Source organism: Oncorhynchus masou, chromosome 6 (genome assembly GCF_036934945.1).
Source record: "Oncorhynchus masou masou isolate Uvic2021 chromosome 6, UVic_Omas_1.1, whole genome shotgun sequence".
Lineage (NCBI taxonomy): Eukaryota > Metazoa > Chordata > Actinopteri > Salmoniformes > Salmonidae > Oncorhynchus > Oncorhynchus masou.
Window position 1 is genome coordinate 62,500,341 of NC_088217.1, and position 72,089 is coordinate 62,572,429.

Here is a 72,089-nt window from a genome sequence, read left to right on the forward strand (position 1 = left end):
GTAGGTTTTAAGGACACTCCTTTTATTGTTGAACCAGCCCTCTGGGTTTCAGGGCGTGGTTAACGCAGCAGTGTCCTTAGTTTTCTTCGGGGGGTGACCCTTCTGACGATGTACCTTCTTTGGTCTCCTTTGAATCATAATCCTCGGGATTCGTATATATTATGCACTTCTTTAGCCGAACAATGCTCTGTCGCTGTTGGCTCTGTACAAACAGAGCGTCCAACAACTCCAACATTTTCAATTCCATTAAATCCCAACTTTTAAAAGGAATAAGCATGCACAACCTAAAATCCCCAGTCAGGCCTCCATCGCAAATATTTTGGTTGCGGATTTCCTAGTTGCTGATATAGAACTCCACGCAGCCACATGGAAGTCCATTCTTTCTTTGTATTTTCACCCTGTGAAATACTTTTCCTGAGGAGTCAGGGGTAACTTCCCAATGGATCTCCTAGCCTGTGAACAAGCTATACCCCTTGGTGATAAGTCTCAGTTCGGGACACAAAACCTGGCGAAAAACCGTCCAGTCTTCAACCCCATAGTCCACCCCTAATGTGTGGTCGGTATATTCTTCTCCTTCGGCTACCGTATAGAGGTTCACTCTACAGGCCGAGTAATCAAACAGATACCCCCATTGCTGTCCATTAGACATCAGCACTTGATCTTTCAGCGCAGTTGCAGGCGGTATCTGGGTTCTATACACAATTAGAAACCGCTTTTTTGGCGCATCGTATATTGCGGCATTATACTGGGCCCTTTCTCTATGTTTCAGCCGCGATCCTGCTTCTGTTGTTACAGTCATCACAGCTTTGCCACTGATCACAAAATCCATGTTTAAAAATCTTGTTTACTGTTCTGGGGTCGCATGCCTTGTTCTGGACTTTTATTTATAATGCGTCTGCCACAGCCAATACCCCAGACATTCCTGCTTCATTAGATAACAACCATAAGGGCAATAAAACTGGGGGTGGGGGGCCATACTCTTTCAAAAGTTCAAACACAGAACCCCCCAACCAGGTCCCTCGACATCAATCAGCATGACAACTTCAATTGATGCAACATAGATATAAAATAACACACCCTCTAACACGTGACCACAGGAACAGGATGTCCTGGCCGGAGGCCCATATTTGGACATGTGTACGTCATGATGGACACAGGGCCATAAATCTAAATTTTGACCCGTGCCGTCTACTTTATTCTCTCTAACAGGTATAAATGATGGGTTATGAATTAACAGGAATAAATGATGGGTTTTGAATTAACAGGTATAAATGATGGGTTATGAACTAACAGGAATAAATGATGGGTTATGAATTAACAGGTATAAATGATGGGCTATGAATTAACAGGTATAAATTATGGGTTATGAATTAACACATCCCCTCCAGGCATTTCAATACTTTCAGGATTTCTTACAGTCCACGTGCAATATGCAACTATGATCCTTGCAATTATTCAAATATTTTGTACATTTCATGAGAGCAACAAGATAATTAATGATATCTGAAGAACCATTTTTTATTTAATGTCTATTAAGAGTATCTTATCAACTTTATTTCAATTGGAGATGTTTCATTATAGAGAACATAACATGACAATACATGACATCTAATTAGCTGAATATGAACAGTCTAAAGGACACAACTCATGTTATTCTGGTTAAACAGTGGGAAACTAGTTGATTAAGGAGTGGGGAGTTTTTTACAGTTAGGAAATAATATGTCATGTTTTACTCGTACCTCAGCCAGCATTGTGAATGGTTAGGAAATAATATGTCATGTTTTACTCATACCTCAGCCAGCATTATGAATGGTTAGGAAATAATATGTCATGTTTTACTCGTACCTCAGCCAGCATTGTGAATGGTTAGGAAATAATATGTCATGTTTTACTCATACCTCAGCCAGCATTGTGAATGGTGTCTGAGGCAGTGATAAACTAAACCATGGCAGTATATCTAATTTCTTAGGTGTTTTTAGTCATGCATGAAAGGTCTGGGGGGGTTCTGTGGTTATTAGTTTCTGACCTTGGAATACATTTCTGGCCATTGGCAGGGTCTGAAACAAACCTAATGTCCACCTGGTACACCGACAGGGTCTGAATCGAAGTCAATGTCCACCTGGCACACTGACATGGTCTGAATCAAACCCAGTGTCCACCTGGCACACCAACAAGGTCTGAATCAAACCCAATGTCCACCTGGAACACTGACAGGGTCTGAATCAAACCCAATGACCACCTGGCATACTGGCAGGGTCTGAATCAAACCCAATGTTAAGGGGAGGGAAGATTGGTCAAGAGAGTGATGATTATTGTTGTTCTACTGCCTAATTGTTATGCAACAACACTGTTTACAAAAGCTTTGTTAAATAACACGTTTTTGTTTGTGTCTCACTGCTTTGCTTTATCTTGGCCAGATCGCAGATCTTTTTTACCACATTAACAATGTCTACACAGTATTTCTGATCAATGTTATGTTATTATAATGGACAAAAACAGTGCTTTCTTTAAAAAAACAAGGACATTTCTAAGTGACCCCAAACTTTTGAACGATAGTATGTAGATGTACAGTGGGGCAAAAAAGTATCTAGTCAGCCACCAATTGTGCAAGTTCTCCCACTTAAAAAGATGAGAGAGGCCTGTAATTTTCATCATAGGTACACTTCAACTATGACTGAAAAAAATGAGGGAAAAAAATCCAGAAAATCACATTGTATGATTTTTAAAAAATTTATTTGCAAATTATGGTGGAAAATAAGTATTTGGTCACCTACAAACAAGTAAGATTTCTGGCTTTCACAGACCTGTAACTTTTTCTTTAAGATGCTCCTCTGTCCTCCACTCGTTACCTGTATTAATGGCACCTGTCCACAACCTCAAACAGTCACACTCCAAACTCCGCTATGGCCAAGACCAAAGAGCTGTCAAAGGACACCAGAAACAAAATTGTAGACCTGCACCAGGCTGGGAAGACTGAATCTGCAATAGGTAAGCAGCTTGGTTTGAAGAAATCAACTGTGGGAGCAATTATTAGGAAATGGAAGACAAACAAGACCACTGATAATTTCCCTCGATCTGGGGCTCCACGCAAGATCTCACCCCGTGGGGTCAAAATGATCACAAGAACGGTGAGCAAAAATCCCAGAACCACACGGGGGGACCTAGTGAGCTGGGAGAGAGCTGGGACCAAAGTAACAAAGCCTACCATCAGTAACACATTACGCCGCCAGGGACTCAAATCCTGCAGTGCCAGACATGTCCCCCTGCTTAAGCCAGTACATGTCCAGGCCCATCTGAAGTTTGCTAGAGGGCATTTGGAAGATCCAGAAGAAGATTGGGAGAATGTCATATGGTCAGATGAAACCAAAATAGAACTTTTTGGTAAAAACTCAGGTCGTCATGTTTGGAGGACAAGGAATGCTGAGTTGCATCCAAAGACTACCATACCTACTGTGAAGCATGGGGGTGGAAACATCATGCTTTGGAGCTGTTTTTCTGCAAAGGGACCAGGACGACTGATCCGGGAAAAGGAAAGAATGAATAGGGCCATGTATCGTGAGATTTTGAGTGAAAACCTCCTTCCATCAGCAAGGGCATTGAAGATGAAACGTGGCTGGGTCTTTCAGCATGACAATGATCCCAAACACACCGCCCGGGCAATGAAGGAGTGGCTTCATAAGAAGCATTTCAAGGTCCTGGAGTGGCCTAGCCAGTCTCCAGATCTCAACCCCATAGAAAATCTTTGGAGGGAGTTGAAAGTCCGTATTGCCCAGCAACAGCCCCAAAACATCACTGCTCTATAGGAGATCTGCATGGAGGAATGGGACAAAATACCAGCAACAGTGTGTGAAAACCATGTGAAAACTTACAGAAAACGTTTGACCTCTGTCATTGCCAACAAAGGGTATATAACAAAGTATTGAGATAAACTTTTATTATTGACTAAATACTTATTTTCCATCATAATTTGCAAATTAATTAATTTTCTGGATTTTTTTTCTCCTTTTTTTCTGTCATAGTTGAAGTGTACCTATGATGAAACTTACAGGCCTCTCTCATCTTTTTAAGTGGGAGAACTTGCACAATTGGTGGCTGACTAAATACTTTTTTGCCCCACTGTATAAATTATGTATTGTTACACCATGTAGGAGGAGCAGTATAGACCTTGTCTGTTCATTATATACATCTACATGATGTGTTGTTACACCATGTAGGAGCAGTATAGACCTAGTCTGTTCATTATATACATCTACATGATGTATTGTTACACCATGTAGGAGCAGTATTGACCTACAGTAGCTAGCTACTTATTTAGATTTAGTATGACTTAAATGAATGTGCCTTAAATGTGCTGTAGTGAACATTTTTTATTCACACATTTAACATCATTTACATTTAAGTCATTTGGCAGACGCTCTTATCCAGAGCGACTTACAAATTGGTGAATTCACCTTATGACATCCAGTGGAACAGCCACTTTACAATAGTGCATCTAAATCATTTAAGGGGGGGGGGGTGAGAAGGATTACTTTATCCTATCCTAGGTATTCCTTAAAGAGGTGGGGTTTCAGGTGTCTCCGGAAGGTGGTGATTGACTCCGCTGTCCTGGCGTCGTGAGGGAGTTTGTTCCACCATTGGGGGGCCAGAGCAGCGAACAGTTTTGACTGGGCTGAGCGGGAACTAATCAATCAACACATTCCTGTCTTTGTATGTCTCAATATAATAGTATTATTTAATTAAATCCATTTAAAATAATCTTTGTCTGAAAATAAAATATGATCCTCAACTGCGTTTACCCTCCAGTCAGCAGACGGCGATGTGCGTCTTTCAGGCGACGCTGCCAGCATGACGTATAATCTAGTGGACGGTTCTTCAGAAACAGCTCGTCAACCACCTCTGTTGCTTGCTAGCCAACAAAGCCGAACGATTCAAGCTATTTATACGCTTTTGGTGGATATTAGCTACTATGTTTTAGACACACTTCTGTTGTATTTACTTGTTAACCTATTTAATGTAATATTACGTTATTTTGTATTAGTCAGCTATAGCAGCTGGCTGGTTAAGTTAGTACTAGTCTTGTCGCTAATGATAAACATCACCGACCATGAGCTCCCTAAACTACTCCCCTCCTGTTAAAGTACAGGAGGTCTGCTGGACGGAGAAAGAAGCTCTGGGGCTGAACATTGTTGTGAAAGAGGAGAAGGAAGAAGAGGATGTTACAGTAAAAGAAGAAGAGAAAGACGTTTTTGGAATGAAGGATGAAGAGGGGGAGATTACTGTCACATTAGAGGATGATGAAGAAGAGAAGACTGGAGAACTGATTAACACCAGTAAATACAGTGAGTACTATCTTATAAAACAGGGGCACAAACTCTGCAGTTGTTGAACTAATGTGTGATTTTTAAAAGGGCGTTCTCCACTTGAATATGTTTTTGTAATGTATGAATTGTTCATGATGTCCTCCAGTGATTTTTCATAATTTCCTGTTGAAAAGTGATATATAAATACAGTAAAGTATAAACACACTAAAGGGAAACAAATAAATGTTTTGAGCAGAATTGTGTTTTTTTTAAACAACTGGAAACAAGAAGGTGTGAGTGATGTCATAGTAAGGTATTCAAGGAGTTGGCTTGATGGGAAGTCGTGAAGTCATCCAATATGCGACTGATTTTCATGTGAATATTCATTATTCTTTTTAAAATCCTTCCTGTTCGGTCAAGTTGGTTGTTGATCATTACTAGAAAGCCATTTTCAAGGCTTACCATAGACTTTCAATACGATTTAAGTCCAAACTGTAACTAGGCCACCCAGGAACATTCAATGTCATCTTGGTAAGCTCCCCCAGTGTAGATTTGGCCTTGTGGTTTTGGTTATTTTCCTGTTAGTACAGTTTTTTGTATTCATATCTCTGAAATGCACTCTACCTACATAACATTTAGTGTTTGCCTTATATTATGCTGGGAAAACCGTTTTCATGGACACAGAAATCCTAAATCATTTCAGAGTTTGCAAAATCCAATGGTTCAAACCGAGAGTCACCTTAACTTTATTGACAACACCCAAATGGATACTGTCATTAATGCGGTTCTTCAATAATTACACACAATATTTAATTATGTAGCTATTTAGTTACAGTCACATGTTCAACTATCATCAGCCGATCCAGGAAATAATTTTCTGAATGACAGTCACATGACAAACATCACGACATGCAACAACAACCAAAGTGCTTCTTCATTCATTACTCTGGTAAAGACAGTTATGCCATGCTCCACGTTGGATCAAACATCCTTAACAAATTGATGTTTATAATGTGTTATTTTCTGCTTGATTTACAGTAGCGTCTCGTTAGTCTGTTTGCGCACAGAGATACTTAACTCATAATGTGTAGAGAATTGTTCCTTGAGGAATAGGCTATTGAACAACACACAGAGCTATTTTCCTTTATTCAGGACATTTAGAATGACAACACATTAAAGAGTAGTCTCGTGGGATTATTCACAAAATTATCTTGTGATCAGGTTATAAAATGTCGTGACAAAGACGTTTTAGATTCCATGTTTCACCTGAAATATTAAATGATTTATAGTCCTTGGTCTATGGTGTTAGGTGAAGTTAGGGGTCCTACAGTAGGTCTATGTTGTTAGGTGAAGTTATGGGTCCTACAGTAGGTCTATGTTATTGCTAGGTGAAGTTATGGGCCAATTTGGCAAACACTTAGTTTACAAACCCTCATTGTCAGGCTGATGGAAAAGCTAGCCAATGACCATTTTACTGGTTGAAGTGTTTTTTAAATATGAAGCAGTTGATTTGAGACAAACACAAACATTACACAAAGCAGGAGATTCAAGCGAGCCTGACAATTAGAATCTGAAAGTAGCGTGAAATGCACTCATATTCAACCTGTAAATGGAGGCTATTTTTGCTGTCAGCCTATGAGACCTCCCGTGAGTTTTCCCCCACGGTGGTGAATTAGTAAATAGCGACACAGAGCTTAAAATTAGTTTCCTTGAGTAGCACTCCTGATCTTGCTCTGATCTTGTGCTGTAATATTCAGAATACATTGTGAAAAACTAAAATCTTTTTTTGCTCTAACCATATATATATGACATCCATAACTTGTGGTTTCCTCATTACCAGATATACTACATCCATAACTAGTGGTTTCCTCATTACCAGATATACTACATCCATAACTAGTAGTTTCCTCATTACCAGATATACTACATCCATAACTAGTAGTTTCCTCATTACCAGATATACAACATCCATAACTAGTAGTTTCCTCATTACCAGATATACAACATCCATAACTAGTAGTTTCCTCATTACCAGATATACAACATCCATAACTAGTGGTTTCCTCATTACCAGATATACTACATCCATAACTAGTGGTTTCCTCATTACCAGATATACTACATCCATAACTTGCGGTTTCCTCATTAGCAGGGAGGAGTTTCTGCAACCAAATTGTGTGTGCTCCTCCCTCGTGCGCCCATTTTTAGCAAACAGAAAGGGGCCAAAATTGGAGACCAAAAGTCATCTGGCACATTGCTTTGAGATTCAGCAACTTTAATAACTTGTTTCTAGCCTCCAATTATCGATTTTACTACTAATGTGAAAACAATACAACATTTTTGCTCACTTGACTGTTTTAAGACATTTGTCAAATAATTTAACAGATGTCAATTGTTGAACAACTTCATGGGTACGCTCTGGGCATCACCTTTTAAATCAAATAAAGAGTGGATTTCTGCTGTTTTGAGCCTTTAACCATCTGTCTAACTTTGTTGTTCACACAGGAGAGAGACAGGACTATCGTGGATCCTCTGGGGATCCTCAACAACATCATGATGCTGACGAGGCAGAGAAGAGTCTCTCCAGATCAGAACACCCCAAGAAACACCTGCAGAGACCCACAGGGAAGAAATCTCACCACTGCTCTGACTGTGGGAAGAGTTATTCAAGATCAGATTCACTTAAACTACATAAGAGAATACACCAGCGAATACACACAGGAGAGAAACCTCACCACTGTTTTGACTGTGGGAAGAGTTACTTAAAATCAGATTCACTTAAACTACACCTGAGAATACACACTGGAGAGAATCTTCACTGCTGCTCAGACTGTGGGAAGAGATTCACCTCTTCAGTAGACCTTAAAATACATCAGAGAATTCACACTGGAGAGAAACCTTTTGGCTGTGATCAATGTGGGAAGAGTTTTACTAAGCCAAGTAACTTGAAATCACACCAGCGAATACACACTGGAGAGAAACCTTATGGCTGTGATCAATGTGGGAAGAGTTTTACTCAGTCAAGCGGCCTGATATCACACCAGATAACACACACAGGAGAGAAACCATACAGCTGTACTCAATGTGGGAAGAGTTTTGCTACATCTGGCTATCTGAAAATACACCAGAGAATACACACAGGAGAGAAACCTTTTAGATGTGATCAATGTGGGAAGAGTTTTGCTACATCTGGCTATCTGAAAATACACCAGAGAATACATACAGGAGAGAAACCTTATAGCTGTAATCTATGTGGGAAGAGTTTTACTCAGTCAAGCAGCCTGAAATCACACCAAAGAATACACAGGAGAGAAATCCCATAGCTGTAATCAATGTGGGAAGAGTTTTACTCAGTCAAACAGCCTGATATCACACCAGCGGACACACACATGAGAGAAACCTTATGGCTATGATCAATGTGACAAGAGATACTCTGATAAAATATATCTAATCAAACATCAGAAAATACATACATGACGGAGTTGTTTCACGATATCAATGAAATATTGTCACAATGTAGAATGTTTTAACATTGTAGTCTGAGTATTTGAATGAATTTCACAATGTAGCACCCTAAATGTTTGCCCCCTGTTCATTTGATTTTAGCATGATATGGATTTTAGCCAAATCCTGGCTCTGAATTGAAAGAGTATTATTTATGTGATTTAACAAAAATGTGCTAACAAAAAAAAAAGAGTTGTGTTACACTTACCACGTTGGTGACCCTCTTGAATCAAAATGCAACACTTCAAAATGTAGCCATCTGTTTACATCTATTACTATTTATGTAAATTAACAAAAAGTGACGAACAAAAAAAGAGCAGGTGTGATGTTGTTTCTATGATGTTGTCGTGTTTTGTTTATAAAATAAAATACAAATATTTTATGACTATTCAATGACTGGATAAATTAATTTCAACATACTTTTCGCCGATTCACATGGATGCAGTATAATACATTTTATTAACATTCCTACATCACTCCAGTATTTCTTTACAACATTCAAATGCTAATTGTCTTTATTCCACGACTGAAGAAGTATGAATCAAATCACCTCATATTTCAAACATTCCGCCTGACAAAGATACATGTTTTATTATTCCATGCCTCACCATTCATTAAGTTAATTATTGCCAATACATATTAACAAAGGGGTGTATATTAGATTTTGATATTTCATATTTACAATTCATGTAACATTTAATTTTACTTTAGTTTTTTGGGTTTCTTGATGGAGAACGTTAGAACAAATATTGGAGTAAAACAAGCTTATATTTTGTGTTGGATGTTGCATCCAATTGTTAATATTTTAATCAATGACATTTCCTTAAAATGCTCAGTCTTTCAGTTAAGTTTCTGTTTGTTGTGTACTAAATATTTCAGTTTATTTTTATTAGTTTTTTTCCTGTGAAGCCATGTCTGAAATGTACTATATAAGTAAAGCTTGATTTGATCATATTGCAAAACAAATGCACCAATCAACAGACTCTTGCTAAACCAATGAACAAATATGTGCAAAGGCATATCTTGGTCCATCTCAGACTGAATTTATACTGTTTTTCATGCTATCTTCTACCTTGTCAATATAGTGCATGGCCCATCTTAGTATGAAAAACAGTATCAATTTAGTATATCTTCCACTATGTCAATATAGTGCATGGTATGTAAGTTTAGTATCACTTTTCAATCAACCCAGTGCATTTGTTGAAAATGAAAAATGTTGAAATGAACAATACATCACAGGATTCAACTACTGAAAACTGAAACAAACAAATGGATCAAACAGATCAATTCCACATTTCAAGCCTGCTGAAGGCGTGGTGGAGTGGTAAAACACCACCCCCAGCTCTACCAGGGGCTTGAGGTGGTCTCCCACAGCTCTGCTTATGTCATGTTCTGTGGCCTTGCTGTTCCATTTCTTGACTGCCCCTGCAACACAGAAAGAAACACATTCAGTCATAGTATATAAAACACGCAAAGTAATGGATATGAAGCATCTATGGCCTCAGTTACACCTGGTACCTAAATGTGACTTCTGTCATCCAATCACTCCAAGCTGCATTAGGTTCAGATCTACCAGGATGGACCTTTGACATAGTCTGGATGCAGTCAGGCCACTCAATATAAAGAGGTGGGGTGAATGAGTGGGGAAAAGTACATTTGACACAAATTACCTTCATAATATCAAAGAACAAATGTGTGTCTGGGGGGGAATTAATTTTCATACAGCCAAAAGGGGTGAGAAATTACACCTATATCAGTGGATGAATTGCACTAATGTAAATAAACATAGATGATGGAACATATTCCCTTTTCTTTACGTGATGAATCGCTAAGGGGAGATAAATATTTACCATCCAAACCATGTGTGACCTCTCACCTCTCTGGCTGTAGAAGTGTTCTTCCTAACCAGTCCCTCAACAGCTCTCTGACTGAGCTCCACCTTCACTGGGTCCTCAGAGGAGAGGAAGGTTAAGGAGGGATGGAAGGATGAATGGATAAGTCAGTCAATAAAGTGTAGAGCTGCTGTCTGACAAAAATCACTATTTTAGTAGTTCATTAAACTAAATTAGGCTTTATGACTGCTGAATACCAACTATCAATCACTTAGATCATATATTTTTAGGTAGAGATACATCCTTGGGACGTCCCTAGCCCGTTGAAGTTGACATTTCAAATGGTTAAGTTAGGGTTTAGGATAGAGTTGTCCCAAGGATCCCAGATATCATTGACCATCATGCATTATTCTGTTTCTTTTACATAGCAGGTGTAAAATAAACATTGGTGTAAAAAGTACCCAATTGTCATACTTGAGTAAAGAAAATATGTTTAAAATGCGCAATGGATTATGGTCATTGCAGTTTAAAAAATAGCATCTAATTAGCCCAATCTGTATGTGTGGTTGTTTGAGAAGAACGTAATTGTCAACACTAACAATCCATTCTAGCACCTCATCAGGCTCTGTAAATTTCTTCCTTTGATGACGTGTTCCTTCTATTCCAGAGGACAGCAGAGGAACTTCATCGATTCCACTCCTTCATCAATACAAGCAGTGAACATCTGAAATTCACCCTCACCTTTGATGCCCATGAAACAAGTTACCCGACGGTTGGACGATACTTTTCTCGTCAATCATCTTAAATACTGGAAATCAACCAATCCTCCATTGTTAACGCAGTGGAAAGGTCAAATGCTTTATTATCTAAAAATGTAAAGTGAGTGGGCGACGGGGATAAATAAAATGGTTAAGTTTAAAAGAGCAAATAAAATATATAAATGTTTTAAGTCCCATTGCGAAGTTACACCTCACAGTTCTATTTTTGGAGTTGTTACATAAAACCAATCAGAATTCAGAAGACAGAGATGGCCGCCTCGCTTCGCGTTCCTAGGAAACTATGCAGTTTTTTGTTTTTTATGTGTTATTTCTTACATTAGTACCTCAGGTCATCTTAGGTTTCATTACATACAGCCGAGAAGAACTACTGTATATAAGATCAGCGTCAACTCACCATCAGTACGACCAAGAATATGTTTTTCGCGACGCGGATCCTGTGTTCTGCCTTACAAACAGGACAACGGAATGGATCGCATGCGGCGACCCCAAAAAACGACTCCGAAAAAGAGGGAAACGTAGCGGTCTTCTGGTTAGACTACGGAGACGGGCACATCGCGCCCCAGTTCCTAGCATTCTTCTTGCCAATGTCCAGTCTATTGACAACAAGGTTGATGAAATCCGAGCAAGGGTAGCATTCCAGAGGGACATCAGAGACTGTAACGTTCTGTGCTTCACGGAAACATGGCTCACTGGAGAGACGCTATCCGATGCGGTGCAGCCAACGGGTTTCTCCACGCATCGCGCCGACAGAAACAAACACCTTTCTGGTAAGAAGAGGGGTGGGGGTGTATGCCTTATGGCTAACGAGGCATGGTGCGATGAAAGAAACATACAGGAACTCAAATCCTTCTGTTCACCTGATTTAGAATTCCTCACAATCAAATATAGACCGCATTACCTACCAAGAGAATTCTCTTCGATTATAATCACAGCCGTATATATCCCCCCCAAGCAGACACATCGATGGCTCTGAACGAACTTTATTTAACTCTTTGCAAACTGGAAACCATTTATCCGGAGGCTGCATTCATCGTTGTTGGGGATTTTAACAAGGCTAATCTGAAAACAAGACTCCCTAAATTTTATCAGCATATCGATTGCGCAACCAGTGGCGGAAAAACCTTGGATCACTGTTACTCTAACTTCCGCGACGCATATAAGGCCCTGCCCCGCCCCCTTTCGGAAAAGCTGACCACAACTCCATTTTGCTGATACCTGCCTACAGACAAAAGCTAAAAAAGAAGCTCCCACGCTGAGGTCTGTCCAACGCTGACTGACTCCACACTCCAAGACTGCTTCCATCACGTGGACTGGGACATGTTTCGTATTGCGTCAAATAACAACATTGACGAATACGCTGATTCGGTGTGCGAGTTCATTAGAACGTGCGTTGAAGATGTCGTTCCCATAGCAACGATTAAAACATTCCCTAACCAGAAACCTTGGATTGATGGCAGCATTAGTGTGAAACTGAAAGCACGAACCACTGCTTTCAATCAGGGCAAGGTGTCTGGCAACATGACTGAATACAAACAATGCAGCTATTCCCTCCGTAAGGCTATCAAACAAGCTAAGCCGTCAGTACAGAGACAAAGTAGAATCCCAATTCAACGGCTCAGACACAAGAAGCATGTGGCAGGGTCTACAGTCAATCACGGACTACAGGAAGAAATCCAGCCCAGTCAAGGACCAGGATGTCTTGCTCCCAGGCAGACTAAATAACTTTTTTGCCCGCTTTGAGGACAATACAGTGCCACTGACACTGCCTGCAACGGAAAAATGCGGTCTCTCCTTCACTGCAGCTGAGGTGAGTAAAACATTTAAACGTGTTAACCCTCGCAAGGCTGCAGGCCCAGACGGCATCCCCAGCCGCGCCCTCAGAGCATGCGCAGACCAGCTGGCTGGTGTGTTTACGGACATATTCAATCAATCCCTATACCAGTCTGCTGTTCCCACATGCTTCAAGAGGGCCACCATCGTTCCTGTTCCCAAGAAAGCTAAGGTAAATGAGCTAAATGACTACCGCCCCGTAGCACTCACTTCCGTCATCATGAAGTGCTTTGAGAGACTAGTCAAGGACCATATCACCTCCACCCTACCTGACTCCCTAGACCCACTCCAATTTGCTTACCGCTCAAATAGGTCCACAGACGATGCAATCTCAACCACACTGCACACTGCCCTAACCCATCTGGACAAGAGGAATACCTATGTGAGAATGCTGTTCATCGACTACAGCTCGGCATTCAACACCATAGTACCCTCCAAGCTCGTCATCAAGCTCGAGACCCTGGGTCTCGACCCCGCCCTGTGCAACTGGGTACTGGACTCCCTGACAGGCCGCCCCCAGGTGGTGAGGGTAGGTAACAACATCTCCTCCCCGCTGATCCTCAACACTGGGGACCCACAAGGGTGCGTTCTGAGCCCTCTCCTGTACTCCCTGTTCACCCACGACTGCGTGGCCACGCACGCCTCCAACTCAATCATCAAGTTTGCGGACGACACAACAGTGGTAGGCTTGATTACCAACAACGACGAGACGGCCTACAGGGAGGAGGTGAGGGCCCTCGGAGTGTGGTGTCAGGAAAATAACCTCACACTCAACGTCAACAAAACTAAGGAGATGATTGTGGACTTCAGGAAACAGCAGAGGGAACACCCCCTATCCACATCGATGGAACAGTAGTGGAGAGAGTAGCAAGTTTTAAGTTCCTCGGCATACACATCACAGACAAACTGAATTGGTCCACTCACACAGACAGCATCGTGAAGAAGGCGCAGCAGCGCCTCTTCAACCTCAGGAGGCTGAAGAAATTCGGCTTGTCACCAAAAGCACTCACAAACTTCTACAGAGGCACAATCGAGAGCATCCTGGCGGGCTGTATCACCGCCTGGTATGGCAACTGCTCCGCCCTCAACCGTAAGGCTCTCCAGAGGGTAGTGAGGTCTGCACAACGCATCATCGGGGGCAAACTACCTGCCCTCCAGGACACCTACACCACCCGATGTTACAGGAAGGCCATAATGATCAAAAAGGACATCTACCACCCGAACCACTGCCTGTTCTCCCCGCTATCATCCAGAAGGCGAGGTCAGTACAGGTGCATCAAAGCTGGGACCGAGAGACTGAAAAACAGCTTCTATCTCAAGGCCATCAGACTGTTAAACAGCCACCACTAACATTGAGTGGCTGCTGCCTACACACTGACACTGACTCAACTCCAGCCACTTTAATAATGGGAATTGATGGGAAATGTTGTAAATATATCACTAGCCACTTTAAACAATGCTACCTTATATAATGTTACTTACCCTACATTATTCATCTCATATGCATACCTATATACTGTACTCTATATCATCGACTGCATCCTTATGTAATACATGTATCACTAGCCACTTTAACTATGCCACTTTGTTTACATATTCATCGCACATGTATATACTGTACTCGATACCATCTACTGTATCTTGCCTATGCTGCTCTGTACCATCACTCACTCATATATCCTTATGTACATATTCTTTATCCCCTTACACTGTGTATAAGACAGTAGATTAGGAATTGTTAGTTAGATTACTTGTTGGTTATTACTGCATTGTCGGAACTAGAAGCACAAGCATTTCGCTACACTCGCATTAACATCTGCTAACCATGTGTATGTGACAAATAAAATTTGATTTGATTTTGATTTGATTTGATAGTCAGGTGTGAAGTAATATGGAGGACCAGCCTATTCCCTATGATGTCAACTACAACAGAAATAACTAAACCAATCATTTGCGCTCATGACTTGAGTGATTAAAGTAAACCAACGTTTTGGAAATACATAACACAATCTAACCAAAAATCAAAGAATGCTAGCTATATGCAGTTATCTTAGCCAGCCAGCTAACATCAGCTATTTAGCCAACTAGCTATTAGCCTAACCAGTGTAGCCAACCAGCACGGTTATGGTCAGCGAGACCAACTACCGGAGACCAGTTAGAACCCAACTAACAGTAAGCCAAGGTGGAAAAAGTTACAAAACTCCTGTAGTCTAATTCACAGAAAACATGCTGAAAATTAGTGATGGGGAAACAAAGCTTCCTGAAGCATTGGCTCTTTCCAGCCAATTGTGTCAAAAAAAGGTTAATTACTCAAGGCTTTGAGCGACACAGAATTTCGAACAGCCACATTGTTATAGATGACATCCCCAACACGTAGCAGCGAAGCCATTGTGTCATATATTAAACCACTGGCCGTGTTCGAGAGCATAAAATCCATGCTGCTGTAATGGATGTGAAACGGCAAGCTTAGTTAGCGTTTCAATCACTGACGTCACTTGCTCTGAGACCTTAAAGTAGTAGTTCCCCTTACTCTGCAAGGGCCGCGGCTTTTGTGGAGCGATGGGTAACGATGCTTCGTGGGTGACTGTTGTTGATGTGTGCAGAGGGTCCCTGGTTCGCGCCCGTGTATCGGCGAGGGGACGGTCAAAAGTTAAACTGTTACACTGCGTTGTGGGTAAACGGTGACTGGCTGACTGATTTATAAATAATAATAAGTAGTTATTTATGATGCAAGGTGATTTGTAAATTAGTCAGTCAGCAGCCACCTGCACTGTCGGCTGTAATGTCGAACGAGCCCAATTTCAAACCAATCAGGTGTTCGACGAAATCATTCTTCAGACATCATTGATCACGTGCTGCTGATAAAGTTACACTGCTTTGAATTATGCCGTTTAGCAACTTCAGTACATGCCTCATAGCTCCAGTCTCAAACTTAACCCCATTCCTTCTGAAGAAGAGGAGGGCTGCTGGATGGAGAAAGAATCTCTCGAGGAAGAGGAGGCTGTTACAACACAAAAACAAGTAGAGGTTGAGGCTGTTACCATGAAAGAAGAAGAGAAAGACGTCTCCATTAAATAAGAGGAAGACTCGTTCAGAGTTAAAGAGGACGACGACGACGTTTCAGTGAAAGAAGAAGAGGAGGGGGAGGTGACTGTCACATCGAACAATGAAGAAGAGGAGAAAACTGGATATCCCAAACGCATCTTAATAACGCTCAACACCCGTTGAATATGTCCAGGTGTCAGTAAACGTAGGCAGGAAAAGCTCAAATTAAATTAAACTGCAGCACAGTTAATCACCAACGCTCTGGATAACATGAAAACAGCCTAACCAGCTCTGCTAGGGCAGTAAAATGGTAAGAGTGAGGTTTTCTCTCATTTGTGAAAGACCAGATGATGGCAGCAGTGGACAAGAATGGTGCCTGGCGTCAGAGGGAAGAAAATAAGAAATACAGGCTCTGGTGGAAGCTGCCACCAGAGCCTGTCAGGATCCTGTGGAGACAGGCCTGGAATGCTGAGCAAGATAAGAATGAGATGAAACATCTATTTCTGGAACAGTGCATGAAAGGGCTGCCGAACCAGGTGCGCACAGAGTGTGAAAAAGAAAGTCTTGAAGCAACTGGCAGAGGATAAGCCAGCAAAACAGTTGCCTCTAGCCAGCACTCCTCAACCTGCACCACAACCTTCTGGAGCCAACACCAGTGACACTGTTACTGCTGTGGTGCAGACTATGGCGGGATTGATGACACCCCAAAGGAATGCGTATGGGGGGCAACCACCTTCTACAGGATGGCCAAGCTACAATCAAGAGAGTTGAGCAGAGGAGTGGCTGAACTAAGTAAAGTACAGATGGAAGGAGGAAATTTGAGCATATACAGCAGGAGTGAAAGTGGATCCTCTGATAATGGAATCAGATGGACTGAGACAAGCCTGACAAATACCCAAGAGGAAGAAGAGGAGCCGGGGAGAGTATGGAATGAACTCCAAGACAAACTCAGAAAGGAGGAGGAAGCAGTGAAAATACTGGAACGGACCCTGAAAGACATGGAATGGATTGAAATAAAGCATAAAGAACAGACTAAGCTGAATCAATGCACACCGACATCAGGGCCAGGTGTACATTTCATAAGGCTTGGTACGCACAGCCAAGGAACAGAGGAATATGAAGATGGTAAAGACACCCCGGGTTGGGCCCCCACAGTGTGAACTTGACCAAAGATTCATCTGTGGCGTATTTGAGGGGGGCCTATGGGATCAACAGTCCGCTCCCGCACACCACACCAGGAGTAAGACCAAACAGGGTGGGGCTAACATGATGCTACTAAGACAACTACCTGGTGGACAAACAGTATACAAACCTTGGGCTCTTAGGGACTTGCAGACTCTAGTAGAAGCTCTGCCGCTACCAGAAGAGTCTGGATGTAGGTTGGTGAAGGCCTTTGAGAGCCTGACTGCAGCGGATGAACTGACAGTAGGAGACATGGTGGCTGTCATGAATAGATGCATGGGGGACCAGGAATGTCATGAACTCATGAATGATGCAGGGATGAGAGGGATGTTTGCCATAAAGAGTCCATTTGATCAATACCGCAATGGGATGTGGACTGCCATCAGGAGGAAATACCCCACTCAACCCAGGTCTCAGTTGATTAAATCATTGACCCTAGAAGAGGACGAAACTGTGCCGGTTTATATGAAAAAAGCCAGGATCCTGTGGAGACAGGCCTGGCTGGAATGCTGAGCAAGATAAGAATGAGATGAAACATCTATTTCTGGAACAGTGCATGAAAGGGCTGCCGAACCAGGTGCGCACAGAGTGTGAAAAAGAAAGTCTTGAAGCAACTGGCAGAGGATAAGCCAGCAAACCAGTTGCCTCTAGCCAGCACTCCTCAACCTGCACCACAACCTTCTGGAGCCAGTGACACTGTTACTGCTGTGGTGCAGACTATGGCGGGATTGATGACACCCCAAAGGAATGCGTATGGGGGGCAACCACCTTCTACAGGATGGCCAAGCTACAATCAAGATCCAGACAGAGGGGCTAACCTCTCCTGTTATAGATGTGGAGGCTATGGTCACTGGGCATGGAATTGTGGGCAGTCATCAGGAGTAGTCCGGAGAAGAGGTAGGGGACCTTTTGGACCCCAAAGGGGGAGTGGCCAATGGGGGACACGCAGGAACTCGGAGAGCTGGCAGGGTCAGAGAGGGGGTTCACAAGGTCAACAATACCAACAACCACAATGGATTGCAGGTTCAGTTTATTTGGAGAAAGATTGAATGAGTTACATGAAACATTGAGTAAATTTAAAACAAATGACTGGGGGGAGTACATTTCCATTTTCCCAGAGACATGATATCTTAAAGGGGTATACTCACATATGAAATATTACGTTTTTATTTTCTGAGTCTTAATTAAATAGGTGAAACCTTTTGATAAAGGAATGTTGTTTAATATAGTAAGAAACACTTATTTGGAGGGGTGGTATGACTTATGACCTCCATTGTAAATTTCCTTTGGTCTGATCAGCCTCATTGGAAAGTCATTTGGATGGAGAATCTAGGGTAATTTGTAATACTGATAATAAGGTAATTTAATTATTTTTTTTATTTCACCTTTATTTAACCAGGTATGCTAGTTGAGAACAAGTTCTCATTTGCAACTGCGACCTGGCCAAGATAAAGCATAGCAGTGTGAACAGACAACACAGAGTTACACATGGAGTAAACAATTAACAAGTCAATAACACAGTAGAAAAAAAAGAGAGTCTATATACATTGTGTGCAAAAGGCATGAGGAGGTAGGCGAATAATTACAATTTTGCAGATTAACACAAAAAGGCAGTGAAATTTACATTATAGTGTCATTATATTTTCTCTGATGAATGTGGTATGAAAATTAGCTAGGATAAGTTTTAATTATGGTAGACTGATGTTAAGTATTTGGGACATATTTTGAGCCAACAGGGCAGGGAAGAAATTGAGATATTTGTGTTTGGTTTTAACACCTGTGTATAGGAGGGTGCCAGTGTAGCTGTGTAATGGGGGAGGGTGTCCGTATGGGGATTACATGATAACCAATTCGGGACAGTTCGGGGATTGGAGAAGAGGGTATTCTTATAGCATAAGGGATCACACAAAGGTGGATAGGTTTTCCATGATATGGGGAAATCCTGGGAGCACTGTTGAACTCTGTAAAGGTGATGAAATCCTACTAACCATTAAGTCCATTAAGCTTTCTGATGCAGGAACCTATACCCTCGGTCTGGAAAGGGATGGGGCTGACACGATGGGTGTGTTCTCTGTAAAGGTGCTGCCGAGGCCACCGCGGTCCCAGACGAACCAGAGCCAGACCCAGACACACTCCTCCACCACTCCAGGCCTGACCCTGCCTCCACCAACTAAGCTACCAAATCCTATCCAGGTAATTAATGTTAAGGTTATCACAGATGGCGACCAATTGGGTACTGAAACTGGGTATGACGGTAGGGAAAAATATGTGGTTGACATACATGCAATATACTGCCAAGACATTACAAAGGAAGGACTGTGTTATTTGTGGCCATACTAGGCCTGTATTGGCTACTCATCCATTTGCCTTGGGGAAGGAGGTAGCTGTATACTGGAAAGTTTTACCATGTTAAACCTAACTCCACCCTTTGTAAGACTCTGTCTCTAGTGTTCCCGGAAGTCCCTCCTCAAAAGGCTCCATGGGGTGTTAAGACGTACGGAGGTAACTACAGTTGTATCACTGGTACAGGTAGGGGTTTTGACTCTGGGCGGTTGCCTGCAGCAGATTGTAATAGTAACATAACCATTAATGCCACCTGGCCAGTGAAAGGCTCGAATCAAACTAAGGGTGTTGCTGATGTATGGTGGATGTGTGGCCCAAACAGGCAGGAACCTGTCCTTAGAGGTAACTGGCAGGGTATGTGTGCTTTAGCCAGTCTGATAATACCACTAACCATTATTGAAGTTACAGCTAATCAGCTCCTGGGATCTACTAGAAAAGCACCTAATGATGTTCATCCGTACTCCAGATATAAGCGTGATACACCTTGGTCTGAGGAAACAGATAATACACATTTCAACCTACTAGGTGTGCCAGTAGATGTTCCTCAGGAATTCCAGGCCCTAAACAGGAATGATGGTTTATGGCATCAACTACCAATTCTTGGCTCCGCTATTGTAGATGCTAAACAGACTTCTTGGATTAATTAAATCTACTATAATCAACAGAGATTTGTTAATTACACCCACACAGCTCTTACTGGTATGGCTGAGCAATTGGAGGCTGCTTCCAGGACCGCCAGGCAGAATAGATTGACTTTAGATATGATCCTGGCCAGTCAGGGAGGGGTTTGCAAAATGTTTGGTGAACAATGTTGTACATTTATACCTAATAATACCAGTCCTGATGGGAGTATATCAAAAGCATTGGTTGGGTTGGACGAGCTTTCGGCAGAAATGAAGGGCATGGCTGGGGTGGAGGAGTCTGGCTGGATGTCTTGGATGGGGGTGTGGCTTGGTGGGTATGCATCAATGGTGGTTACTGGATTTCTGACCCTAATTCTTGTGTTTTTATTATTGATGTGTTGTGCTGCTTGCATCATACCGTGTTTTAAGAAGTCAGGCATGATGCCTTTGTTTGATGCGCCAGTTGGAGATGCTGATACTGAATCCAGCTTTCAGGGGAGGATGGGGCTGACTGAGGTTGACCCCTAGTTTGCTGTGGGTGAGGTCGTGGAATGATAACTTCTTAAATACATAACGTGTACGATATAACCTGTCCTCTCTTATGTGAAGGTTTAGAGTCCCTGGGTGGCAAGGAGCCCACCTGGTACTGTCACGGTTCATGAATCCACTGCCTCCCTCTCTCTTTCTCTCTCTCTCTCTCTCTCTCTCCCTCTCTCTCTCTCTCTCTCCAGTGTTTGTGTGGGCGTGGTTCCCAATCTCGGCCTGATTGTCTGCGCCAGCTGGAACCACTTATCTTCCCTTTATATGTTCTGTTACCAGTGTTTCTTGTTGTCAGATCGTTGTTTCTTCTCTGAGGTTGTGTCGTGTGTCCGTGCTCTTCTCTTGTGTGGATTATCTGCTGTGCTCCTTCCTACTCTTCCGGACACACTCCCCTGGTTTTCTCAGCACGTATCATTGGAAGATGCGCCCGAGTTCCTGGGTCGGATTCCTTCTGAGTACAGTCTGTCTGTCATGTTGCTGCTGTGAACTACATTCATTAAACCATCGTTGCTTGCATCTTGCATCCGCCTCTGTGTTGTAACAGGTACAGGATAGGAGTAGCTGAGAGGACCTGATGGTTTATAATAATGCTTTGCTTTACTCTGTTTTCCATGACCAAAGTTTTATCCTGTACCTAACATGTCAATAAACAATACAGTTTTATCCTATTTTTGGTAAGTGTCAAAAGGGGGAGACAAAAGCAAATATCATTTGTTGATTTTTCTTCTTCTATTTTTCTTTGATGTTTTTCTGTTAAAAAAATATAATAATAAACCTTTTTATTATTTTCAGGAAATGCTATTAACATGTTGGGGCCGCTGAAATAAAGGATAATGAGTTACAACCTTGTGGGTGTCAAAAGGGGGAATCAAAAACTCCAGTTTATATATGTTATTCAACAAAAGGATGTGCAATCACTTCATATATTCACAAAATAAAGGTTTAAAGTTCCTAGGTTCATCAGCAACCTAGTATATCAGATGGTGTGGTTACACCCCTTGGGTGTGTAAAAAGGGGGATTATGAGGATTCTGTGTTATGCAATATAGCCCGTTAGCATATATGTGATTGAATATTATCTGCTGTTGGCTTGTGTGCTTCTACACCTGCATTGCTTGCTGTTTGGGTTTTAGGCTGGGTTTCTGTACAGCGCTTTGAGATATCAGCTGATGTACGAAGGGCTATATAAATACATTTGATTTGATTTGTGGATGTATGTATTATCCAACATAACAATGTCTCAAGTCAGCTCACAGTTTCAGGGCCATGGGCCTTTCTCATGATGGAAAAATACAGAATAACATGAAGACAGGACCTGTGCAATGAGTTGGGGGAGCACATTCAGAACGTAGTGTTGCGAGAACAAACAGTCTTTTGTTAGATAACAGGAGCCAGGTGCCTGATAACTGTATATTCTACACAGCTACAGCGACTGACCGCTGAAGCGCTTAGGCGGCTGGGACCAGCCTCTGCCCCAACAATCAACGATAGGCTGGGTGAGTCTAAACCACGCCCAGTCTCTACTCTGACAGGCCGGCTCGGAAGCAGGAACTACTTCTGTCATCAGAGTATATTATAATATCTTTGTCAGGAACACGTCAGTTCTGTTTGCCCTGCGAGGTGGGACAGAGAGCCCGTATATAGGAAAATTGCATATACCACTTATTGCTTAGCTAATAAAAAATACATAGCATACAATCGGTGACTCATTGTCATATTTATCCTGATACCAGATTCGAATTGACGCAACCCTGACAGAGGGGTGGAACGTCTTCATTCCGTACTCCCTGTAGCATTTCGTCTGAAGTCCTGGAGATCCAGAAATCTATTTGCCGCCTTCACAATGATGTCTAGCTTCTTAGATGTTTTATTCGTTTAATATTAATGCAATTTATCACTGCAGCAGTGAGGGCAATGCAAACACAATTTTGTTGTTCGAAACTCCTCCATGCTAATGCGGAAACTGCTAGTTTTGGACGAAGGCTACTAATAATTTATTAATGCAATTTATCACTTGCTCAATTAACACAACAAAGTCCACCTCTTTCACTATTAGTGTGTTGGGATCCTTCTCCTGCATGGCTTCACTGCAGACTGTGGGACATGAACTACCTTCTCCTCTCTACTCCTTCGGCTATTTTCACTGCCTCCACATAGGACACCTGCTGGATGGGCCCGATCATCCTAGCTACTACGACCTCCTTTATCCATACAGGGCACTCCGGGAACGTGATTCCCATCACAAATACACCATGCTTCATCTGACAACGACATATTTATTCCTTCGACAAACACTTGCCACATGTCCAAACTTTTTTACAATTGAAACACTGCAGCGGCTTCTGTATATCTCACTTACCCAGGTTTTACATGTGATAGGAGAACCACTTCACCGAACCACAGTAAGACCTTCCGTCTATCATTCATTTTAATCAACGTGCGTCTACCTGAAATGTTTAACCTAAACCACACAAAGCTTTCTCCTTTTGCGCTGTTGACACACAATCAGTATCATACCGCTCCTGATCACTTGAACCGATTCCACTTTACCCAATTCATCCTTCACCATCTTTGAGACCGTTAACAGGTCACCCACAAAAACATCCTTGCTGATGATTCCCACTCTGACCCTAAACTGCTGTTCATTACCAACTTTAGCCCTTTTCACTCCACTGTTATTCACCATCGTCCACTCAGTCTCATCAACTGTACTCACGCCAAGATAATCCCTCAATGCTTCCTCCATTGCTCCTCCAGTCATCCCCCGGACTCCCTCGCTCTGTGCTGTGAAAGATGTGAGAGTTTGTGTTCTCAAAGTAGCATCTATATTGTTCTCGTTCCATCTATATTGTTATCGTTCCAGCACATCTGTTGCGTCACCAACTTTTCCCTTTCGTCTGCACTATTTGCTGTCATTTTCCTTCCTGATTTTCCTCTCTTGGATGTCGCCACTATGCTCCTACTCTGTCAGTAATTCCTCCCTGGTTTATTAATTGGTAGTCAAACAAGCCGGTTGGAGCCAATGTTCAAGGGGTATATCAATCTCCCCAGGGTAGCAGTAATACGTTGAGAGATTTGTCCACAAAGGGTTACCCCTCCCATATGTGGCTCATTATTGGGATTCATTGCTGATTCCTACCTGTAGCTCACTATGAAGTGTCTAGTGATACAGGTAAAGGGCCCTGTTGGAGATTGATGGTTGGTAGTGGAGTTGAGTGAACAAGCAGGGTTGGACATGGCCATGTTATTATCTCACACAGTCTCTGTGGTTCATATGAACCCCGTTCCTAGGAATTAGATTTGATTACAAATTGTCCCAGTCTGTTACCACAGAAGGGGCCCGTTTGACCCATTTCCAGCAAGGTTACGAGGCGCTTTGTCATTTCCAGAGTCAGTTTATTTTAGTATAGGACATGTCAAATTACTTTAGCTTCCCTCCAGGCCTGAGGGCACATGCTCACTAGTAGGCTTAAATTAAATATACGGAAAATACGAGTGGCAATATAGTCCGCTATTATCCTCAGTAATTTTCCATCTAGATTGTCAGCCCCCTGTGGCTTGTCATAGTTGATAGACAACAATACCTTTTTTCACCTCTTCCACACTGACTTTACAGAATTCTACATTACAATGCTTTTCTTTCATAATTTGGTCAGATATACTTGGAAGTGTAGTGTCAGCGTTTGCTGCTGGTGTGTCATGCCTAAGTTTTCTAATCTTGCCAATGAAAAAATCATAAAAGTAGTGGGCTTTGTGATGAATGAGCCATCTGATTCAGTTAATTTTTCCCAAAATTGTATGTAAGGTTCTCAAAAGCGTTTTACTTTGTCATTTATCTTTGTTTCATAGTGTCGTTTTTCTTTTTATTCAGTTTGTCACATGATTTCTCAATTTGCAGGACGTTTGCCAATCGGTTGTACAGCCAGACTTATTTGCCATTCCTTTTGCCTCATCCTTCTTAAACATACCATTTTTCAATTCCTCATCAATCCACTGGGATTTAACAGCTTTTACAGTCATTTTCTTAATTGGTGCATGCTTATTAGTAACTGGAATAAGACATTTCATAAATGAGTGCAGCGTCTGGTTGCTTCTCATTACATACCACAGAGCAGCAAATATTCTTTACATCATCAACATAGGAATCACCCGTTTTTATTAAATAATTGAGACACACAAATGACTTGAGGGAATCAGAGATCAAGATAGCATAACCATAAGTAAAAAACCTTTTCCTCCTCCCGCTGCTGCAGGCCTTCGAAAATTCTGAACTTATGCTCCTGAAGTTTCCAGTAATGGGCTACAACAGCAGTCGGCAACCTTTTCCATTTGTAGTGCCAATTTATCTGACCATTTCTACTGATCTGGTGCCAGTTATGATTTTCATAATCACATTTTACTGGAACAGTTTCATTTAATTTATAATAGTAATAATAATTATAAGTCTTTATCTCAAAATCATTATCTGTGATTAAGCTATATTCTATATAAATCAAAATTAAAATGCTACAAATCTAAATAACTTTTATTGCCATTGCCAACTATGTAAAAATAGCCTACATAAAGCAAACAAATAAAAACAGCTAGAAAATATCCAGATAAATTTAAATCACATTGGATGCGCCTGTCTACATAGAACTTGAAACATTATATCAACTATCACCTGACGGTCCGAAACTTGATTTAAAATATTCTGGGCCCTCAGGTTTCCCGTGCCCGTGAGTTTGGGACAGACACAGCTGTAGGATATTTATGTAAGGGATAAGAAGTAATCAGGTATTTTATGACATTTCCACTGGATCAGAGTATTACATTTTTCCTTTTCATGTCGAGTGGTTATCAAGAGTGAGAGCTGGAAATATTTTACAGATACTTTGAGGAACTATTGTCATTCGCCAATTTATTTTAGTAAGACTTTGTTTACTTGCTGTTTGAGGTGAAGAAAAAATTACTTTGAGAAGCTCCACAAATCATTAGTGGTGGTGTGTAAATACTATCAGACATCCCCAAATAGGTGCATCACTCTCTGCATCGCTCTCTGCCCTCTGTTTGCTAAAACGCAATTTGGTTGCAGAAACTCCTCCATGCTAATGCGGAAACTGCTAGTTATACCAATACCATAGATCTACTGTAGGACCCGTAACTTCACCTAACAACATAGACCTACTGTAGGACCCATAACTTCACCTAACATAGACCTACTGTAGGACCCATAACTTTACCTAACAACAACAGAGACCTACAGAAAGGTGCCTATATTGCAGATCAAAAGTTGTCTGGCACACTGCTTAGGATTTCATCAACTTTAAAAACGTATTTCTAGCATACAATCGTCGATGCTACTACTAATGTGAAAACAAGACAAAATATGACTTGTTCTTCACTTGACTGTCTTAAGACAAATGTCAAATAATTTACATTCATTACAGACGTCATTGTTTGTACAACATGATGGCTACGCTGTTGACATCACCTTTTTACTGTGGATTTTTGATGTTGTGAGCCTTAAACCACCTGTCTGACTTTTTGTTCACACAGGAGAGAGACGTGACTATCGTGGATCCTCTGGGGAGCCTCAACAACCTCATGATGCTGATGAGGCAGAGAAGAGTCTCTCCACCTCAAAACACCTCAAGAAACACTAGCAGAGACCCACAGGGAAGAAATCTCATTGCTGCTCTGACTGTGGGAAAGGTTGCAAATCTTCATCAAACTTCATCAGAATAGCTGTGATCTGTAAAATACATCTAGAGAATCCACACAGGAGAGAAACATTATAGCTATGATCAATGTGGGAAGAGATACTCTGATAAAAGAGCTAATCAAACATCAGAAAATACATACATGTAGGAGTTGTTTCATGATATCAATGAAATAATGTCACAATGTAGAATGTTTTAACATTGTAGTAGAAGTATTTTAATGATGTCACAATGTAGTTTTAATGTTTTTTAATGATGTCACAATGTAGAATGTTTTAACATTGTAGTAGGAGTATTTTAATGATGTCACAATGTAGAATGTTTTAACATTGTTGTAGGAGTATTTTAATGATGTCACAATGTAGAATGTTTTAACATTGTAGTAGGAGTATTTTAATGATGTTCTACCTTATCGTTTGCCCTGTTCAATTGATTGCAGCATGATATGGATATTAGCCTCGGGAAAATCCAGGCTCTGAATTGAAAGAGTATTATTTAACAAAAAGTGACTAACAAAAAAAGAGCTGTGTTACACTTACTGTGTTGGTGACCCACTTTAATCAAAATGCAGCACTTCAAAATGTAGCTTGCTGTTTTCGACAAGTTGAAAAAAAAATACATGGAATATGATAATTGTTGCTGATGTTTGTGTATATACACATGGACACAGTATAATAAATTGGTCTATAATCATTTGTATTAACAATCTAACATCACTCCAGTATTTCTTAACAACAATCAAATGCTAATTTTCTTTTTTCCACTACTGAAGAAGCATGACTCAAATGACCTCATATTTAAAACAGTCAGCCTGACAAAAGATACATGTTTTATTATTCCATGCCTCACCATTAAGTTAAGTATTGCCAATAAATATTAACAAAGGGGGGAACATTTGGTTTTGATTTTTATATTTACAATTTATGTAATATTTAGTAATCATAATTATTTATGCCACCAGCTGACCATTTTTGGGTACAATTATATTGACAATGTTGCCCTGCTTTTAGATATAATTATATTGGTGTTGTTACCCTTCTTTTAGAATATCAGGATTCATTCTCCGATGTGCCAACCTCAATGCATGACATTGGGAACTGGGCCCAGATCCAACAACATGCCTATCGACTGAACCCTGAAAAGAGAGAGAAGCTCCACAAGTGAGGTGGAAAATCCTACCGATATTGCATTGTCTCAAGGGTGGGCAGTCAGCAACTTTTGCGTTTAGCCAGTGTTTTTCACAATTTATTTTGTTCCAAGGGGACGAGAGTTCTAGAAAAATGTGGGTGTAAAATATAGCATATATTTGTTGTCTTAAGGGGAAAGGTGTTGCAGGCTTTGGTTTTTCCATTCATGTTTTGAGGTTGGACTTTATCACGTTTCGGTCGTTAGCACGTCTAGCTCGTTAACACGTAAGACGTACTGATTGGTGTCACTACGTTAGTCAGTATGTGTTACACCTGTTCTGGCTTGTCCATCTCGTTAGTGGGAAGGTGTTTCACCTGAGCTGGTCCAGGTTCTATTTAAGAGTGTCTGGCCCCGTGTTCCAGTTGTCTTGATAGATGTGGAGAGTCAACACCTTCAGTCGCTCTATCTTTTTGGTTTACTTCCGCTCTTTTAGTTTGGAGTGGGTTTTTCTTTTGTTTGCCTCTTCTTGGGCATATTTATCGGGCCTCATGGTGGGTGTCTTTTAGATCCCAGTTGTTGTGACGAGTCAACTTTCATTGTACACCCCCATAGTGTCTTTCAGAGCCCATCCTAAAAAAACAAGCTTATATTTTGGGCTGGATATTTTTAATCAATGGCATTTCCTTAGGATGCTTATTAGTCTTTAACTTAATGTTTTTTATCCTCTTATATTTGTGTACTAAATATTTGTTTATTTTCATTGTTTTTTTTCTTCCTGTGAAGCCATTGTGTTGCATCCATGTCTGATATGTGCTGTATAAATAAAGCTTGATTTGATTTGAACATATTGCAAAACAAATTAACCCAGTGACTGACCAATCAACAGACTCTTTGTCTGTCTTAGTATGAAAAACCGTTTCAATCCCACTTTTCCAGCCTTCTGAAGGCGTAGTGGAGTGGTAAACACCACCCCCGGCTCTACTAGGGGCTTGAGGTGGTCTCCCACAGCTCTGATTGTCATGTTCTGTGGCCTTGCTGTTGCATTACTTGACTGCCCCTGCAACACAAAAATAAACACATGTAGTCATATATTAAAACACTCAAAGTAATGGATATGGAGCATCTATGGCCTCAGTTACACCTGGAACCTAAATATGACTTCTGTCATCTGATCACTCTAATCTGCAATAGGTTCAGATCTACCAGGATGGGCCTTTGACATAGTCTGGAAGCATCCAGGCCACTGAATATGCATAAGCAATGTCAAAGATGAGCGGGGAAAAGTACATTTTACACAAGTGACCATAATAAATCAAATCCTATGTCACATACAGATGTTATTGCGGGTGGAGCGAAATGCTTGTGTTCCTAGCTCCAACAGTGCAGTAATATCTAACAATTTCACAACAAATACCTAATACACACAAATCTAAGTAATGGAATAAGAATATATAAATATACGGACGAGCGATGTCAGAGTGGCATAGCCAGATACAGTAGAATAGGATAGAATACAGTATTGTAACAGTTATGACTTGAAGTTATTATTTATAGGGGTGCCAGGTAGGTTGTGCCTACCAGAGAAAACATTGGTTTCTCCTTTTGGTTTGGGAGGGAATGAGTCCCATCTGGTCTGTCAAGTCTACACCAATACAAAGGACTTATTTAAAAGTCAGGATGGAATTACACTTTTCATAAACCCTTAAAACATTGGAACGAACTTGGAAAGAACTTCAAAAACAACTGTATTATTTTGCATGGGTTGTAATTACCAACATAAATTATTACACACACATAACAATATAACAAATAATGAGCTCTGGTTCCTCCAGAAATGTCCTGTTCCTCGGGCCTAAAAGAGTCCATGCTGGTAAAGGAGTTCAGGGAACTCAAGTGACCTTTGTCATGCAATGTTTGTCTGTTCATTCAAGTGTAGCGTAAACCCAGTATTAATCATACAATCAAAATAACAACTATTTTACCACAACTATAAAGCATATCAAATACTAATACTTCCTCACTTTCAGCTAACTACATAAATCATCATGGTCTTCATCACATCAAAAACAAATGAAATACCGTATACAAAAAGGTGGTGGTCAGTCAGACAATCCAATCTGCCAACAGATCTCCAGCAGAGAAAGGCCACTAAGAACAACGGAGAGGTGTAGTCCATGGACGCACAGAGTGGATCCGATCCTGGGTAAACTCTATTAGGCTACAAAATACACTTTTATAGGCAACAAAACAAACGGAATTGAGAAGCTTCGGAACTGAGGGTTGAACACATCCTCATTCACGTCTCAATCACAACCCCCTTTTTGCGCAGCTGATGCTGGCTATTTAATTGGGAATGAAAGGGGAAGCGCACTATTGGAAGGAGAAGCACTGAGAAGGTTCAGAAAAATTCATGTCCGTCACAGTATATATATATATGGGATGAGTAATACATAGACTAAGATACAGTAGAATAGGATATAATACAGTATATACTTATGGTATGATTAATACATAGACTAAGATACAGTAGAGTAGGATAGAACCTAGTCTGTTCATTATATACATCTACATGATGTATTGTTACACCATGTAGAAGCAGTATAGACCAAGTCTGTTCATTATATACATCTACATGATGTATTGTTACACAATGTAGGAGCAGTATAGACCTAGTCTGTTCATTATATACATCTGGATGATGTATTGTTACACCCTGTAGGGGCAGTATAGACCTGTAAGTCGCTCTGGATAAGAGCGTCTGCTAAATGACTTAAATGTAATGTAATGTAATGTAGTCTGTTCATTATATACATCTACATGATGTATTGTTACGCCATATAGCAGCAGTATGGAAGTCAGTGGGGGACAGAATTGTTGACACCCTTGATAAAGATGAGGTAAACGACTCTATAAAATAAAGAATTCATATATTGCGCTATATTGTATGTAAAAAAATAAAGGGAAATTATATCATTTTATACTAATACAATTGTTCAGGTAAAGATATATAGTTTAACCTGTAATTCTCAAAAGGTAGGGGTCTGAAATATTGGCACCCATGTTTTCAATACTCCAGCACCCTCCCCTCAGGAGGATAATGACACTGAAATGTTTTATGAGAAAAGAGAACACATTGGGTGGGATCTTAGACCATTCCTCCATACAGAATCTCTCCAGGTCCTTGATTTATTTTGTCTGCGCTTGTGGACTGCCCTGTTCAATTCAAACCACAGGTTTTCAATGGAGTACAAGTCCGACGACTGAGATGGCCATTGAAAAGGTTGATTTTGTGCCCAATTAGCCATTTCTTCTTTGTGGATGTTGATGTGTCTTGCTGGAAGATCCACTTATGGCCAAGTTTCAGCCTCCAATCAGAGAGGAAACGAGGTTTTGGGCTAAAATATAATGGTCGTGTGTAAAGTTTATTTATTTATTTATACAGTAATTTTTGCTCATCTTATCAAGGGTATCAATAACTAGGGGCTTATTTTGATATCTAGTTATTTGACTGAATCAGGAATACAGATATGGAGTAGATGTAGAGTTTGTTTTGAATTCTCAAAAAAAATCTGACCTAATCAAACAACACTTGTTGCTCTTTGTACGTGTTGATATAATATTCCTATTTAATGGCGAGGAAAAAAACGTTTCCCTAAACTGCTTGATAATATTATAATTCAATGAAGAAAGAAAAATAATTTTCCCCCCTCAACTGAGTTTCCTCCCTCCAGACAGCAGATGGTGATATGTGTCTTTCAGGCGATGTTTCTACTGTGACGTGTAATCTAGTGGACGGAACGCTTCTTCAACAACTGCAGCCACCTCGGTAGCTCGCCAAACAACAACGTCGGAACATTAAAGTACTTTGGGACAATTTCGTGGTTTATTTGCCACTATGATTTAAACATACTTATGTGGAAACAACTAGCTACCCAATTTAATTTAATATTTACGTTGTAAGTCAACGAGCTGGCTGGTTAAGTTAGCACTAGTCGAGTCGCCAATGCTAACTAGCTATTATCCCCGACCATGAGTTCACTAAGCTACTCTCCTCCTGCTGAAGAAGAGGTGGTCTGCTGGACAGAGAAAGAAGCTCTCGTCAATGAGGAGGCGGAGGAGAAAGATGTTTACAATACATAAACAAGTAGAGGGTGAGGCTGTTACAGTGAAAGAAGAGGAAGACGCCTTCAGAGTGAAAGAGGAGGAGGATGTTACTGTAAAAGAAAATAAGGAAGATGCAGTTTTTGGAGTGGAGGATGAAGTGAAAGAAGATGAAGACGTTTTAGGAATGAAGGATGAAGAGGGGGAGATTACTGTCACAGAGGACGAAGAAGAGAAGACTGGAGAACTGATTAACACCAGTAAATACAGTGAGTACTATCTTATAAAACAGGGACATTGATCTGATTAACACCAGTAAATACAGTGAGTACTGTCTTATAAAACAGGGGCACAAACTCTGCAGTTGTTGAACTAATGTGTGTTTTTTAAAAGGGCATTCTACACTTTAATATGTTTTTGTACTGTCGGAATTGTTCATGACGTCCTCCAGTGATTAAAAAAATATTTTCCCGTTGAAAAGTGATATATAAATAAGGTAAAGTATAAACACACTAAAAAAGGGAAAGAAACACATTTTGAGAAAATTGTGTTTTTTGAGAGAACTGCAAACGAGAAGCAATGAGTGATGTCATAGTAAGGCATTCAAGGAGTTGGCTTGATTGGAAGTCGTGATGTCATCCAATAGGAGACTGATCTTCATGTGAATATTCATTATTCTTTTTAAAAACCTTCTTGTTCTGTCAAGTTGGTTGTTGATCATCGCTAGAAAGCCATTTTAAAGCCTTGCTATAGACTTTCATGACAATTTATGTCCAAACTGTAAATAGGCCACTCAGGAACATTCAATGTCATCTTGGTAAACTCCTCCAGTGGATATTTGGCTTTCTGGTTTAGGTTAATGTCCTTTTAGTACAGTTTTTTTTTGCATTCAGATCTCTGAAATGCACTCTAACTACGTAACATTTAGTGCCTCCTTATATTACACTGGAAAAACAGTTTTCGTGGGCACAGAAATCCTAAATCATTTCAGATTATGCAAAATCCAATGGTTCTAACCGAGATTCACCTTAACTTTATTGACAACACCCAAATCGATACTGTCATTAACATGGTTCTTCAATAATTACATATAATACTTAATACTGTAGCTGTTTAGTTACAGTCACATGTTCAACTATCATCAGCTGATCCAGGAAATCATTTTTGAATTACTTAGCTCATAATGTGTAGAGAACTGTTCCTTGATGGATAGGCTATTGTACAACACACAGAGATATTTTCCTTTATTCAGGACATTTAGAATGACAACACATTACTGACTAGCCTAGTGGGATCATGTTTCACCTGAAATATTAAATGATTTATTAAATGATTTATAGTTCTACATCTAGGTTGTTATTAGGTGAAGTTATGGGTCCTACAGTAGGTCTATGTTATTGTTAGGTGAAGTTATGGGGCAATTTGTTAAATACTTAGTGGACAAACCCTCATTGTCCGGCTGATGGCAAAGCTTGCCAAAGAGCATTTTGCTGGTTGAAGTATTTTTTAAGTCTAAAGCAGTTGATTTGCGACAATAACACGAACATATTAAGCAGGACATTCAAACGAGCCTTACAATTATAATCCAAAAGTAATGTGAAATTCACTCATATTTAACCTTGAAATGGAGGCTCTTTTTACTGTCAGCCTATGAGAACTCCCCTGAGTTTTCCCCCACGGTGGTGAATAAGTGAATAGACACCTCAAATAAACAGTGGATTTCTGCTGTTGTGGGCCTTTAACCATCTGACCGACTTTGTCATTCACACAGGAGAGAGACGGGACAATCGTGGATCCTTTGTGGAGCCTCAACAACATGATGCTGACGAGGCAGAGAAAAGTCTCTCCGCATCAGAACAACTCAAGAAATACCAGCAGAGACCTACCAGGAAGAAATCTCACTGCTGCTCTGACTGTGGGAAAATATTAAACTCTTCAGTAAAACTTAAAATACATCAAATAATTCACACTGGAGAGAAACCTTTTGGCTGTACTCAATGTGGGAAGAGTTTTATTCGGCAACAAACTCTGAAATCACACAGAGAATACACACTGGGGAGAAATCTTATAGCTGTGATCAATGTGGGAAGAGTTTTACTCAGCTAAACACCAGCAGACACACACAATTCTACACAAATTACCTTCATAATAGCAAAGAACAAATGTGTGTCTGAGGGGAAAATAACTGTCATACAGCCAAAAGTGGTGAGAAATTACACCAATACCAGTGGAGAATTTTCACTAATGTAAATAAACATAGATGATGGAACATATTCCCTTTTGCTGACGTGATGAACCACTAAGGGAACATAAATATTTACCATAAAAACAATCTGTGACCTCTCACCTCTCTGGCTGTAGAAGTGTTCTTCCTAACCAGTCCCTCAACAGCTCTCTGACTGAGCTCCACCCTCACTGGGTCTTCAGAGGAGAGGAATGCTGAGGAGGGATGGAAGGATGAATGGATCAGTCAGTCAATAATGTGTCGAGCTGCTGTTTATGCAGTCTGACAAAATCACTATTTTAGTAGTTCATTAAAGTAAATAAGGCTTTATGACTGCTGAATACCAACTTTCAATCACTTAGATCATGTATTTTCAGATAGAGATACATCCATGGGACGTCCCTAGCCCATTGAAGTTGACATTTAAAATTGTTACGGTAGGGTTTAGGGTAGGGATGTCCCAAGGATCCTGGATGTGCATTTTTTTTTACATAGCAGGTGATGGGTTCTGACTTCTGAACTTGAAAATATGAAATATCCTTATGTGAAATTGAATGAAACAATATGTATGTTGATGCTAATATGATGTACAATATTCCATGATGTTTCTATATGATAACAATAGCGTAATATATTTAATATGCCATATAGCGTTTCAATAATTACTTTAAATTAACTTAATCATTATGATTCAACATCAGTTCACCGTCTCACCTCATACTGCATTGGAGCAGCAGCAGCTGACTGCCCGCTTCAACGTCAGTTCACAGTCTCACCTCATACTGTATTGGAGCAGCAGCAGCTGACTGCCCGGTTCAACGTCAGTTCACAGTCTCACCTCATACTGTATTGGAGCAGCAGCAGCTGACTGCCCGGTTCAACATCAGTTTACCGTCTCACCTCATACTGTATTGGAGCAGCAGCAGCTGACTTGATCGTTGATGCTAATCATCGTGTTATGAATCTGAGAATAAATAGATCCGACTACAACTGCAAAAATGAAGGGTTCAACTGGAGTTGTTCTCAGATTCCCTAAAAACCGCAGGGTTCCTTGGCCAATGAAAAACAGCCCCAAAAGGTTCTTCAAAGAAATTGTTAGAAGGTGGGCTCATCGAGGAACCTCCGTTGTTGCTGGACTTCTTCCGGGAACTTCGCAAATACAACTGAAAACGATGGTGACAAGTTTGTATGAGACAACAGTTAAAAAGGTTAAGTTGGGTTGATGTTTGGCTCTGAATATGTCTAGAAATAATTTATATAATATTAATATAACCTACTAATAATGAATAGCGAAGACAATGATGGGTTTCTGTGAATATCTTAAATAACGTTACTATAGTTAATTACCGTAAATATTAGAAAGCCGTGTATGACCGTCGGTGTTGTATGAGCTACAGTACAGTACCGTTATCTAGCTAGATAACGTTTTGTCCTGACTAGGCACAACAAAGTTTGGATTATTTACCTCAACTATATTCTTTCCCATAAAGCCAACATGCCTTTACAGTCATTAACGTAAGTTTCCAATCTAGAGCAGTTCTCACTTTTGTGGTAATGAACTAGCTAACGCTAACCAACTAAGGACGGTGACCTGTCCAGACCGATGTCACAACGAACTGAATCGTCAATGGAGGTCTTCCTCTTTTTAAAGCCTGCTACAGCATGCAATACTATTAACTCACAAGGGGGCATAACGTTACATGGACAATACTATCCCATTTTGGAAACGTTACATGTACGTCCCCTTGTGGAGGGAAATTAATATCTTAGATAGCTGTAGATGGGATTCAAATGCATAATGGTATTAATACAATGTCGAGACTTCCTCTTTTGTATAAATGCCCTTTAGAATCTAAACACAGTATTGCCACGCAGCAAAATGTTGAGTATAATCTTTCAAGTCAGACTGAGAAAATATTGAACAATTTGTGTACAAAGATATCTTGAAATGTGATATTAGGCCTATATGGCAGTACTGCATTGGCTAGTGCTTTCTCCAATATGTTGTTCTATTTTACATTACATTGTATGTCAATGCCATTTATCTTTCAATATATATTAAATATATATATATATATATATTTTAATGCTTGTAAGACTATTCTTTGACACATTTTCTCTTCCTTTGAAATTCTTATAGGACAAAACATGGACGCAATGCGACTGGGATCAAGAAGGTACAGATATATTGTAGGACAGCTGCATTTGAAGTGTACATTAAACCTACATAGCAGTCAATACAAACTGAAACCTATTAGCATACAAATGTGTGCAAATGATCTTTTCAGATCTTCTAAGAAATTAATCAAGTCCATGAAATGAATGTAGACAAAAATATAATTCAAGGTCAACATAGGTGTGCAAAAATACAATTCAAGGACTAGAGAGAGAGGCGAGGCAGAGGTGAGGACATCATCCTGCTATTTTGACAGTCCCTGATGGACAATACAGAAAAGGTATTTGCTCTTATTCCTTCCCTTTCTCTAATGTATTTTGTAAAAAAAAATTGCAAGTGTAGTAAGATCATTGCTTTACTTTACTAGGCCTGGAGACCACAGCAGCGATTCTGCTCTTGCCCAACCTCTTCAATGAGGACCCGAGATGCCTTTATGTACATGTCAAAGTATGCCAATGCACCAATCTGTTTCTTCATAAACATTGGTGTGCATGCTTATATAAAACTACAGCTGAACATGTGTTATGTTCTTTGTTAATTGTATGTGTTAATCTTTTCTTACTTTTGTTGACACAGATTTCACCGCTCTTCACTCCTTTACTGCACATCGGCAGAAATCCATTTCACCGTGAGAGTGAAATCCCGCTGGCCTTTAATGGGGAGAACATCCACGCCCTCGAGGACGTCTCCATGGGACTTGGGGCTCTGCTACGGCTGTATTTTTTTATTATCCCTTAAATTTCCCAAAAATGTCAGAAAAACACTTGTTCTTAAGTTACTGTGTTCTGGGGAGAAGAGAAGTTGGGGTGAAGTTACCAGGGCTGGTCATAAAGATGGCAAACTTCCTAACGTAACTAAGTAGATACAATACACACACTAAAGCTGAAAAATCTGCATTTAGCATCAAGTCTACAATACTGTTATTTTACATATGATTTATTTTTAATGTATGCTGTTTTTATTGTACATCATTATTTATATATACACTGCTCAAAATAATAAAGGGAACACTAAAATAACACATCATAGATCTGAATGAATTAAATATTCTTATTAAATACTTTCTTCTTTACATTGTTGAATGTGCTGACAACAAAAATCACACAAAAATGATCAATGGAAATCAAATGTATCAACCCATGGAGGTCTGGATTTGGAGTCACACTCAAAATTAAAGTGGAAAACCACACTACAGGCTGATCCAACTTTGATGTAATGTCCTTAAAACAAGTCAAAATGAGGCTCAGTAGTGTGTGTGGCCTCCACGTGCCTGTATGACCTCCCTACAACGCCTGGGCATGCTCCTGATGAGGTGGCGGATGGTCTCCTGAGGGATCTCCTCCCAGACCTGTACTAAAGCATCTGCCAACTCCTGGACAGTCTGTGGTGCAACGTGGCGTTGGTGGACAGAGCGAGACATGATATCCCAGATGTGCTCAATTGGATTCAGGTCTGGGGAACAGGCGGGCCAGTCCATAGCATCAATGCCTTCCTCTTGCAGGAACTGCTTTCACACTCCAGCCACATGAGGTCTAGCAATGTCTTGCATTAGGAGGAACCCAGGGCCAACCGCACCAGTATATGGTCTCACAAGGGGTCTGCGGATCTCATCTCAGTACCTAATGGCAGTCAGGCTACCTCTGGCGAGCACATGGAGGGCTGTGTGGCCCCCCAAAGAAATGCCACCCCACACCATGACTGACCCACCGCCAAACCGGTCATGCTGGAGGATGTTGCAGGCAGCAGAACGTTCTCCACGGCGTCTCCAGACTCTGTCACGTCTGTCACGTGCTCAGTGTGATCCTGCTTTCATCTGTGAAGAGCACAGGGCGCCAGTGGCGAATTTGCCAATCTTGGTGTTCTCTGGCAAATGCCAAACGTCCTGCACGGTGTTGGGCTGTAAGCACAACCCCCATATGTGGACGTCGGGCCCTCATTACCACCCTCATGGAGTCTGTTCTGACCGTTTGAGCAGACACATGCACATTTGTGGCCTGCTGGAGGTCATTTTGCAGGGCTCTGGCAGTGCTCCTCCTGCTCCTCCTTGCACAAAGCTTGAGGTAGCGGTCCTGCTGCTGGGTTGTTGCCCTCCTACGGCCTCCTCCACGTCTCCTGATGTACTGGCCTGTCTCCTGTTAGCGCCTCCACTACGCTGACAGACACAGCAAACCTTCTTGCCACAGCTCGCATTGATGTGTCATCCTGGATGAGCTGCACTACCTGAGCCACTTGTGTGGGTTGTAGACTCTGTCTCATGCTACCACTAGAGTGAAAGCACCACCAGCATTCAAAAGTGACCAAAACATAAGCCAGGAAGCATAGGAACTGAGAAGTGGTCTGTTGTTACCACCTGCAGAACCACTCGTTTATTGGGGGTGTCTTGCTAATTGCCTATAATTTCCACCTGTTGTCTATTCCATTTGCACAACAGCATGTGAAATGTATTGTCAATCAGTGTTGCTTCCTAAGTGGACAGTTTGATTTCACAGAAGTGTGATTGACTTGGAGTTACATTGTGTAGTTTGTGTTCCCTTTATTTTTTATTTTCCCTTTATGTCATGAAAAGCACTATACAAAGTAAATGTATTATTTATTATGGTCTGACATGTCTGCAGAAATGTTGCAATTGTGTAAGGTGTTTTGTTTGGTAAATTGTTTTGTAAATATTGATTCACATTTGTGGTGCCACTAAAACACAATGAATTATTTAAATCAATATTGTTATTGAAATATTTTTTTTACAATGGAGGGAGGGTTGACAGGGTGTTTAAAAAAATGAACCCCAATAGGTTCTTAGAGGAACCATAAGGGGTTCTTCAAATAACTTGTAGGGGTTCCCCCACAGTTTCAATTTGAAGAACCCCTTCAGGATACTCCAGGAGCCTTTAGTTTTTAGAGTGTATATTCACAAAAGTCACCTTGTCCGAGAGACATTTACATAGTTATACACAGCCCCATTTGGGATGACTATTTTGGGGCAAAATAGCAGCCACAACAGACAGACCTGATATTGCCCATAAATCGACGTCATGTGCTGACTGGGTATGACCAAAGTTATTCTATTTAGCTACACTTTGTAGTACATTTTTACACTATTAATGTTTCTGATGCCACATTGCCCGTTTTCAAAGGGAGTCGATGGTTTTTAGGGACAGTCGGTTTTTAGCGTTTTGTCTGAAAGTATTTTCTCAACTGGGGCGCCAGGGTAGCCTAGTGGTTAGAGCATTGGACTAGTAACCGAAAGGTTGCAAGTTCAAATCCCCGAGCTGACAAGGTACAAAATCTGCCGATCTGCCCCTGAACAGGCAGTTAACCCACTGTTCCTAGGCCATCATTGAAAATAAGAATTTGTTCTAAACTGACTTGCCTAGTAAAATAAAGTAAAAAAAAAAAAAAAAAAAACTGTGATACCAACTCCAGTCAGCAGATGGTGATGTGTGTTTTCCAGGTGATTCTGCCACTGTGATGTGTACGGGATGCTTCTTCAACAGTTAGTCAGCCACCTTGGTTCACTCTAACTTTATGGAAAAAGGTTTATACAATAAATCTAGCATCTCCTCTCATACTGGGAAGACCCCCCTCCCCCCTACCCTCAAGTGGACAAACTCCCATCAGTTTCTGAGACAACTGCCCAGACTTTGTAGACTGTTTAATAATGCTTAAACCTCATCTTTATCAAATGATCCATTACAGATACCAACTCAAAGCCTACGTTCGTCTATATATTGGTTGTTTAAATTGTATCTAATTATATTCCCAGTATTACTTTATCAAATCTCTAGTAATCAATTATACACTCACACAATTCATCCTATTTTCATATATTCACAGAATCCATATAAAACATAAAAAATTCTCAGGTAGTCACAACAACCATTCCATAGATTTTTCAAGGACTCTCCACAGCTCTCCAAACATACTCCCAGCAGAATAAAAAAAATAACTTTTGTTTCCCAGACAAGACCATGGTCTCTGGGAGGTTAGAGAACTGTTGAGGATCCCAGGGCAAAATCAAGCCTCCCAGGAACTATAGACCTTCCGCTGCTTTCTAAAATATCATCCTGCTTATTATCCAAATATCAATCATCTGATTAAGCATATTTCTATATGTTACTATCTAATTGTCAGATTAAGACTCATTTCCACATTCACACAACTCTCATATCACAGTTACACAATGCTATTCCCAAATATACCTAATCAACTAGTTGTTTTTCAACAATATTTTAACCTGCAGGAATATTTTCACATTTCACATTTCTATCTCATGGTTAGTTCCTAGGATAATGTAACTCATATATTTACATCTTTCAATACTTCTAAAATGGGGTCCAGGTTTAAAACAATTACAGGTGCACCTAACTAGCTTATACTATATCATAAATGGTCTTACCTAGTAAACACAGATTCTAGTTTTCATCCAGTTTACACAGAAAGATGACTCGGCCCCGTTACCACCTCCAAGGTCGCCCCCCCCCCCCCCCAAACAGGAATACACACTCAGAACCTACTCCGTTGGCACTGTTTACACCTCCAAGGTACCACCCCACACAGGAATACACACAAGGCTTTTCTAAAAACGGCACTTGTTTTGCTCACCTTTTTCTTGTTTTTAAACTACTCTCCAGATGTGGTATCCACTCGACTCGCTGCCTCTCAGATTAAAGGTGGGTCCATCTGCTCCGTTCCCAAAGTGTGGTCTCCCTGAGATTCCAAGTTTGAGGGAACCCTCGTGCACCATTTACCCAGGTCGTCAGGAGCGGTCACCAAGTGAAGATTCACATCCCCAAATGTGGTTGTTAATTTCTTTAATATCAATTGAGAAGACAAACTTATCACACAAGTCAGGGTTATTCTTAAACTAAATCTTTATTAACTAATTAATAAGGGAGGAGGTCAATACAACACACACACACAAAGTGAATCAATTGAGTGCTCTACGATAATGATGGCTGGTCGACGAATCACCCCCAGATAATTAGTTGAGAGCCATGAGACAAAGGTCTTTTTACAGCCCCAAAACACCCCTTTCAACCTACACGACGAACAGATGTATAAAACGGGTCACAAGGTTAAGATTCATATGAAAGATACTGTCTGCTGAGAATTAAGTATCTGCTGTAAAAACAGTACTCTGTGTAGAGACCAGGGTCTGGCCCTGGGGTCATCTCTCCCTGGTACCATATAGAACAGAATCATTAACTCATAATCTGGAATGCGGTCTCTTTAGGTTTTATCCCCCAAAAGACATTGTAAATCTCCTGTCAGTGTTATCTCCCAGAGGCCAATCCTCAGTAGAACACAGACACAATAGTTCTAAGTACCCTCTATTGTGTTGCATAAAACAACCATTTGACGCAATAAAAGTATTATAACATAATCTTGCAGTTTTGCTCTCAGTGTCCACTGAAAGTTGACATGTAACAACAACTAGAACATAAAAGACACCCACCATGAGACCCACTAAATCTGCCCAAGAAGAGGCAAACAAAAGAAAAACCAACACAAACCTAAAGGACAGGAAGCAAACCAAAAAAATGGTGGTTAAAATAATTTATTACAATCAATACCATTCATACTATTACAAAATCATAATTCTCATTCATTCTTAATTAATTCTATTTACAAAAACATCAAACAAAAACAAACCTCAGGGGAGCATCGTCACTCCCCGTCATACCTAACCAATACCTAACCCTTTCCCTATCCCCCCTTCCCTAATCTATCCCCTTCCAAACTCACTCTAACACTCCCAGCCCTAAACCCCCTTTCCACCTCTCCCGTGCCGCATGCTTCCCCCACTTCCTCTCCTCCCTCTTCATCCTCCCCCTCAAATCACCTTCCACCCTTCTCACTATCCCTTCCACCCCCCAATCTCTCCCTGTCTTGACTAAATTCTTCCTGGCTTCCCACAGTCCCTTTTTAAAGAGACTCATGAGAAGCCAGAGCAGAAACCTGTCCCTATCCGTTCCCTTTGCTCTCCCTACGCCTCTCTCTAGCCTAGCCCATGTCAAAACAAAATCACTCCTAACCACACCTAGCATCACCCGTGCCCTAGCCCAGACTAGTCCGGCAAAGGCACAGTCCCAGAAGGCATGGCGCACAGTCTCCTCCCTGCCACAAGCAGATCTTGGACAGGTGGGGGATCGCACCACACTATACCGGTACAAGATGGAAAGTACCGGCAAGCACTTATGGAGGCCCAACCAATTCAGGTCCTTGAGCCCGTTGTCCAGGCCCCGCGCCTGCACTCCCTCCCAGACCACTGACGAGATGCCCGCTACAGGCGCAGGACTCCCTGCCTGCCTGACAACTTCGTACAGGTGCCTGTGATCCAAACCTACTCGGGCAACTTCAACCTCGGGGTGCGCACGCAGCCACTTTGCCGCATGGCCAAAGTGCCACGGCAGCTGTTCCGCCCGAGGACCCGCGTTAGACCACACCATTACGCTTCTCGCCTGGTACGAGAAGAACACCCGCAGGAGGTAACCGGACGGGTGTATCACTGGCTGAGCAAGCTCCGCTAACAAGAAAGAAACAAAAATTGAGTCCAGCTTGAGGGGGAAATGTGGTACCCCCCTACCTCCCTCCCCGATGGGACAGATCATGCGTGCCCTGGCGACCCACTCGCACCTGCCACTCCACATAAACTGAAACACAAGCCTCACTAGAGGCCTCCTCAGACAAGCCGGCAATGGGTAGATGTATGCCAAATACAGAAGAGACGGCAACACATCCACCTTTAGGACCAGGACTTTGCCCATAAAAGACAAATACCTAGCCTTCCACATTGCTAGCTTCCTCTGTACCACTGCGAAACGCATGTTCCAGTTTAGCGTCGCTGAGCCAGAGGTCTCAAAATGGACCCCGAGAATCCTCAGGGCCCCTTCACAGAGAGATAACCCCCCGGGCACATCCGTCCTACCGCGCCATCTTCCGAAATACATAACGGAAGATTTTGCATGATTCAGAACTGCCCCCGACGCTTGGGTGAAATCCCCAATGGTGGCAAGGGACCTTGTCAGGCACGAGTCCTTACATAACAGCAAAGAAGTGTCGTCGGCGTACTGCGTCATCTTAACACACAGCCCACCGCTCCCAGGGATCAACAAGCCCGCCACCCCTGTGTCTGCCCTAATGGCAGCCCCCAGAGGCTCCATGTACAGTACGAAGAGGAGGGCCGAGAGTGGGCATCCCTGCCTGACCCCAGACGAGAGGTCAAAAACGTCACCTAAGTGACTATTTACACTAACTCGACACCCCGCTCCGACATATAATGTACGGATCCATCCTATAAACTTCTCCCCAAATCCTAATCTACCTAACACCCTGAATAGAAAAGATCTATTCACGCGATCAAAGGTTTTCGGACTGATCTAGCGCTGCTACCATTAAAGGCAGCCCTCTATCTTCAACCCAGGCGATGGAGTCCCTGATCAACTGTAGGTTCCATCTTATTGAGCGGCCCTCTACCCCGCACGTCTGATCCTCATGGACGACGTAGGGAAGGGCTGTGCGCAACCGGTCTGCTAAAACCTTTGCAAGAATCTTGTAGTCTACACACAGCATGGTCAACGGCCGCCAGTTGCTTCCCCCTTCTTATAAAGAAGTGACAGCACACCAACAGCCATTGATCCCCCCGGGACCCCCGTCTCAATGATGGCCTTCAAGACTTCGAGGACCACTGGACCAAGTATACCCCAAAACTTGAGGTAAAACTCAGCCGGCAGCCCATCCATCCCAGGCACCTTCCCTTTTCCCATCCTCCTAAGAGCGCTCTCAACCTCTTCTAGTGAGATCTGGGCCTCCATCACGTCTCTAATGTCCTCCGGCAACCGCCGGGACAAGTGTTCTAAAAACACGTTTCCCTGCTCTACATCTATCTCCCTTTCTTTAAAAAACCCTCGGAAATGATCAGTTGTCTCCCTGACCATTTCCTCTGGTTTTCTAACTATACTACCATCTTCTTTTCTAACGCCATGCATTACCTTCCTACTCTGCCTGGCCCTAACCGACTTAAAGAACATAGCGGAACAAGTCTCATTATGTTCTAGAAAGCCACTATGCGCACGCTCCAGGAAAGCTCGAGCCTTCTGCTCCTGCAGCTCCCTGAGCTGCGCCTTTAGGGCTGCGAATCTCTCCCAGTCAATCGACCCGCCGAGGTTGCCTGCCTCGTACTCGAGTTCAATTAACCTTTGGATACGATCCACCTCCCTCCTTTCCTCCCTTTTTTTCCTTCTACAATATCCTATTATAAAAGCCCTTATCCTCCCCTTAACTAAATCCCACCACTCTAACACCCCCTCGCACATGGACCGGAGGCCGTCAAGCCTCCGAAAGAAACAAAAAATGCGTCAACGAAAGCCTGCTCCTCCAGTATATCCCGATCTAACTTCCAGTACCCCCTACCGAAGAGGCATACTGGCGACCCCACCTGCAGGAACACCCCGTCGTGATCCGTGAAGAAAACAGGCAACAGCCGCCCAGACAACTGACCCAAAGACCTGGATACAAAAATGTAGTCGAGCCTCCGCGCAACCCCCTGGAGTTGCGCCATGTAGGCCCGACCATTGCCGGAGTAGTGTGCAGGCCACCATCAACCAGACCATGGCAAGCCATTAGCCCAGAGATGGCACCTGCACTGCTATCACCGCCTACCCCTAAATCTATATTAAAGTCTCCTCCTATCACCAAGTGCCTGTTTGTAACACACAGGGGCGCCAGACAGTCCACCATCTCCCTCCTGTCTGCCGCCACCTGTGGCCCATACACCCCAATTAACCTATATCTAGCTTCTCTAAACTTAACATCTATCCCCAAAACTCTACCCTGCATTATTACAAAAGTGTTCTCTATTTTAACCTCTCTATGCCCACACAAAATCCCTACTCCTGTTGAGTGCACCCTCCTATGCCCCAAAAAGATTCCCCCTTATCCCACTCACTCTTAAATCTACACACATCCCCACCATCCCTCAGGTGAACCTCCTGTAAAAAACAGAAATCAAACCCCACACCCTCTAAATAACAAAAAACCACCCTCCTTTTAACATTATTCCTTAAACCCCTAACATTTAGACTAAAAAAAGAAACAGAACTATTCATTTAAATATTAACAAATAAAACCCTCAAAAACCAAAGAAAAAACAGGAGACTCACCCGATGCTCCCCTGGTCCATCTCCACCGGCGGGGACGTCCTCTCCTCTCCTGACGCCCCCGTCCTCCATCCCAACCCATGACCCAGGGAGTGTGTTGGGTCCTCCCTCCCCACCCACCATCCCCCTCCCTGTTTGCCTCGGGGCTGCATGTAGGGGACCCCATCTCCTCAAACAGGAGTTGGGATCCCTCTAACAAACAGCCCACCGACCCCTCACTGGAGTCATCCACTAAAATGCAAGGGGCAGAGGCAAACCGGGAGGACAAATTACCCTCCCCCCCCCCCGCCACTCTCTTAGCCCCCCCTCCCCCTCCACACCCCCTCCCTCTCACTTCCTGCCAAGCTCCCCCTCTTCATCCCTTTCTTCTTTGGTGAAGGAGGTAGCGGGAGACACAACGCCCCATCCCCGCTAACTCCTCCACCAAATCCCTCATTTCGACCTCGAGGAAGCCTGGCAGGCTGTCCCCCCACTCCTTTCCATCTCCCCCCTCCCACCCCCTCCCCTCCCACCTCCTTCTCCGTCACTGTCCCCGTTCCCTCTTCCACTTCTCGTACCACTGTCCCCTTCTCTTCTCCTCCACGTTCTTCCACCTTCTTTTTAATCTCTCCTTCTTTTTCCTTCTTTCCATCTTCTCTCTTTCTTTTCACCTCTTCCTTCTTCGCTTCTTCGTCCTTCTCCGTCCTTTCCCCTGTGCCATCCGTACAATCCGCACGCGTCCTTTCTTTTCTCCCCCCATCCCCCGCTCCCCCCCCAGCTGCAGACGCGTATGACCTGTGACGAGCCGGGCAATCACGCCACAGGTGTTCTCTGGAGCCACACCCGTGGCAAGCCTTGGGCTCGTCACACTCCCTGGCCTCGTGCTCTTCCGACCCACAAAACCGACATTTCTTGTTACTGCACGAGGCCAGGGTATGACCGTAGGCCATACAACGCCTGCAGAACGGGGCTGACGTGCATAGTAGAGTGTTCCCCTGTCAGCCCCCAGGGAGAACATCGCCGGAGGATGGAGGTAGCCATCCACACTCTTCGGGGACTCCCTGAGTAACGCCTGGAAACCTCTCTTTCCGTTCCAGAAACCCAGGGAGTCCCTGAGGTACCTCGCTGAGGAGACATTGTCCATATATCTCCCCAGAAAGGCCCTCACCTCTTCATCCTTCACATGCGGATTGTACATGGTTACGGTGACCACCCTGAAGTTGTTCTTCGCCAGGCTGGTCACCGCATAATGGCACAGGGGTCCCGTTTTCTCCGCTTCCTTTGCCATCTTCATCACTTCGTCATGTTTTTCTTCTTTTTGAAACGTCACATCGAAAGCCTTCTCAATCGGGTTCCCTTGAAGGCAGAGCACTTCCTTCACCTCTATCCTGAGGCATCCCATCAAAATGGTCCTTCCAAATGTCTCTCTACCCCACGGCTCCATCTCCTTTTCTGACCAGGCAAATCGTAAGGTATTTGCCATACCAATCCCCGGAAACGATCTGTATTGATTCATTTCAAAAAAGAAGCTTTAACCTGAAATGAAAAACATCTTTAATAGGAAAAGGTGGCGCAACTGAAGTTGTTGACTCTCCACATCTATCAAGACCACTGTAGCACTGGTCCAGACACTCTTAAATAAAACCTGGACCAGCTCAGGTGAAACACCTTACAACTAACGAGATGGACAAGCCAGCACAGGTGTAACACATACTGACTAACAAGGTGACACCAATCAGTGCGTCCTACGTGCTAAGGAGCTATACCTGCTGACAAGCTTTTCGTTCTAAAGTCCAACCTCAAAACATAAATGGAAAAACCAAAGCCTGTAACACCTTCCCCCGTAAGACAACACATATAACCTATATTTTTGTTGGACACGTTTGCTTACCACCAACAGATAACAAATTCCATTTCACATTATAATCTACTACAATGCTTCACCTTCACCAATATAAACATGGTGTCTACTGGCTGTCAACAATTAAAAACAAGAAAAAACACGTACTTCTAAATGATAATATACAATCATAGATTTTTTTTCTCCTTTTTCTTCCTATAGAATCAAAGAACTCACTAGCTTCTAGAACTCTCATCCCCTTGGAACGAGCTCAAACAAAACTCAAATCAAATTGTATTCGTCATGTCTGATTTCAAGAGCAAACTCCTGCAATATCTCGATAGGCATGTTGTTGGATCGGGGCCCAGTCCCCAATGTCATGCTCTAGTACATTTGGGTTGGAACATCTGAGAATGATCCCTGCTATTCTAAAAGCAGGATAACTATTCCAATATAATTGTACACAAAAAAATAGTAATTTTGTTGCATGAATAATTATGATTACTAAATGTTACATGAATTGTAAATATGAAATATCAAAAGCAAATGGACACCCCTTTGTAAACATGAACTGATAAAAAAATGTATATTTTGTCAGGCTGGATGTTTGAAATATGAGGTGATTTGCATCACTCTTCTTCAGTTGTGGAATAAAGACAATTGGCACTTGGATGTAAAGAAATGCTGGAGTGATGTAAGATTGTTAATAAAATTGATTATAGACCAATTGATTATATTGCGTCCATGTATATAGGCTGCACGTACGTTGAACTTAAGTTGTTTTCAAGTCATTGAAAAAAAGACCCGAAGACATCTTATCAACTTTCACTTTCAGTTTTCAACGTCTTTTGAATTACATTTTGCTAAATGGGAATAGCGCAAGTTAGACAATTTTTGTTAAATCTCATAAATAGTACTCTTTCAATTCAGAGCAAACGTTTAAGGTTCTACATTCTGACATCCCTTAAAATACTGCTCCTACAATGTTAAAACATTCTACATTGTGACATCATTAGAATACTGCTCCTACAATGTTAAAACATTCTATATTGTGACATGACTAAAATACTTCTACAATATTGAAAACATTCTACATTATTTCATTGATATCATGAAACAACATGTATTTTCTGATGTTTGATCAGAGATCTTTTATCAGAGTATATCTTCCCACATTGATTACAGCTATGTGGTTTCTCTCCTGTGTGTGTTCTCCGGTGAGATACCAGGCTGCTTCGCTGAGTAAAACTTCTCCCACATTGATCACAGCAATACGGTTTCTCTCCTGTGTGTATTCTCTGGTGTACAGTCAGAAGGCCAGATGAAGCAAAACTCTTCCCACATTGATTACAGCTATAAGGTTTCTCCCCTGTGTGTGTTCTCTGATGCGATATCAGGCTGGTTGAATGAGTAAAACTCTTCCCACATTGAGTACAGCTATAAGATTTCTCTCCTGTGTGTGTTCTCCGGTGTTTTGTCAGACAGCCAGATGTACCAAAACTCTTCCCACATTGATCACAGCTATAAGGTTTCTCTCCTGTATGTGTTCTCTGGTGTGATGTCAAGCTGGTTGACTGAGAAAAACTCTTTCCACATTGACCACAGGTATAAGGTTCCTCTCCTGTGTGTGTTCTCCGGTGTGTTGCCAGACGGCCAGATGAACCAAAACTCTTCCCACATTGGTCACAGCTATAAGCTTTATCTCCTGTGTGTGTTCTCTGGTGTGATGTCAGGCTGGTAGACTGAGTAAAACTCTTTCCACATTGATCACAGCTATAAGGCTTCTCTCCTGTGTGTGTTCTCTGGTGTTTTGTCAGACAGCCAGATGTACCGAAACCCTTACCACATTGATCACAGCTATATGGCTTCTCTCCTGTATGTGTTCTCTGGTGTATAGTTAGATAGCTAGATGTAGTAAAACTCTTCCCACATTGATCACAGCTATAAGGTTTATCTCCTGTGTGTGTTCGCTGGTGTACTATCAGGCTGTTTAGCAGAGTAAATCTCTTCCCACATTGATCACAGATATAAGATTTCTCTCCTGTGTGTGTTCTCTGGTGTTTTGTCAGACCACGAGATGTGCCGAAACCCTTTCCACATTGATCGCAGCTATATAGTTTCTCTCCTGTGTGTATTCGCTGATGAATAGTGAGACAGCTTGACCCAGTAAAACTCTTCACACATTGATCAAAGCCATAAGGTTTCTCTCCAGTGGGAATTATTTTATGTATTTTAAGGTCTGATGAAGAGTTGAATCTTTTCCCACAATCAGAGCAGCAGTGAGAATTCTTCCCTGTGGGTCTCTGTTGTTGTATTTTGAGGTGTTCTGATCTGGAGAGACTCTTCTCTGCCGCATCAGCATCATAATGTTGTTGAGGCTCCACAGAGGATCCACGATAGTCCCGTCTCTCTCCTGTGTGAATGACAAAGTCAGACAGATGGTTAACCTGTTGAGTGTATGGGGCAGTATTTTGATTTTTGGATGAAAAACGTACCCAAATTAAACTGCATATAATTGTCAGATTATGATAGAAAACACTCTAAAGTTTCCAAAACTGTGAAAATATTGTCTGTGAGTATAACAGAACTGATATTGCAGGCAAAAACATGAGGAAAATTCAACCAGGAAGTGGATTCTATTTTGAAAGCTCCATGTTCCATTGAATGCCTTCCCTCCATTTAAAGGGATATCAACCAGATTCATTTTGCTATGGTTTCCCCATGTTGTGAACAGTCTTTAGACATAGTTTCAGGCTTTTATTTTGAAAAATGAGCGAGAAAGATCACATCGCGTCAGTGTATAGCTGGGTGTCCCCAGAGTTTTGGCTGCTTGGAGCAGCCATTTTCTCTCTCTCTCCCCTATTGAAGAAGCTACAGTCCCGGTTGAAATATTATCGATTATATATTGTAAAAACAACTTATTGATTATAAAAAACGTTTGACATGTTTCTGTGAACATTATGGATACTATTTGGAATTTTCATCTGCGATGTCGTGACCGCTCGAGCCTGTGGATTTCTGAACATAACGCGCCAACCAAATGGAGGAATTTTGGATATAAAAATAATCTTCATGGAACAAAAGGAACATTTATTGTGTAACTGGGAGTCTCGTGAGTGCAAACATCCGAAGATCTTCAAAGGTAAGCAATTTAATATATTGCTTTTCTGACTTTCGTGACCAATCTACTTGGCTGCTAACTGTTTGTAATATTATGTCTACTGAGAGAGATGTCCTTAAATAAACGCTTGGTGTGCTTTCGTCGAAAAGCTTTATTGAAATATGACACGCCAGGTGGATTAACCACCACCTAAGCTGTGTTTGGCTATATCGCACTTGTGATTTCATGAAAATGAAACATTTCTAGTAATTTAATTTTAATTTAGCGCTCTACAATTTAGCGGATGTTGACGAAAATTATCCCGCAAAAGGGATGAGTGCATCAAGAAGTTTTAAAAGCCCACAACAGTAGAAATCCACTGTTTATTTGAGGTAAAAGATGATGCCCAGAGCATATCCATGAGTTCTACAACAATTGACCTCTGTTAAATTATTTGACAATGAAGACAGTCAAGTCAGCAACAAGTCATATTTTATCTTGTGGTAACTAGAAATAAGTTATTCAAGTTGTTGAAACTCTAAGCAGTGTGCCAGACAACTATTGGTCTCCAATGTAGGCCACTTTCTGTGTTTGCTAAAATTGCAGCATGAGGGCAAAGCACAAACACCTCCCTGCAAATGAGGAAACCGATAGTTATGGATGTAGTATATCTGCCTGGAGCAAAAATGGTGAGCAAAGATTTTAGTTTTTCACAATGTATTATGAATATTACAGAGTGTTACGGATACAGGTATCCTGTGTGTGTATGTATCCTGTGTTTGCTCTCCTTCTCCCCTCACAGGTGAAAATCATCACTCCCCAATCAGTCACCAATCAATCATCAATCAGAAGACACACCTCCTCCTGTTTTCCTACCCTATCACAGTTCCTCTCCCTTGGCACAAAAACCCTGTCAGTTGTTTGCTCTCGAGCTCAATCTCTCTGTAAATGTCATGTCAGTAGGCCTCTGTGTTTCACTCTCTCGTTGTGTATTAACCTCTCTTTTGTTTGAGCACCTCCATAGCACTTTGTCATCACCTGTGAGTATTGTTTTGGTTATGGTGTTTGTTTGCTGGTGGGAAAAGGGGAAACCAAGACAAGTCGCCCATGGGCATACACTACCCGTAGGTAGACTTTGTTAAATACACTAGTTAGAACTGGGCGGACCACCCACTGTATTTTTGGTTAGTTAGTTAGCTGTTGTTAAAGTAGGCTAGTCTAGCTTAGGTTTTTTTTGTAATACTTATTGTTTCTTTCCTTGGGTCCAGCTCAGCCCCTTTTCCTGCTCCCCCCATTACCCTGTGTTTTCAAATAAACCTTGAGTTTGACGGTAGATTTCAGTTGTCCTGGTTATTTCGTTCACACTTTTGCTTTGTCACTATTATAATTTGCATGAGTTATGTTACGGGTCTCATTACCATCCCCCCTAGACTGTCGGGCCAAAAGGGATTCGTAACACAGAGCAAGATCAGGAGTGCTACTCAAGGAAACTCACATTAAGCTCTGTCTATTCACTAATTCACCACCGCGGTGGAAAACTCAGTGGAAATCTCACAGGCTGACAGCAAAAATATCCTCCATTTCCAGGTTGAATATGAGTACATTTCACACTACTTTTGGATTATAATTGTAAGGTTCACTTGAATGTCTATGGCTAATATGTTTGTGTTTTTGTCGCAAATCAACTGCTATATACTTAAAAAAAAACAGTAAAATGCTCTTTGGCTAGCTTTAACGTCACCCAACAATAACAGACCTACTGAAGGACCCATAACTTCACCTAACAATAACATAGACCTAGGATTATAAATCATTTAATATTTCAGGTGAAACATGGAAACTAAAATGTCTCATGACATTTCATAACCAGATAATTTTGAATAATCCCACTAGGCTACTCTGTAATGGGTTGTCATTCTAAATGTCCTGAACAAAGGAAAATAGCTCTGTGTGATGTACAATAGCCTATCCATCAAGGAACAGTTCTCTACACATTATAAGCAAATTATCTCCATTTCCAAACAGACTAACGAGACCCTACTGTAAATCAAGCAGATAATTACATTATAAACAATGTGTTAGGCATGTTGGATCCAATGTGGAGCACGGCATAACTGTCTTTACCAGAGTAATGAATGAAGAAGCATTTTGGTTGTTGTGGCATGTCGTGATGTTTGTCATGTGACTGGCATTCAGAAAATGATTTCCTGGATCAGCTGATGATAGTTAAACATGTGACTAACAAAACAGCTACACTAAGAATGTGTAATTTTTTTAAAGCATTAATGACAGTATCCATTTGGGTGTTGTCAATAAAGTTAAGGTGACTCTCGGTTACAACCATTGGATTTAGCAAACTCAAATGATTTAGGATTTCTGTGTCCATGAAAACTGTTTTCCCAGCGTAACATAAGGAGACACTAAATGTTACGTAGTTAGAGAGCATTTTCAGAGATCTGAATACAAAAAACTGTCTGACAGCAAGATCCAGTATTTAAGTTGAAGTTCATCATATGACAAACATAACATTATGACTATAACTATTGTTCCCCGAAGGAGGGGAAACTAGGTACAACATTATTAAATCCACGCCTCCCTGGAAGCCCTACCTTCCACAGGTGATGAGCGTGAGACTGATATATTCCTTAAATGTAATATCGCTCTTCACCGACCCAGGAAGTGGCGGGGCGAAACAGGTGTCGTAACTTGTTCATAACTGGCACACAGATCGGTAGTAATGGTCAGATAAATTGGCTCTCTCTAAATGGAAATGGAAAAAGTTTGCCGATTTTACCGGAAACTTCATGAGCATAACGTCAGAATTTAGGAAGGCCAGCAGCAGTTCGGTTGGTTATATTGATCTCTGGCTTCCTCAAGTCATTTGTGTAAATTATTTAATCACACGCTTGAAGCTTCAGTTCAAGTTCTATATGGTTCTATGTGGAAAAATGTCATAACATAAGTTCCGCACACACGGTTGATTTGATTCAACACACACGGTTGATTTGATTCAACACACACGGTTGATTTGATTCAACACACACGGTTGATTTGATTCAATACACACGGTTGATTTGATTCAACACAGGGGGTGTGTCTATATGGACAAATGCACAACATTCAACCAATCAATTGGTAGAAAGAGAGCAGTATGTTTTTGTTATCTGGAACATACAGTGCATTCAGACCCCTTCCTTTTGACACATTTTGTTAAGTTACATTCTACTCTGAAATTGATGATTACATTTTACATATACATACATTTAATGATGAATCTACAGACAATTTCTCATAATGACATCACAATACCCAATAAAAGTGAGAGAAAAAAAAGTTTAGAAATGCTTGCATACCAGTGGTTGTATCTCTGTAGGACATGCCAGTAGGTTACAGTAGGTTGTATCTCTAGGTCTTGCCAGTAGGCTACAGTAGGTTGTATCCAAGTGGAAACAATTATCAACTCAATGTGGAAAATGTTGAATTTGGTCAACAACAAAATGAATGGCATATTTGCTACGTGAGGTTTACTTGAACCAACAGAAGTTTCGTAATGCTTAAGTTATGTGGACACGTGATATACCGACAACTTTGATAAAAACATAATAGAAGTTGTCTCCAGATCGCTATGCATATTCATGCCATGAGGCGAGTAGCTTAGCATCTCTCCATTGAATACAGGCGGTTGACAACAAACCTCATAGAATATAAACAATAGATTACAATAATAAGATGTATCCACCAATCCAAAGAAATGATAGGCATGAGAAAGACAACCCGCAGTGTCGCTTTGTGGACAACGACTCCCCTTGTTAGGGCAGGGAGACATCTTGTCAGTATATCCATAATCTTTGGTGTAGCCAACCCAACTCTCACATGGCACTATTGGGGGGCACGGTGTGTAGTAAAACATCACTACATGAAAATCACTATATGCCGTGCCCCCCAGTCTGCGGTCAGCAGATAGACCCTTCTCAAATATATATGTTAAGTCACTTTGTGGAAACGGAATGGAGAAAACAAGGGGTAGCTTGTTGTCTGATTCTAGACATATTAGTCATCATCCTGGGCCCTCCGTTGAAGAGGTATTGACGAGCCAACTCCGAATATCCAAAGTTAAAAACACATTTAAGGCGGTACTTACTGGTGTTATTCAGATCGATCTCCACCTCTTCATCTTTCAATGTGACAGTAATCTCCCCTTCCTTCTTCACTCCAAAAAATGCATCCTCCTCTTTCACTCTGAACGAGTCTTCCTCTTCTTTCACTGAAACGTCTTTCTCTTCTTCTCTCACTGTAACAGCCTCACCCTCTACTTGTTTTACTGTAACATCCTCCTTTTCCTCTTTCACAACAATTATCTGCCACAGACCCTCTTTCTCCGTCCAGCAGACCTCCTCTTCTTTAACAGGAGGAGAGTAGTTTAGGGAGCTCATGTTCGGGGATGTTAGCTAGCTAGCTATCATTAGCGACTAGGCTAGTGTTAACTTAACCAGCCAGCTACTATAGCTGACTAATACAAAATAACGTAATATTAAATTAAATAGGTTAACAAGTAAATACGACAGAAGTGTGTCTAAAACACAGTAGTTAATATACACCGAAAGCGTCTAAATAGCTTGAATCTTTCGGCTATGTTGAATAGCAAGCTTCCGAGGTGGTTGACGAGCAATCTTTGAAGAACCGTCCACTAGATAATACGTCACGCTGGCAGCGTCGCCCGAAAGACGCACACGTCGTCTGCTGACTGGAGGGGAAACGTAGTTGAGGATCATATTTTATTTTCAGACAAAGATTATTTTAAATGGATTTAATTAAATAATACTATTATATTGAGACATACAGAGACATGAATGTGTTGATTGATTAGTGCGAATAAAAAAATGTTTACTACAGAACATTTAAGGAGGTTTCATTTAGGTCACCATAAAAATCTAAATAGGTAGCAAGCTGCTGTAGGTCCATACTGTTCCTACATGGTGTAACAATACATCATGTAGATGTACACTACCGTTCAAAAGTTTGGGGTCACTTAGAAGTATCCTTGCTTTTGAAAGAAAATCAAAAATTTTGTCCATTAAAATATCGAATTGATCAGAAATACAGTCTAGACATTGTTAATGTTATAAATGACTATTGTAGCTGGAGATTTATGGAATATCTACATAGGCGTACAGAGGCCCATTATCAGCAACCATCAATCCTGTGTTCCAATGGTACATTGTGTTAGCTAATCCAAGTTTATAATTTTAAAGGGCTAATTAAACATTAGAAAACCCTTTTGCAATTATGTTAGCACAGCTGAAAGCTGTTGTGCTGATTTAACAAAGCTTTTGTAAACAGTGTTGTTGCATAACAATCAGGCAGTAGAACAACAATAATCATCACCCTCTTCACCAATCTTCCCTCCCCTTAACATTGGGTTCGATTCAGACACTGTCAGTGTACCAGATTGACATTGGGTTTGATTCAGTATGTATCCAGTATCCAGTATGTCCAGAAATGAATTCCAAGGTCATTAACTTATAACCACAGAACCATCACAGACCTTTCATGCATGACTAAAAACACCTAAGTATTAGATTTACTGCCATGGTCTAGTATGTCACTGCATCAGACACCATTCACAATGCTGACTGAGGTACGAGTAAAACATTAAATATTATTTCCTAACCATTCACAATGCTGGCTGAGGTACGAGTAAAACATGACATATTATTTCCTAACCATTCACAATGCTGGCTGAGGTACGAGTAAAACATGACATATTGTTTCCTAATTGTCAAAAAATCCCCACTCCTTTATCAACTGGTCTCTCACTGTTTAACCAGAATAACAGGAGTTGTGTCCTTCAAACTGTTACACTTTTAGTCCATAATCATATTCAGCTACTTAGATGTCATGTTATGTTCTCTATAATGAAACATCACCAAGTGAAATAAAGTTGATAACATACTATTAATAGACATTAAATAAAATTGGTTGTCCAGAAATCATGAATTATCAAGTTGCTCTCATGAAATTAACTAAATATTTCACAATCATTACCACTGTTGATGTTTACAAGGATCAAATTTCTCAGTTGCATTTTTTTTAACCTTTATTTTATTAGGCAAGTCAATTTAGAACAAATTCTTATTTTCAGGGACGGCCTAGGAACAGTGGGTTAACTGCCTGTTCAGGGGTCAGAACAACAGATTTGTACCTTGTCAGCTCGGGGCTTTGAACTTGCAACCTTTCGGTTACTAGTCCAACGCTCTAACCACGAGGCTACCCTGCCGCATTGACCTGCACACATCATATACACCCCTCTCCCTTATGCACATGTGACTGAAATGTCTGTCTGTGTAAAGGATGTAGAGGGATAATTCCAGTGCACCGGTTATTGCTTCACGGAAACATGGCTCTCTCGAGAGACGCTAATGGAATCGGTGCAGCCAGCTGGTTTCATCAAGGATCGCGCCGACAGAAACAGACATCTTTCTGGTAAAAAGTGGGGCGGGGGCATTTTTCTTATGATTAACGAGACGTGGTGTGATCACAACAACATACAGGAACTCAAGACCTTCTGTTCACCTGACTTCCTCACAATCAAATGTCGACCGCATTATCTACCAAGGGAATTCTCTTCGATTATAATCACAGCCGTATTCCCCCCCCCCAAGCAGACACATCGATGGCCCTGAACGAACTTGATTTGACTCGTTGCAAACTGTAAACCACATATCCTGAGGCTGCATTCATTGTAGCTGGGGATTTTAACAAGGCTAATATGAAAACAAGACTCCCTAAATTGTATCAGCATATCGATTGCACAACCAGGCCTGGAAAAACCTTGGATCATTGCTATTCTAACTTCCGCGATGCAAAAAGTGCCCTTTCGGAAAAGCTAACCACAACTCCATTTTGTTGCTTCCAGCCTACAGACAGAAACTAAAACAAGAAGCTCCCGCGCTCAGGTCTGTTCAACGCTGGTCTGACCAATCTGATTCCACGCTTCAAGACCGCTTTGATCACGTGGACTGGGATATGTTCCGCATTGCTTCCAACAACCACATTGACGAATACGCTGATTCGGTGAGCGAGTTCATTAGAAAGTGCATTGACGATGTAGTTCCCAAAGCAACGATTAAACATTCCCAAACCAGAAACCGAGGATTGATGGCAGCATTTCACGCGCGAACCACTGCTTTTAACCAGGGCAAGGTGACCGGAAACATGACCGAATACAAACAGTGTAGCTATTCCCTCCGCAAGGCAATCAAACAAGCTAAGCATCAGTATAGAGACAAAGTAGAGTCACAATTCAACGGCTCAGACACGAGGTATGTGGCAGGGTCTACAGTCAATCATGGATTACAAAAAGAAAACCAGCCTCGTCACGAATCAGGATGTCTTGCTCCCAGGGAGACTAAATAACTTTTTTGCCCGCTTTGTGGACAATACAGTGCCACTGACACGGCCCGCAACCAAAACCTGCGGACTCTCCTTCACTGCAGCCGAAGTGAGTAAAACATTTAAACGTGTTAACCCTCGCAGGGCTGCAGGCCCAGACGACATCCCCAGCCGTGCCCTCAGAGCATGCGCAGACCAGCTGGCTGGTGTGTTTACAGGCATATTCAATCAATCCTTATCCCAGTCTGCTGTTCCCACATGCTTCAAGAGGGACACCATTGTCCCTGTTCCCAAGAAAACTAAGGTAACTGAGCTGAACGACTACCGCCCCGTAGCACTCACTTCCGTTCATGAAGTGCTTTGAGAGACTAGTCAAGGACCATATCACCTCCACCTCCACCTTACCTGAAACCCTAGACCCACTCCAATTTGCTTACCGCCCAAATAGGTCCACAGATGACACAATCTCAATCACAGTGCACACTGCCCTAACCCATCTGGACAAGAGGAAAACCTATGTGAGAATGCTGTTCATCGACTACAGCTCAGCATTTAACACCATAGTACCCTCCAAACTCGTCATCAAGCTCGAGACTCTGGGTTTCGACCCTGCCCTGTGCAACTGGGTACTGGACTTCTTGACGGGCCGCCCCCAGGTAGTGAGGGTAGGTAACACCATCTCCACCCCGCTGATCCTCAACACTGGGGCCCCACAAGGGTGCATTTTGAGCCCTCTCCTGTACTCCCTGTTCACCCACGACTGCGTGGCCATGCACGCCTCCAACTCAATCATCAAGTTTGCGGACGACACTACAGTGGTAGGCTTGATTACCAACAACGACGAGACGACCTACAGGGAGGAGGTGAGGGCCCTCGGAGTGTGGTGGCAGGAAAATAACCTCACACTCAACGTCAACAAAACAAAGGAGATGATTGTGGACTTCAGGAAATCGCAGAGGGAGCACCCCCCTATCCACATCGATAGGACAGTAGTGGAGAGGGTAGTAAGTTTTAAGTTCCTCGGCGTACACATCACGGACAAACTGAATTGGTCCACCCACACAGACAGCATTGTGAAGAAGGCGCAGCAGCGCCTCTTCAACCTCAGGAGGCTGAAGAAATTCGTCTTGTCACCAAAAGCACTCACAAACTTCTACAGATGCACAATCGAGAGCATCCTGTAGGGCTGTATCACCGCCTGGTACGGCAACTCCTCCGCCCACAACCGGAAGGCTCTCCAGAGGGTAGTGAGGTCTGCACAACGCATCACCGGGGGCAAACTACCTGCCATCCAGGACACCTACACCACACGATGTCACAGGAAGGCCATAAAGATCATCAAGGACAACAACCACCCGAGCCACTGCCTGTTTACCCCGCTATCATCCAGAAGGCGAGGTCAGTACAGGTGCATCAAAGCAGTGACCGAGAGACTGAAAAACAGCCTCTGTCTCAAGGCCATCAGACTGTTAAACAGCCACCACTAACATTGAGTGGCTGCTGCCAACACACTGACTCAACTCCAGCCACTTTAATAATGGGAATTGATGTAAAATATATCACTAGCCACTTTAAACAATGCTACTTAATATAATGTTTACATACCCTACATTACTCATCTCATATGTATATGTATATACTGTACTCTATATCATCTATTGCATCTTATGCAATACACGTATCACTAGCCACTTTAAACTATGCCACTTTGTTTACAGACCCTACATTACTCATCTCATGTATATACTGTACTCGATACCATCTACTACATCTTGCCTATGCCGTTCTGTACCATCACTCATTCATATATCTTTATGTACATATTCTTTATCCCTTTACACTTGTGTGTATAAGGTAGTAGTTTTGGAATTGTTAGGTTAGATTACTCGTTGGTTATTACTGCATTGTCGGAACTAGAAGCCCAAGCATTTCGCTACACTCTCATTAACATCTGCTAACCATGTGTATGTGACAAATAAATTTGATTTGATTTTGACTTAATATGCTGAAAACAGGTCCCTAGTGGAATGACAATGAAATAGCTGCTTGTTAAAGAAGCGATGGAGGGAGAGAGAGAGAGGTAACCATATGCTGAAAGCAGGTGTATTTATCCCTGTGTTTCCTGTCTCTCTGTGCCAGTTCATCTTGTATGTCCAAATCAACCAGGGTGGTTTTTCCTGTGCCCATACCTTCTCTATTCTCTTTTTTATAGTCCTCCAGGTTCTGACCCCTGCTTGTATTCTGGACTCTGTACCCGCCTGCCTGACCATTCGGCCTGCCTTGATCTTGAGCCTGCCTGCCACTCCGTACCTCCTGGTTTTGACCTTTTGCCTGTCCACGAGCATTTTCTTGCCTACTCCCTTTTTGGATCAATAAACATCTAAGACTCCAACCATCTGTCTCCTGTGTCTGCATCTGGTTCTCACCTTGTGCCCTGATACATATGCTTACTTGGTTAGGAGACTCTCCTGTGAGCGATGCAGAGAAGCCCCTGTATTGTCCCTGAATATTCGCTGCTCAGTCTGTTGCATTACCAACACACTGTTTGATATCTATGTCCATCTTCTCAAGGGGTCTGTTTCACAAGGTCCACAAAGTACTGTCCAGTCTATGAGTAACAGTCAATGACCGCAATCAGTCTCTCGTGGACAACATCGGTGACATATCGCAGAACTACTGCACACTGGTCTTTGGATGTTAAATCCTGTGTTGTGTCCATTCATATTGATAACATCCCTGCCTTTCTCACTTCAACAGCAATTGTCTGCTGAATCAACATTCTGATGACTTCAATAACTTTATTTTCTGTTGTTTTGGACATCATAGTTACCACGGACCCTCTTCCTTTACTTCCCATCTGCTTCTTGCTCTTCTCAATGCTCCACCAACATGCTCTTGTAGGCAGACATATTTGCTAAGCAACAATATAAGCTCAAGAAACGTGTCATGATTGACGGCCATGTTTTCCAAGTTATATGCAGCGTCGTGTCTGCATCCTCTGTAGCTAAGCCCACATTTACCAATAACTTTAAAGACATCATTCACACGTTCCATGACCTGCCTCCTCTTTCTGACCTCGTTGAACTGACATTTGCGTATAACTCAGAAGGGTATGGATGTCTGTTTTGCTGGCTCTGAGGAAAAAGGCTTCTGCACTTTCTCTATGGGTCTTGCTTCTCTCATGTTCCTGAACTCTCTGATGGGCATGTTTCCAAGCCTCCTTTGACAAATGCACTATCACTGGCTGAAGGTTTTGCAAATGACAAGACATACTGAGCAGAACAAGGAGGGAGTTACTTAAAAGTATGTCAGCTATTTTCTGTTTGTGCCATCTTTGGAGTGGAATACATTGGGAATGACTCTTTGAGGAGTTTGTTTTGGGTGATACTGAACAAATAAGTCAAAATCCTTGGACTGAGGACAGGCAAAATAATCAAATGGATTTTCATTGCTTTCAATGTCCCTTTCTATTTTCCCTATACTGGGCTCTGAACCTCTCTCGCTCTAACTCTGCACATCTAGTTGCTTTGCAGAATTGTAAGAACCGATCCCGGACAGGAGAAGCAGGTACCGGGGAGTCAAACATTTATTCTGGAACGGACAAAGAATACGCACAGGAACAGCGTCAGCACACGGATAAAAAAGGCCATATGACAAACAATCCTGAAGCAGGGAACAGAGCTAGGAAACAGGCAGTTATAGGGAATGAAATTATACAAATAATTGAGTCCACGTGAGTCCAATGAGCGCTGATGTGCGTAACGGGGAAAGGTAGGTGTGTGTATTGAAAGTGGCTTGAGTGCTTAATGTTGGGGAGTCTGGAGCCCTCGAGCGCCAGAGGGAGGAAGAGCGGGGGCAGGAGTGACAAGAATGAGATTGACATTGTAAATAACCTCAATTTAAACTTGTATTAGATGTGCAGTCATTGATTGTATGACTGATTACAGTCCCACTGATAATCTCATAAATAAATCTCATATTAATCTAAAATCATAGCCTACATGTTTAGGTTTGTGCTCTGAAGTTGTTCCTGAAGGTTCCTGCTCTGAGTCTGACTCTGAACTGACCACGATCTCCAGTTCTATAGGAGCACCTGAAGCTCTATAGTGCTGCTGCTGCTTCCTTCTGCACCTTATAATGCTGGTACTAGTGGTGTTAATGATCTTTGTCATTTCCTGTGCTGTGTCACACAGGCTACTGGGTTACGTTCATGGATGTATTATGATTACGTTACTGTAGTCTGTTTCGCTGTACAGTGTATGTACACTTTCCCCAGCTTATGTGGCATGAGTCATGACCAAGTCCTGGCAAGTCCATATTCTAGGTTTTACTAGAACCTATTTACTACTATTAGTTGAAACATATTGTCTTCAATGTCATATTCTGATCCCTATGTTGCACTCATTGCTATGATATAATTCCTCCATGAAGACGTAAGACGTGCAAACTGTTTAGCCTCCCGGCCGTTGTGTCACTATTATTAGCTAGGCTACTTAGCTAGCCATGCTGGGTGTCGTGTGTGTGTGTATCAGTGTGTGTGGTTTTGAATGACTTGGTCCCTTACTGGCAAATATGTTGCTTATTTTGAGGCATTTAGCTGTGTCTGCGGCAAGGGCCTTTCTCTTTTTATATTCTCTCCCTCTCTGCTCCATCTTTCCTTTTCTGACCGTCCATTTCGCAGTGTGATTTGTCTAAAATGTTATCGGTAGAGAAGCATGTTGACAGTTGCTATATGCGTTGCAGAGAGACCTGAGTGATGTAATTTCTGCGCAGGGACACTGCAGCGAGAGAGTGAGAGTCGTGCCTGATGCATGGATTATTCATAAACTCATTCCTGCTTGCCATATTATCGCTGGTCAAGTTGATTATTCACAGCACGCCAAAATGACCCTCAGGCCAAAACGACCCTCAGGCCACGGGGAAATGTCCTGGTTCTCCCTACGGCCAGTCCGCCACTGCTGCTCGGCCATCGCTCATCCATATACTTATATGTACATATTCTCATTCACCCCTTTAGATTTGTATGTATTAGGTGGTTGTTGGGGAATTGTTAGATTACTTGTTAGATATTACTGCACTGTCAGAACTAGAAGCACAAGAATTTCACTACACTCGCATTAACATCTGCTAACCATGTATACGTGACCAATAACATTTGATTTGATTAGATTTTCCAGTTGGCTACCAACTTGAAAGAGGGAACGTTAGCATAAAACCCACATGGAAAACTGAGATACGGCAAATAACATATAAAGAGAGGCTTATTTGACACCAAACCAACAAATGTAGTTACTAAAACATAAAGTGCCAATGTATGATGTAAAAGGTGGATTTTATGATGTAATGTCAACTTTATACGTTTCTATCCCTGGGACCAAAAACACATGCTTCCCACATTGAACTTGTCTGCACATTTTAAATATATGTTTTATTCAACTGCGTTACCCACTCCAGTCAGCAGATTGCGGTCTGGGAATTTAAGGCAATGTTGCTGGTGTGACGTATAATCTAGTGGACGGAACGTTTCTTTCAACAGCAGCAACAGTTTGTCAGGCACCTCCGGTATCTTGCTAGACAAAATAGACGAACCAGACATTCCCTTTGCATAGTTGGCTAGGCTGTTTGAATAGTGCCAAGATGCTTTTTTTTACCGAGCTCCGTACCAAACTTCAGAAAGATTGTGAAAAAAAAAAGTTTAGTCATTATTATTTTTATTTGTTCAAGATATAAGACCTTTCCTGTGACTGGAATGATAATTGGATCATTTATTTCAGCATGTCCATGCAAAGTCGTGACAAAAAAAGAAAGGAAGAAGGTAGCCGTTCTATTGCTAATCAACAAGAGAGAAACGTGCTTATAGACAACTGCCATAACTACGCTTCGCCTATGGATAATAGCATGCTTTCGAATGCTGAAGATGACAAATTCCCCTCTTTACTGGTTACTCCGTGCAAACCTTCACCCTCCAAAAAAACCAACATGAACTCTGACATTGTGGCTACCCTCTCCTTACTCATCAACTCCTGGTGTGACGCCATTGAGAAAATGGTAGGCGCGAACACCATGGTTATCGAAGGCTTGAAAAAGACTGTGGAGTTTGCATGTGGTGAAATTAAGGATGTGAAAATGAGTGGCAAAAGTTGAAAAAAATGTGGAAAGGGTGGAAAAGAATAACAATGTCTACCATAGACGTCTCACTGATCTGGAACAATATACAAGAAAATGGAACCTTAGACTCTACGGCTTGCCAGAGGTGGAGAATGAAGATGTGCGAGGAGAGGCTATCCGTATCTGCCAAGAAGTTTTGCCTGCAGAGAAGAACAAAGTTGGTGATACCATCGATGTTGTGCATCGCCTCGGCAAGAAGCAACAGCAAAACGATTCAAGACCCAGGGGTATCATCATCCTATTCACCTCCAGATTCTACAGGGATGCTGTCTGGAAAGCTGCTAGGAAGAACGCCTTCCTTCAGAGCCATGGTATGTGTTTCGCCGAGCATCTCAGCCCGGAAGACATAGAAAGAAAGAACAAGTTGTGGCCAACGATCAAGAGAGCACGAAGTGAGGGGAAGGCTGCTTACTTCGTCGGAGGACGAGGTTTCATCAACGGTTTAGAAATCCATATTCCTCCCTAAAATCTCACCAGAAGGAACAGGTCGATGGTTTCAGCCATGGTATTCTCATTTTCCTTATGTGGTTTATCAGGTGACTATTTTACAGGAATACTCAGGTATTTCAATTCATTAGTTCTTGTATGACCAGAAGTCCTATTTTGTTTACAAACTTACGAAGAAGATTGAAAGCTGAATTTATGTTTTATGTACACAGTAACTAAGATACTGTTTTAAATGGCATACAGGTCTGCTCTGACTTTACACGGTTATTGTTCTATTTAGTTATTAATACTTATTTCCAAAAAATGTCTTAGGAACGTTTATATGTATAACATTTTGTTATTCAATTATTTTATGATCAGTTTTCTTATGTACTTAAATTGTAGGTACCCTTTTATTTATATTATTATTTGTTGTTTTATTTCTTCAATAGTTCCTGATTACACTAAAGAGGGTTTTTAGTCTCTCTTACTACAAGAACCCTTGGTTTGGTCTTGAACATAATTTCCAGTTGAGTTGAATTTCAAAGGTTATGGAATAAGCTATTTTCACTTTAAATTGACTTAAATGGTGCAGATCTCGGTTCCTTATCATTTATGTTCACTGCTCCTACGTCTTTGACTCATCCTACTACAGTTTATATTTTTATATAATCTTTGTTGTTTTGTCTTTATCTATATTATCTCTTAATGCTAGGGGGTTACGAAACAGTGTGAAGCGCAAGGCCTTATTTTTATTTGCTAAACAATTTCGAACAGATTTTTGCTTTTTTCAAGTCTCACTCAATTTTGGCTGATGCCAACTTCTGGAGGTCACAATGGGGCAATGATATTTGGCTTTCCCATGGATCTGAACGCTCTTCTGGTGTCACTACAATGAAAAATACCTTTGGTGGTAATATTCTACACTCGGAATGTGACCCCTTTGGTCACTTTATTTGTCTTGTGATCAGTTACAATGACATTACACTCATTACTGTAAACTTCTACGGATACAACACCAAACATGAGAATGATGAGTTCATTGAATCTATAGAGAAACATATACTTCATTGGTTATCTAAATTTCCTAATTCGTTGTTATTGATTGGAGGGGACTTTAACATTACAATAGATAATTCAACTGATAGATGGCCCCCAGGTAGGCCAACCAATCAGAATTTGGGTTTAATACTTTTTATGGAAAAGTTTGATCTTACTGATATATGGAGAGAGAGGTTTCCGGCCGAAAGATCATTCACTTGGAGTAACAAAACAGGCTCCAGACAATCCAGCATAGATTTTTGGCTTATATCCAAATGTATTGATAGTGAGTGTGTTACTACAAATATTTGTACTACTCCCCTCACAGACCATAAGGCTATTTACATTGATATCAAAATATTTACCCCTGATACGAACCTTGGTAGAGCATCCTACTGGAAGCTAAACAGCTCATTATTAAATAATGATATAGTTACATTTGAGGTTAAAGATCTGCTCTCACACTTTTGGGAAAGGGCTTGTGAAGAAAAATCTTATTGCAAGAACTGGGAGCTCTTTAAATTTGACGTGTGCAAATATCTTAGAAAATATGGTAGTAATCTTGCTAAGACCAGAAGAGCTGAGGAGGAAAAGGTGATAATTAAGATAACTTCCCTTTCTCAGAGGTCCCCAGCTGACCTCTTGGGGGAGGAGAAGATGGAACTAATTGAGTTACAAAATAAACTGGATAATATATATAGATTAAAAGCAGAAGGAGCCTTTATTAGATCTAGGAAAAATGGATTAAGGAGGGAGAACAGAATTCATCCTATTTCTTTAGACTTGAGAAATTTCACTCTAAAAATAACACTATCCATAAATTAAACATTGATGGTGTTATTACAGATGACCAAAAATGAATCGCTAAATACTGCAGCAATTTTTACAGAAAATTGTATAGCTCTACGTACTGTCAGGAATCCACAGATATGTTTTTTAACTCACTGAATAATGTTCACTCTATCAGTGATATATAATCTAAACAGTGTGATGAACCCATCAAAGTGGGGACTGAATTTTCTGGACTTTACTACTTTAAATAATACTTTTAAGATCAATTGGATAAAACAATTCCTAAGAAGACCGACTTCTATCTGGAATTTTATTCCTCATCATGTCTTCTCTACTTTTGGTGGCCTTAACTTTATGTTGTTTTGCAATTATAATATTGACAAAGTTCCAGTGAAACTTTCTGCTTTTCATCGGCAGGTTTTCTTGTCGTGGTCCTTAATTTATAAACACAATTTTTCTCCACATTTTTCTCAATATCTATATATGGAATAATCGGGTTATATTGTATAAAAATACCTCTCTGTTTTTAGAATTTTGGTTCCGAAATAATATCCTATTGGTGAGCCAACTGGTAAATGCAGAGGGTCTTTTACTCAGTTTACTCAGAATTCTTATCACTTTACAAGGTCCCTGTAACACCTAAAGATTTTGCAATTGTTTTAGATGCCATTTTAGATGCCATTCCCTCAGGTGTTGCTATGTTATTCAGGAACATGTCAAGACCTGACCCTCAGAGCCTACCTTCTGTTGACCCTGTTGCCTCATCAGTAGGAAAGATTTGTTTCTCTTTTGGTCCATTCAACAACAGAGCGATACGATCCTTGTTTCAGCAGGATGTTGTATCTATACCTTATGTCCAGCCTTATTGGAATGGATTTATTAATAATATCTGTTGGAAAAAAGTTTGGATGTTGCCACACACATTCCTACTTGTTAACAAAATTAAGGAAGTTTCCTTTAAAATTATTCATAAATATTATCCTGCCAACCATTATATGAAGAAGTTTAAGGAAAACATCAACTCAAATTGCTCCTTTTGTAATGACCACCCAGAAACAGTTGTGCATCTTTTTTGGCATTGTATGCATGTAAGAAAACTGTGGCAAGACATCAGTAGGTTTATAATTGAACACATTTATGAAGATTTTACACTATTGTGGAGAGATGTACTGTTTGGATTCTTTACATACAATAGAAATAAGCGGAATCATTTTTATGTAATTATTTTCATTATTCTTTTGACCAAATTTCATATACACAAATGTAAATTTACAAACAGAAAACCACATTTTCGTACCCTGCAAAAAGAAATTGAACTGTATTTTAAGACGGTTAAATGCTCTACTAACAAAAAAGCTGTTAGAATTGTAAGTATATGCATGTCCCTTAAGGTCCTTGTGTAATTGTAATGTGATATTGTACCCCCTAGCTCGATTGTCTATAATTTGTAATCTATGTATGCTTGTATTCCCTCGAGGGCTTTATGTATTGATTTGATATATAAGAAATATAAAAAAATAAATCATAATAAAAAAAATATAGACGAACCAATAAAGCTCTTTAGACGCTTTAGTGTATATTAGCCACTGTGTTTTAAACCCACTTCTGTCGTCTAGTTAGTTATCCGATTTAATTTCATATTTACGGTGTTGTTATTATTCAGCTAGCGGTTAGTCAGCATTAGCCTAGCTAGCTAACATCTCCGACCATGAGGTCTCTAAGCTACTCTCCTCCTGCTAAAGAAGTGAAAGAGGAGGAGGAAGATGAGGATGTTACAGTACAAAAACAAGTAGAAGGTGAGGCTGTTACCGTGAAAGAAGAGAAAGACGTTTCAGTGAAAGAAGAGGAGGATGTTCCAGTAAAAAGGAGAGGATGAAGAGAAAGAGGAGGATGTTGTTTTTGGAGTGAAAGGGGGGAGGGGGAGATGACTGTCACGAGAAAGGAGGAGGAAACTGGATATCTGGTCCCGGTTTCCAAAAGTCATCTTATGGCATCCAATGGTTCTAATGATGAACAGGCCCTGATTAACACTAGTAAGTACTGTGTTAAATACAGAGGCACAAACTCTGCAGTTGTTGAACTGATGTGTGGTGTTGAAAGGGATCCATATTTGGACTCTTAAATTATTTATTTATAGCCATTGATTCTTGAAGAATATAACACATGCCTCATGAGCTTAGTTCGACTGTTGTACTCCATCAGAACCCCAAATATGCTTTTTTTACTCTAATGTTTAGAAACAATGTAAACTAACACTGTATAGCCTAAAAACATGGTCAAAACTATGTTGATATCATGGATGGTCAGTCCTTGCATCCATAGGTCTGTCTATGAATTTGAGAGTAGTTACATTTCTCCAGCCCCATCCATCATCTTATTACCAAAATATTGGTGGAATTAGTGGTGGAATGACAGCTATTGTTTACAGCTACAGTTATTGCTTGAACTGCAGATTGGTTGATTGATTGTGTGGGTTTTTTAAAAGGGAAACCTAGTTTTTAAACAAACAAAATGCCTGCCCAGAGACCTGAGCTGTGTTAGAAAACTCTTACCAACGGCACTATTTGTGATGTTAATCGAGTATATAGTATGCTTATTTGTCATAGTATGATGTAGTTAGTATGCCAAAAGTTCCCGGATGTCGTACTAAATTCACCAAAATATGACAAAGACACGCAGTACTTTATGGCCCATAATGCAATTCTTCAGGAAATGGGCGAGGCTTCACATCGATTTCAGATTTGAAGAAAGTGGAGGAAAATATGCAGCCGAAGTCCAACGAGAGAGGATACAAATTAACTGCTTTCAATAATTATGACAAATGTTGAGCAATGTAATAAAGTAATGACTTTTCAAATAAGTTTCGTTACATGTTATGTTAGCTACACGATCCTTACAAAACGCATAGCATATCTTTACAGCAGTATGTATCGGTATGTAAACTAGCTACCTAACATTAGTTTGCTACTTATACATCAAACTTGTCAGTTAGTAACTATATTCTAACTAACTACCCAATGTTTATTGACTTGATTAGAGAGCAGAATAACTGATGAATTTAATAAAGCTCAACACTCGTTGAATATGGCCGGTGTCAGTAAACATCTGCAAAAAAGCTCAAGTTAAATTGTTGCCAGCAGCACAGTTAGTCACCAACGCTCTGGATAACATGAAAACAGCCTAACCAGCTCTGCTAGGGCAAGTAAAATGGTAAGAGTGAGGTTTTCTCTGATTTGTGTCTAGCAAGCTATCCAACGTTAGCCAGTTAGCTTGGGTGCTTTACTGTCATTGTGAGGTCAGAACGCTTGGATCGACCCTACTCCTCAGCCATATAGTATTAGTTTACAAACAGTGGCGTTATACGAGCTTATGTTTTGGTTTCTGGTGGGGTAATACGGTTGAAACATTTGAGGCATTTATAAGTTATATTCTTCAAGTATCAAAGGTTATATATTAAATGAGTCTTTCTATAACTGCCAGTGTAGATTTCCTGTTGGGGTCAAATTGATAGACCTGTTAAGTCATTGTATAATATTCTGGCAATTCTTTTCATGCCATTACATTAAAGGCGAAAGATTGTCTTTTCTTAGCAAGGTGTTGCTCAAATAATGTTAGCTGCTATTCACTAGTTAGCAGGCTAGCTAGCTTGCTAAATGTATTAAGAATCAGAGCAAATGTAGCTAGCTAATACTGCCTGGTACAAGTGCTGTTGTAGGCCAAGATAAGCATATTTGTGCAGCGGTATCTTATCAGAGTGGAGTAAGCGAAGTATGAATATGTTGGCTAGCTAGCAGGCTACATGAAGTTAGAAAATAACATGTAATGAAACATCTAATTAGGGTCTGAATTTCAAACAAAAATGGTACTATTCAGATCCCTATACAGGTTCAGGAACCTGGGAAGGGGTGGAACGTCTTCATTCAGTACTCCCTGTAACATTTTGTCTGTAAAGTCCTGGAGATCCAGAAATCTATTTGCTGCCTTCACAATGATGTCTAGCTTCTTAGATGTTTTATTAGTTTATTATTAATGCAATTAATCACAGCGGCAGTGAGGGCAATGCAAACGCAATTTTGCAACTCCTCCATGCTAATGCGGAAACTGCTAGTTTTGGACGAAGGTTACTAATAATTTATTAATGCAATTTATCACTTGCTCTATAAACACAACAATGTCCACCTCTTTCACTATTAGTGTGTTGGGATCCTTCTCCTGCATGGCTTCACTGAAGACTGTGGGACATGAACTACCTTCTCCTCTCTACTCCTTCGGCTATTTTCACTGCCTCCACATAGGACACCTGCTGGAAGGGCCTGATCATCCTAGCTACTACGACCTCCTTCATCCGTACAGGGCACTCCGGGAACGTGATTCCCATCACAAATACAACATCCTTCATATGACTACGACATATTTATTCCTTCGACAAACACTTGCCACATGTCCAAACTTTTTTACAATTGTAACACTGCAGTGGCTTCTGTATATCTCACTTACCCAAGTTTTACATACAGTGCCTTGCGAAAGTATTCGGCCCCCTTGAACTTTGCGACCTTTTGCCACATTTCAGGCTTCAAACATAAAGATATAAAACTGTATTTTTTTGTGAAGAATCAACAACAAGTGGGACACAATCATGAAGTGGAACGACATTTATTGGATATTTCAAACTTTTTTAACAAATCAAAAACTGAAAAATTATTCAGCCCTTAAGTTAATACTTTGTAGCGCCACCTTTTGCTGCGATTAGAGCTGTAAGTCGCTTGGGGTATGTCTCTATCAGTTTTGCACATCGAGAGACTGAATTTTTTCCCCATTCCTCCTTGCAAAACAGCTCGAGCTCAGTGAGGTTGGATGGAGAGCATTTGTGAACAGCAGTTTTCAGTTCTTTCCACAGATTCTCGATTGGATTCAGGTCTGGACTTTGACTTGGCCATTCTAACACCTGGATATGTTTATTTTTGAACCATTCCATTGTAGATTTTGCTTTATGTTTTGGATCATTGTCTTGTTGGAAGACAAATCTCCGTCCCAGTCTCAGGTCTTTTGCAGACTCCATCAGGTTTTCTTCCAGAATGGTCCTGTATTTGGCTCCATCCATCTTCCCATCAATTTTAACCATCTTCCCTGTCCCTGCTGACGAAAAGCAGGCCCAAACCATGATGCTGCCACCAACATGTTTGACAGTGGGTATGGTGTGTTCAGGGTGATGAGCTGTGTTGCTTTTACGCCAAACATAACGTTTTGCATTGTTGCCAAAAAGTTCAATTTTGGTTTCATCTGACCAGAGCACCTTCTTCCACATGTTTGGTGTGTCTCCCAAGGCACTGTAAGATGGGAGATTCACTTCTCCAAACCACAGTAAGACCTTCCGTCTATCATTAATTCTAATCAACGTGTATCTACCTGAAATGTTTAATCTAAACCACACAAAGCTTTCTCCTTTTGCGCTGTTGCCACACAATCAGTATCATACCGCTCCTGGTCACTCGAACCGATTCCACTTTACCCAATTCATCCTTCACTATCTTTGAGACCATTAACAGGTCACCCACAAAAACATCCTTGCTGATGATTCCCACTCTGACCGTAAACTGCTGTTCATTACCAACTTTAGCCCTTTTCACTCCACTGTTATTCACCATCGTCCATTCAGTCTCATCAACAGTACTCACGCCAAGATAATCCCTCAATGCTTCCTCCATTGCTCCTCCAGTCATCCCCCGGACTCCCTCGCTCTGTGCTGTGAAAGATGTGAGAGTTTGTGTTCTCAAAGTAGCATCTATATTGTTCTCGTTCTGTTGCTTCACCAACTTGTTATCCCTTTCGTCTACACTACTTGCTGTCATTTCCCTTCCTGATTTCCCTCTCTTGGAGGTCTCCACCAT

At 41.3% G+C, this 72,089-nt stretch overlaps 2 protein-coding genes and 2 long non-coding RNA genes across 4 annotated transcripts; 3 read left to right on the plus strand and 1 right to left on the minus strand.

Annotated features, from left to right (window-relative positions):
- The first annotated feature begins 4,880 nt into the window (after positions 1-4,880).
- Positions 4,881-9,186, plus strand: LOC135542405 (zinc finger protein 239-like). The gene is made up of 2 exons (XM_064969335.1): positions 4,881-5,339; positions 7,806-9,186. Exons 1-2 carry the CDS (start codon positions 5,105-5,107, stop codon positions 8,621-8,623), a joined length of 1,053 nt encoding a protein of 350 aa, XP_064825407.1. The 5' UTR covers positions 4,881-5,104; the 3' UTR covers positions 8,624-9,186.
- Positions 9,187-16,871: 7,685 nt separating this feature from the next.
- LOC135542419 (uncharacterized) lies at positions 16,872-21,494 on the plus strand. The gene is made up of 2 exons (XR_010456079.1): positions 16,872-18,369; positions 19,552-21,494. It is a non-coding gene; the product is annotated as an uncharacterized LOC135542419 (long non-coding RNA).
- Positions 21,495-31,608: 10,114 nt separating this feature from the next.
- LOC135542411 (uncharacterized) lies at positions 31,609-38,985 on the plus strand. The gene is made up of 5 exons (XR_010456067.1): positions 31,609-32,177; positions 33,680-35,340; positions 36,273-36,588; positions 36,676-36,755; positions 36,885-38,985. It is a non-coding gene; the product is annotated as an uncharacterized LOC135542411 (long non-coding RNA).
- Positions 38,986-46,415: 7,430 nt separating this feature from the next.
- On the minus strand, positions 46,416-55,054 carry LOC135542383 (zinc finger protein OZF-like). The gene is made up of 2 exons (XM_064969309.1): positions 54,524-55,054; positions 46,416-49,695 (listed from the first exon to the last, which is right to left on the minus strand). The coding sequence occupies exons 1-2, from the start codon at positions 54,813-54,815 to the stop codon at positions 48,392-48,394; spliced, it is 1,596 nt and encodes a 531-aa protein (XP_064825381.1). The 5' UTR covers positions 54,816-55,054; the 3' UTR covers positions 46,416-48,391.
- Positions 55,055-72,089: the final 17,035 nt, after the last annotated feature.

Bases quoted from the DNA above. Each gene is read 5' to 3' on its own strand.
- LOC135542383 (XM_064969309.1), bottom strand. From the start codon at position 54,815: ATGAGCTCCCTAAACTACTCTCCTCCTGTTAAAGAAGAGGAGGTCTGC. The intron at 49,696-54,523 runs GTAAGTACCGCC...TCATTCACACAG, and splicing joins GATCGATCTGAATAACACCA to GAGAGAGACGGGACTATCGT.
- LOC135542405 (XM_064969335.1), top strand. From the start codon at position 5,105: ATGAGCTCCCTAAACTACTCCCCTCCTGTTAAAGTACAGGAGGTCTGC. The intron at 5,340-7,805 runs GTGAGTACTATC...TTGTTCACACAG, and splicing joins GATTAACACCAGTAAATACA to GAGAGAGACAGGACTATCGT.